The sequence below is a fragment of the Opisthorchis viverrini genome (genome assembly GCF_000715545.1).
Source record: "Opisthorchis viverrini unplaced genomic scaffold opera_v5_69, whole genome shotgun sequence".
Lineage (NCBI taxonomy): Eukaryota > Metazoa > Platyhelminthes > Trematoda > Opisthorchiida > Opisthorchiidae > Opisthorchis > Opisthorchis viverrini.
The window spans coordinates 346,023-418,111 of record NW_008751725.1 but is presented as its reverse complement, the minus strand read 5'-3'; the positions used below and the strand labels follow the sequence as shown (position 1 = coordinate 418,111).

General features: G+C 39.5%; 1 protein-coding gene across 1 annotated transcript; it reads left to right on the top strand.

Annotated features, from left to right (window-relative positions):
* Window positions 1-45,296: 45,296 nt before the first annotated feature.
* Window positions 45,297-46,469, top strand: T265_04277 (hypothetical protein; the record flags this gene model as incomplete). The annotated part of the gene is made up of 1 exon (XM_009168976.1): window positions 45,297-46,469. One exon carries the CDS (start codon window positions 45,297-45,299, stop codon window positions 46,467-46,469), a length of 1,173 nt encoding a protein of 390 aa, XP_009167240.1.
* Window positions 46,470-72,089: the final 25,620 nt, after the last annotated feature.

Below are 72,089 nucleotides of genomic sequence, written 5' to 3'. Positions count from 1 at the left end.
TGTAACGCGCAAGCATAAAGAGAAATGCTTCAATCAGAACAAAAGCCGGCTGACGTCATCATTATTTATGGCTCTAAAACATCTGTAAAATTAATATACATCTTCGAAATTCAGAATAAATCTTGCGAAGCCAACCTGATTTTTTTGAGTGGAATAATTTTTGAGTGGTTTTCCGGCTTTATGCTGCTGTCATATCTGAAAGTGCAAACAAGAATTTCATTAAAACGTGTAATGCATCAGTATAATAAAATATTTATAGTTGCTGACGATGCTCGCGGATCAATAGGGACAAACGGGATCGATTTCCTGCTCTGGAGATCGTCAGCCATCCTATCAAATGTCCGTTGGCTAACGAAACCGACATATCTAATAGGGATGATAAAATTCCTTCGGTAATTGATTGGAAAAAAGTTCCGAGCAAGCGAAAACCACAAGAGCCGGGCTAATCATTCCCGGATCTGATGTCTGAGTTTTAAATATTCGATAAATGCTTTACGGCTCACTCCCAAACGACAAGCTGTGGTGCGCTTGGATTGCCCTTGGGTAGTGTGTTCCCGCATGGCTCAGTAAGACGATTAATAGAATCAATGAGCGGTTTTTTACAGCCTTTAGTTTCTAGTTGGACGATGATGAAAGAGTCAAGCAATTTTTATGAGTAAAAACTCTAAGACAATTATTGGTAGATCTGAAGAAGGTGGTATTCTTAGACCAGTTCAGCTAGAGTGACAAACCAAACTAAGGCTTCCTTGTCACATTATCATAAGATTAGCTCAAGTTTGCTTTTAGAGAACAAACTATCCTTAGTGTAGTAAAAACCGAATTTCGGGGTACAGCACACCTACATAACTGTAGACCTAACAAAGCTACAGCGCGTACTTCCAAAAACTCTTTTTAAGGAAGCACATTTTCGCTCTCTCTCTAGTCGTAATTGTCAGTGAGAACCGCACTTGGGAGTTGAATATTTTTTAGTTATATACTTCGATTGTTGATCTCTGTTGAAAAGGCAAACTATTCGAGATACTATCGTGAGTGACCGGAAACACTTGCCCAAAACATTCTTCTGGTGTTTCATTAGTTCACCCAACTGCAGGGGTCGTCTTTGGCCGGTTTCGTCAAACGATGACGGCGTACGTTAGTGAACGACGGATATCCAAATCAAATAGTCAGATCAACAGTTACCAAACCGCCGGGGGCCTGCGCATCGCAGAAAGCTGCCAACGGTCTAAATGGAGCTGAATTTGGTACTACACGTAAGACTTTAGCCAACCTATGGAAATTTAGTCTACTAGCAACGCGCGTAGTCATATTGCAAGCCATCATCCAGCCTTTACATGACATTATCATAATTGTTACCAGCACCAGTTACCTGTTCAAAATCAAGGCGCAAATTTTTTCGTCAATTCACAAACCACGACTTTCTTAGCATAACACCATTCAACTGTCATCGGGGCACGTTGTTAAGGTGTTACATTGTTTACTCTGTCCTTGGTGACTTTTTCCGTCAAGCCTGTGGATATTGTGCCAGAATTGTATCAGAATTCCGGAGAACATGCTATCTCATGAACACTTTGCAGAGGGCCTTGTGTATTTTTTTGAATCCATTGTACAGGCTGAAAATGGAAGAGCAGTTAAAACATACCAACATTTAAGCCAAAACGGGACACAGTTGAACCAAATGCTGTTGCTGACTTCCTAATAACAAAATAAGGTGCAGTTGTCTGCAGATGGGGCTGATTCACGAAATTCTTTCAGTCAGGGGACGCTTCGAATCAGATAGATAAACATCCAGCATGTACTGAGTTGACAGACCATTTCGCAGCGCCGAAAGGGCTATGCACAAATAGTAGTTAACTAGAGGAGGGGTGAAATGTTCTGAAGCAAAACCCACCTTGCTTCGCACAGATAAATCCTAGTCCCACTGTGGCAGACAACGAGGGAAGTGAAGAATTTACTAAGCAGCCCAGGAAGATCCAAGATAGTTCTCTGTTGACAGAGTCAACAAATAGCCCACGGTGCGGCTAATTTCGTTCAAGACAGTTTTTTGGATTCGTTCTGCGGCAAAAATTGGTTTATCACTACTTTCAATATTTCAAAATCAACGCTGCTCCTCGTGGACTCTTCCGTGCAGGATACTACTAGTGGATTTAACAAGATACTAATCAAAATCTCACATGCTTTTAAAAGAAAACTCATTTACTTCCAAAATTACTCTTGGAAATTCTAAAATTGCAAAGTCATCCAATCGCAATGCTTCTCAATTCTGCGGTTAATTAATTATCACTAAAAACTATGCGAGTGAAGGCAAGGTTGCAATGTAGGAAAACAGGCTCAGATCAATTTTCCTGGATGGTTACTTGCTGTCGAAAGGTGTTGCTTCAAGTGCAACAGAATTCCATCAACCTTGCTGAGTTTTCCAAATTTTGTGTTAATTAAGAGTGTTGAAACTTTGGTATACATTTCAAGTTTAGTGTCGCAAAAAATTCTTCAACACGGCCATCCACTAGCGACGGCAGCTCTGTACTTCACTTTGTCTAGTACTCCTTATTGAGGCTCGAGCCTAGCCCTTCCGTGTTGTTTTCGGACTCACCTGTTTTTCAAATTTTAAATCTTAAATCTTAATTTCAAAGGATCTCCTCGTGCTCTGGCTTCCAAGTCGTAGAAAGATGTCTCCTTCCTCTTGAATTTCGCTTCATTTGAAAGAAGATTTCTAGAAACAAACACTCAGTTTGGCTATCTCGATGTCAAGCTGTCTACTTGAAAATCTGGCCCGCAAGGTATTAAGACGTCGACGTTATCAGAGGGATTAGGAATCAGGGGTTCCTACTATGCACAATTGGTACCTTCTAACCAGTATCTGACCCTTGATTATTTGGAGTATTTCGACCATAATCAATATTGCACGGGCGGTCAAGATCAGACGGTTGAATACTGGAATTTGCAAATATTAGGGCCAACGTTTTCTAATCCATCCATGAAACCAGCATCATTTCATCCATAGGTACAAAGCACACTGGACGCAACTTAAAAGTCCTATAGTCTTGTGGCAATAAAAGCAAATTACGATTTCTTGTCGTACAAAGGTCGCACCCACTTCCCGTACCGCTCCATGATGGCAACGTAGCCCATCTTCAAAACTCGCAGATGCACAAAATGAAATCCGCACGCAATCTACGGGGCACTCGACCATCTGTTCCTTGAGTGCACCTACTACACTTGAGACAATTTTTTTACCGTTTAAGGTTTTGTGAATAAAATTGATGACAGTTAAGCCAGATGGCCTAGGACCAGAACAACGTGCACCCAAAATCACGTGCAAACGTCGTTTTTCTCTGAGAAGGAAAAGCGGTGGACAATACTCTATTTGCATACATGTTTGTAAAACATAGTAAACTCAAATGACGACCCATACAGTTTCAGAAAGTGGGTGCACCGTCGTATGATTTCGGTAGCCTCCCAGAACAAAATATAATAATGCATCATTTTATGGAAAAGTCGCCTAGCTGGTGAACGGTCAGCTGTACGAGCATTTAGATTCGAACCCATCTAAAGACAATCCACAGAAATCGACAGAATTGTTTGGTGATAAGTAGTTATTAAATATACAATGTAGGTTTACGGTAGTGCCGTGGAGCACCTGTCCTCACATAGAATATTCTGTTGCAGATACTAAAACCTACTTGTGTTGTGAATTCCGATTTCAAGTAGAAAGTAGGGAAAAACGACAAAAAAGGCCATTATCTAACCTTTCACTTTAGTGCATTTTAAGTACCTTTTGAAACTTATATACTCACATGGCTTTGGAAAACACATCTGCCAGCTCCAACAGCATGGTTTCTGGTTCAGAAGATGAACTCCTCAGACAGAAAACCGTGATGGTGAGTTTGTCGCCAAGGGGAATATTCTTAAAGCATTTGAAAAAAAACAAATGAGGGACTGCATTCCATTCGTTTCAAATGGCAAAGCGCTTGTGATGATGTTTGTTTAGATCTCCACATTAATGACTGTTTACGATATACAGCTTTGGGGGTTGTTACGTTGCCATTTAACAAACTAATGTCACCAGTGCATGGTTAACTACATTAATACACTCTTCGCCCATAACCTATTCGGGTATCCTCATCACCGAAGTCGCAATCACACCAGCGTGACCCACTGGTGGCTCATTCATTATTAACCCTGTCAGTCTATTCTAATTTCGCCAACTGTTCAAAAAAGAAAGATACGAGTATTTGTGCAACCACCAAAATATGTGACCTTTCCACACCTGCTGCTATTAGTCCGAATGGAAACAAAATGGAAGCCATCATAAATCAGTGTCTGTTAGTATGTATAGAAGAGTAAACATAGTGACCACCAACTTAGTATATGAACGAGCCAAAGTTGCCGGAACTGATGAGTACCTTTCCTAAGTGGAGTTTCTGCTGCTACACTCAATCCGTCCGTGTCCTATTCAGGTAATTCGGAATTTTGTGCCCTCAGAGAATTTCAACTTTAATCATGATTTGACGGCGGTCTCAGATTTGTTGCGCCCACCGGTGAAGTCACGTGGTCGGTTTGCAATCTAATCAGATAAGAGCATCTCACTAAAACATATGAAATACTTTTTTATGGTCATAAATATGGTTGAAATTAGTCATAATGACGTCAAATTCACAATTCTCCCGGGTTTCACCGAGTCTCTACCTCTTTGGTAAATATTCAATTTTGGGATGTGATTTAAAGTCCACATATGAAATCCGGTATATTGGTGAGGTTTTTGCGTCATGAGAAAACAAGCATGCACATGGGACGAGCGGTCTTAGAAGTTTGGAATCAATTGTTGAAATTCCTATTACCTGCTTTAACACATGACTCAATCCTGCCCGCCAGATATGTTGAAAATTTTGAATAGTCCAATATATTTCTGCCATTTCTCTACCATTGCCATAAAAAGTTCTTTTGATCTGGAACAACCAACAATTTTTTGCCCTCGCTCTCAATGAATGATCCAAAAGACCAAAATTACTAAAAAGCCAAAAGGTATTACCTAAAGGGCGAAATAAAGCAAATTCCAACTGCCTGATGCTCTATCGCCAAATGTCAAAAATGCCGGTGGACTGCCAATGTCCGAAAAATATTTACTCATAACTCTGACTGAAGTCCGGTGCCAATGAGTTGCTAGAAACTACCGTTATGTGGCGTGATGTTACTGGATTTAGTAGGAACAGCATACATAGAAAACTCGTTGAATTACTTTTGGTATCACACGTCGATTTGGAAGACATTTGGACATTTTAAATTAGGAGTGCTACCGGTAGAATCCGGAACTCTTGAACAGAGACGTTTAGTGTTTGGTGAGAATTCAGCAGCGCCTGGACAGACTTTAAAGTTCTCCTGTTTTGAATATTGTGCTTGGTTATATTTATACCAATTTCGATACGTATGGTAGAACGACGGAAAGCGCTTCATTTGCCATCACCGTCTTATTTAGATGTAATAGTTGTGTATGTTTTGCGGATCGGTTATAACTGCTACAGTTTTGTTCACCGTTGATCTCAAGAAACATGGGCAGCTGTTGTTGATATAACTGGTGTGTGAATGCGGGAGTGAGAGGAGTTCTCGCTAAGGGGACATTGGGAAGAAGCTATGCACTGAAAACAACAACTTGGATGCGTGCGTGCTATTAGGTGTGTGAATGGAACCCATCTGTTGGTGCTCCTTACCACTGATTTGTCCCATCTCTGGTCTTCGTTCTTGTGAAAGAGCATAGGCCAGTGAGACCAAGATCGCTGGGAATTACCTTCAAATGATTGCTTAATGAATTTATAATTTCCCTTATTTTATTTTCACTCTTCTCGTGATTCCGAGGAATGTGATCACGAGGAACACGGTCGAGTGGCATATTTAGCATGTGATAATACCAATGCGACTGACGAAGTTCGGTCTGTTCTGTTATCGTGGGCGAGTTATTTCATTCAAAGAAAATTTGACGTTCTTCGCATTACTGGCTCTAGTGTTTCCGCTAGACACGGATTATGCCTCGAAGACGTCGATGGTCAAGCACTAAAATCCACTCAGTCCTCAGGGCAACGCTTTCAGCTTTCTCAACGATATAAACACATGGGTAGCAAAACATCACCATAAAATCATCCTTTAACAGATAAGATGACATTCTGCCTGCAGTGCAAGTGACACAGGTTCGAATAGCTTCTTTTTCCTTTACAGTTAAGGATAAATTTTCATCTTTGGCCATACCAATAGAACTGGTTGAACTGTACAGGCAGATATATTTGTTTAAAATCTCAGCCAGCATCTGCCAAAAAGTCGCTGTTCCCAAATCCGCTGGAGGGCGAACATGCGACTGATGCGTTCTATTCCATGAGAGAATTCCGCCTGACTTCTATGAAGCTACCTCTCAATGTATTCAATCAAATTCAGACAAATTCAGGAGATAGGACCGCCTTCAACGCAGCAGCTTCACGGGTTAATTCTCAATGTTTTTTACACCGTGTTTTCTGTACCTTTTTAAAAAGAGGAACGACTCTCTCCAACTAGGCGGGAATATTATCCTTACTCCCCATGGCACCAGGAAATTTCGTCGGGGGGGGGGAGGGGGAATCGGAGATCCTTAACCTTTGAATTGAGCGACCTGACACCCTCTCGCAATTTAGTAGATATATTTTGTACTTTGTTCTCCTGTAAAGCGAATAGGTTTTACATTGCCCGCAAAGAATGTTGTGCAGGAGATGCGGTAATTCTTCCCATGATGTATTCAGCATGTTTGTTTCGTTAGCGTTTTGAAAGTGGATAATAGGCCGTCAGTTTCATTATTCGTTTCATTAACTGTTGTTTTTCCATGTCTAGTCGACTGCATCAAACGATTTAAGGCACGGCTATTTCCACTTGCATCCCTTGAGCTTTAATTACATCAAAGCGAACGTTCATTCTAAAATTTTGTAATAACCGAAAGCAGTTGATGATCAGTCTTTGTCGTCTGTATGACCAGAATTGATTTCGAATCAACCACGCACAAGTAATTTCATGCAGTTCAGACAACCGATTTAGGCATTTGTACCACCCGCAAGGACCACGGTGACGGTATATCTTGCTTCACAATTTGACCTGATAACCCTTGAGATAAAATATCACTTTTAGTTTACGAGTCATTGCTTCAGGACCACCGAACAAACGAAGAGAAGTGTAAAAGTGCTGGTTCGTCCTTGGCATTTTGGGATGTATTACCACGCTTATGTTTTGTATGCGTGTTTAATCGAAACAGCGTACGTCAATTTTAGGGGGTATAACGTCACAGTGGGTAGTTGGCCCGACATAACAGTGTATGAAATTGGATGCAAACATCACATTCCTGATTTCGCACGCACAGCAGCTGCGCTTGAAGTCAAATCGGACTCAGCCGTATCGGACAGCTTACCGGAGGCCGCGCTTACTGTTGGCCGATTGGAAAACAAGGTTTTTATGCCGACGTTTTTGACCCATACTTTCATACAGAACACTGTCGCATATGACCGTTTAGTTTAACTCCAAGACCATCTCATATTACGATTACTCAGAGAGAGAGAGAGAAAGATCTTGCTTCCCTTGAGCTGGTCACTCTTCTTTGTATTAACTGGCACGGTTGGTCCAGGTAAAGTAGCTTAACTCGAGAGGCCTTTGTAGCACTCAACCCTGACCACCACGTAAAGGTCGGGAGACCGTTTGTCTGAAATATGTAGCACAACTTCCCAAACTCTCTGATGTGCTTCAACACACATGGTACAAACCGTTACGAATTTGATGATACCGAAGTGTCCTTGTTCTGGAGACACTACGAGTTGTCGAGTTTATTATTTTTTGAACAACTTCAAAATGTCCAAATAATTCGGTCTCAACCGAGTTGTGGTTGCCGTGGAAAAATTAAATTAAATCTGTGAATGTTGTTTGCGTTTGCTTAGAAAGCTCAACAGTGAGCAAGCCTGTGTGGGAGTTCTAAATGCAAATCATTTTTGCACAACCCCGTGCCTATCATCCTGCCTTCTGTATCTGTTCCTAGTCTTACCTGTTTTTGAGCCCCACCCGCACCCTCGGATTTCATTTCATTTTACTATTTTTTTCCTTTTTAAGCAAAAGCATGAATACCAATGCTGACGGAAGCACGAAGGTATTTTTTGAAATTTTGTTTTTGGCATTAAAGGAATGAATATTTTTGATAGTACTAGGATAGTGATGGAAACTCTTGAAAAAATCTATCAATTTTGAAACCTTTCCTTTAAATTGCATTCTTTGAGTACACGAACAGAGCACTTCTCTCGACGGAGGACTAGTTTTGATAGATAAAATGATACTCTTTATAAAGCACCAGCTAGTCAAAAAGTGATCATGAACAACGTTTGCAACGTACATCAATTTCTATTCTCATCCTTGTGTTGACGCCGATTTCTCTGGGAAAGGTTTCTATTCCGTTCGAGCATGTATGTGATTGGTAGTAAATAAAACCTTGGCTGCAAATGTTCCTCCCAATTGTGCGCACTGACTTACTTATTTCAGTAATCAGCAAAAACTGTTGCCTTATCAAACTTGTGCTAATATATACATATCTGGTTACTTGGCTTAAGAAGATTTGTGATTTGGTAATCTTTGTACTTTTGATTGAGCATGATCATTAACTATGCCATGTCTTTTGCAAACTAAACATTTGGAATCAAGACGAAACAAAAAAATTATAAAAGTATCATTCATCAATTGTCTGGTATCAGTTTATTGGCGTTTGATAGAAACATATATAAATTGAAATACACATGATTTGTTCTGCCCGTACACGTGGGAATGTTAACTGCATGCCTTCAACGTTATGTAATTTTTGCCCTAGCATATAGCTTCCACAACAAAATAGCCCAAAACAACGAAAGTAAACTTATTTGCTTGCCGCCTGAAAGAGTACGAATGCGGCACCAGAAATGTGAAATTCTCTGTGTAACCCGAGCACTAAAACACAAAAAGTTTAGGTTTACCAGTCGAATAGCTAGCATCGTGTGAAGGTCACTTCAGCGAACTTCATATGGGTGGGTACATTCACTGCTAAAGTAGCAGTCCAAACTCGATAAATACGGTGAAATATTCCATACTTTTGAATTACAATCCCAATGAAATTTCTTAATTTTACCTTACCGGAAGTAATTTTCGGGTAGTCCATTTGACGAGCGCTGTTCTGCTTGAAAGCATATTCGAACCATAGAATTTTTTACAAATTTGTCCAGGAGTGAACTCTGTTTCCGAGACTCTTTGAGCTATCTGTATTTTCCCATAACTTAATTTTTGCGATAAATGTTGCATTTTTGTGTCCATAATCTGTGGAAATCGGCAGACTATAAAGCATTTGGATGGGATCAAGTGTTTGGTACACGCATTTCAAGAGGTAACTGATATTTAATTAGAAGAAACCTGAACAATGACTGTCTAATGCAATATCAATCTTAGCGAACTAATATCATGGGAGTAAGAAACTTATACCAGCCGAATAAACTCCAAAGCGTCCTTGAACCAACAGCATCTTGAAACGGTAGGAACTGCCTATTTATTCACATAATCTGTTGTCTGTTAAAGTAAGCTGGCTTCCTCAGCTGTACCGCTCATCATCTTTATCATGAACTAGTCTGAACGAGGTTAAAATTATCATCATCTCAGTATGCCTTTCCATCATTGTTTACACTGATTCGATCCCGTCTCATGCACATCACATGGAGGACAACCTCAAAGTTTTTGAATGCACACGTTTCATGGTTTATTGATTCCGGTTTCTGATTAGTCTGCACGTGCAGTTGACAGTTGAAAGTTTCTCACAGACAACTCACTGCAAGCAAGATGGATAAACGGATAAATTAAGGGCTGAATAATATTTGATAGACGAAAGAAGATGAAGGATTTGGGAGATGGCTGAAAATTGAGCCAACACCGCTACCTCCTGGAAAACGTACTTTGTGAAACTTTGAGACTTTGAGAGACGACATTTATGACTGACGTCCATATGTGATTTCTAGGATGCTAAGCAGAAATTGAAAATGAAGGCTGTAGACTCTTTCAGTAATCGATACTATGTATATAAGTAAGTTAAATGGGATGATCAGTCATTCAATGATCGTCCTAACACTCTGAAGCTTCGCGGTGCCTAAAACACCCGCTCGCCTTTCATCTGCATCTCTAGTGAACTGGTAATTGAATGTACAGTTTCATGAAAATAAAGATGCATAACTTGACGTGCGGTGGTAAATAATCTATGCTGCAAGGCATAGCGCATTCCCTCATTAAAAAGTATTTTGCTTGTTGACAGTCAGTTAATAGATTAATTAACCTATGTTAATATAATGATTCAGCAACAAAGTATCTTTTATACATCTCAAATTTAACCACTAGTTTCCACATACACATAAAACTAACAATGTAAAGTTTATTTCGGCAGAAATATTCCTCAGACCATAAGGATGAATTCCGGCAGAAAGTGCTGAAAGGCAAAAGACATGATAAGAAAAACCCTCCTAATTGACCAGCCTAAATATGACCAGCCTAAATATGTTCGCGCGTTTGGCGCGAACATCGAGTTTTGCGCACAGATCTCCAATGATGTTATTTGTTTTGAATCAGTTTTGTTTATTTTTAAGATACTCACATACTCATCAACAAAATATTGTTTTGAGTGATCTAACTGAGATATTTGCAAAACTGTGCATGACTTTCCAGGTTGTTTTTCTGAGCTTAAAATTTCTTAATTCCTTTCATTTACTGCAGCAATCATTACAGTAAATTTGTCTAAACCAATACATTAGGCTAGATGTCGTTTTTTGTAAAGGTTGAGCTTTGTTAAGAATTTTAAGTTTATTCAGGATAGCGAATTCAATAGAATAAATGTGTTTAAAGGTTAACCAATAAAGATATTTTATCTTTCTCCCAAAACCAATCCGCGAAAGGAGTGATGGCATTTTGGAAAGCTCTGCTTATTCCTACTTATATTTCCCTTACACCTTTCCACTGTATTCCATAAATCCGCCTACTTTTCCTCCCAAAACTTTATTGTAGTAGCCTTAGAACTCCACAGAAATCTAATTACTTCTTTGCTAAGTGAGAATTTTGAAAGATGTTAGGAATAGCCACATTACAAAGTATCCGTCTTCAATAATCTGCGAAACAGAGGGCAAACTTAGGCAAAAATATACCAGCCAAAATTCTAACTGACGTGGGGAGACAGATTACTGGCGAACGTTCATTCTGCTCTATTTCGTGTTTCATTTTTAAAGTATTTAGTGAATGCTTCGTGTTATATCCCACTGGGTTTCTGATCCATTTGTAAAACGTCCGGTTGTATCACAAGTGCTAAAAAATGGAATGGATGTTCCTGGTTCTTCGAATAAATTATGTTCTTTTAAATCAAAATCACATCTGTCATTGTGCAAAAAAAGTTTTGTTAAAATGCCGTTGCTACAATGAGTGCAATAGAACCCCTCAAACCTATCAAACTTGAGTTGAGCAATCGCAGCTAGACAAAAATTTGTTTTTGAGATTCTCCTGTAGAACAGCCTAGTTTTTGTTGTTTCATCAGTTTCAATCGGTCTAACTACGTAACTTACAATTTGGAATTCAAATTTAGGGAAATATTAGCAAGGTGCCACAAAAGCCGAAAAGCAACAGTAAATTCACAGAAGCCTTATTAGGCAGAACAGGATTTATATTTTGGAGCAACAAGGAAGACTTCCAAGAGTGGTTAAGTTGATACAGTGAGATCTGTGCCATAGGTGTGACGCACTTAGGGCCAAACTCCGTTCTCCGTTTTTTCTGTGAAATACCCGTTTCAGATTTTTATAAGATTTGTGCAATTTCTCATAACATAGGACTGACGTATTTTCTCTTACTAAGCTGATGCCTTTTAAGGTGTTTATATTGCTTGTTTCTCGGCTAAACACTAGTGGCAGTTATCACAGGTGAAAAATGGGTAGTCCATTATTGAGGTGCATTTGTGCAATATTAAAGATATGAAAAACGTCATTTGACATGCCTAGTTTTAGGACAGATTCTAAAATTTGGGCAGTATCTTACAACCACAAAACAATAATCTGTTGGTGAAACCCAGTTAACCACTTGTACACCGAATAACTGAATATTCCATGCTAAAGTTTTTGAAATTTTTGTTTTTAATTCCTGGCATATTGTGATAACTTTTAACTGACTGAACACTGAACATAATTTCAGACGGTGAAGTCGTTTCGATAATATACATTTCTCGCCAGAAGTTAAAAAATTTCCATTAAATATGCATTTTATAACTTAACAAGGTCAGAAGGATGTCACCCCGTAACTCTGTGAATGGTTCACTGCTATAAAATTACCAGAATACTTCCAGTAGAATAAAACTTTGTTACTATGTACTTTAGGATAATTAACCATTTGCACTGCGTTGTGGGAAGAATTATCCACATGATATAAGAAGAATATCCCATGTGACAAGTTTACTTGTCTATGACAAGATGGACAATGTACCTGAAATACAATACCAAAGTACACTGAAAAGGTAAACCAGCCAAAACGAACGCCGGAAAATGGAGATCAACCACGCATAAGGTTAGTCAGGGTTAGTTTGAACGTAATCATTGAAATTCATTTATTACCGTCATGATCCCGAATCAAACATTGTCCACTCACCAATTTGTCGAGCATAGTGAAACACAGCAAGCCCGAATTGTTTACTCAATGTCTGGAATTTTCATTTCCAGCCCCAACGAGTACGTACGTGTTACCCGATACAGTTCGATGAATTTGTTGGCTCAGCTGAAATAAACTAATTGGATTTCCTTACCGGAAAAATGTCAATAAAACGTGCATATAATCAGCGTCTGTTTGACCAGAACATTAATTGCTAACTCTACAGATTGTGGGGACAGCTTTAAAATGGATTTATTAGATCGCCAAAGACTAAGCAAAACGCCTGAAATCTAATGATTCCACAAATGCTACAGTTCAGCGAAAGATAGTCGCACCGATTATTAGCTAGTGTTGTAACGGCGGCTAACATACACATCACCAACTACATGAGTGGAGTGGAGGAACAAGTCAGATGATGGTTGGTGACCAAAACATACAGAAACCTAAAACGTCCTCGTTTCTAAAATAAACTTTGAAACACTGAACTAGATATTTTTTCTGCAGATTAGGCATTTTCCCAATACAACTAATTCGGGTATACTTATGAAACCTAACACAATAAACCAGTAAGAAGAGTTTATGAAAACTTGAGAAACACTTAGTGGACAAACAGTCGATGAAATATAGATATCTAAGTAATCGACAGTTTTTAAAAAGGAATGCAGAAGTCACTGCTTATTATGCTCAGTGTGAGACCGCTTAGGTTACTCGGTTGTTACGAACGCTACGTGAGAGACTCCAGTCACATTTACATTTAGTTCTAAATTGATATACTGATAATTGCCTTTTTAAAATTAACCCACCACTTTCATAATTATTTTATTTTGCAAATCCATCAAATAATTTTTATACTTCTTATATATCTCGTATAAAACATCATTCCTCCGGCGAAATAGCTCAGATCCGGTTATCTCGGGCATAATTCTGACACCCACCGGAACGGAGAACATCAACCTCGTGGTCACTTTCGGTTTCTTAAGTTGTTTACGTGGTTTACTTGTTCATCACGTTCATCACCGGTGCTGGTGGGCGTTTTCTAAATCAAACCAATGATCTTTTGTGTTGCTTGATGTACATGAATGTTATCAGAATACACAACATAAAATATGAACGTGCCGTTAATGACCACCTGACAAAAAAAGGCGCCAAATAAAATTCGTTCCTTGGTCAGATAGTGTTTGTGTTTGGGGGCTTGCTTATGTCTTCTGAACTCTTGAGACGCTATCAGCTTTTTGTAATTTTAAATTGAAGAGGTTTCGTTTGCCGAGATGCTTTTCGGAAAACACACACAGAGTTTGTTACAAGCCATTGCAACAATGTTTTGAGCGCAAATGGTTGACGTCAAAGGTGACGTTATTTGGTTCAGTTTCCTTCCGGGATTCAAATATTTTTCTACAAAATCAAGTAAACGATAAATGTAAAGCATTTTGTTCAGCAACATCTAACTTTGATGGAACACCAAAACTTTCTATTTTTATGCAGTCTTTTAAATTTGTTATCTTAAAATTTAATGATCAGTCTTTTTGCAATTCTATTAAATGTCTAATTGTGTTACGTTTGGTTCCGTCATTTGATGTACTAGCTATCTAGATGGAATAAAGTACACATGAAAGAAAAACACTAGGGAAGAGACTTAACATGCACGGTAAAGTGCACTATGTTATCAATAGGTCGCAGGATAACTTCACACCACAAGTGGACGTGATAAAAATATTTATGCAGGATAAGTCGCAAACCAGTTTGGCTAGCAAAATAGATTTCATGCTATCAGGTCAAATTTGCATTTTACTCAGTTTTCAATTTTACAATTTTTGCGGGCTTATTAGACTACCTTCAATATATCAACAGAAGTAATCTGTGATATACAAGATTCGCTCCTTGCACTTATCCGACAAGCTGGTGTAACACAAATGTTTGGGTATCATGTTAATTGAAGTGCCTAATAGGTTTCAAGTTCTCACCAGTATTTAAGGCAGCCAGATAGGGGATAAGATCGCGTCACATGATTCAGATAGTTTGTCTTCACAAAAGAAGGTTGACTACCGGTGAAGACCGCTACCGAGTGCAAAATCAGGGCTGTGGCATGGACCGAATCACTTCAAAGAATTCTTCAGGATTGACCGGATGAAAGATACATCACGAATGTAAAATAAGAAAGTTTGATAAAATATTCAGTGGAAATCAACGAAATATAAATGGGAACAACGTAGTCTACTTGCACAATTTTCTGGCACCGTCTGACAGACGTCCTGCGTTAATGTCAAGACATAATGCTCAAGAGAATCTTCTAAGCTGACTGTGCAATGAGCTAACAGTAAGTTTTGACCATGTGTATTTGAGGTGTGACTTAAACACTGGGATCAGGTAGGAAACAAATTGCCGACCAGCCGTAAAATAAGTGTGTTTGGATTTAGCCTTTAAACGCAAGGTGGGATTTTTGAATCCGTCACTGATGTAAAAAGACTTTTCAACAGAACGGAGTGTATTTCACTTACCCGATTTTGCAAAAACGCACTTACAAATGGTTTTATTCGGAGGTGAGACCAGTTGACTAAACGCGCAATCATTGGGAAACCAAATTAGGCAGCCAACGCAAAAAAAAACGGATATCAGATATGAAAGTTTCAGTGTTTGAGGGTTTGAGGGGAGACAAATAATGCAAGATTTTACCGATCCGCCCGGTTTCATCCAACTTGACTGGTTTCTGAAGGCTGACACAGGCGAACCGGTGGATTAGTTTATGCCAAAACGTAACGGGTAAAATTGGTTTCGTTGTTTATCATTGGGGCACTCTTAGAAAATACCTTAGTATAAATAAAACTTTCAAAGCCTAGTAAACTTGAAACTTCACCTAAACTCCATAGCATTAAGCATACGCAGATATCTATTAGTTGTGCATTATTGTTTTGTACATCAAAGAGTTTTGACACTTTATGTTATTTCCAGAGCTCTCTGATTGGTAAAAAAGAGCAGAAAGGCAGTTTCCGCTACCAACCAAGATCATACAGTTGTCACTTTTGTTTTGACTAAAATTCTGTTACTTTAATTCATTTTACGTTCGCAAAAGCTAATCCAATATTGACCGATTAATGAAGTTCTTCGGATAAGATATATCTAACGGCTGGACTAGATCTGAGGATGGCGGGAGTCCTTGGGAAAGTCACCTTATTCGCGCAGGCTTGTTAGCAAATACCACTGAACACAGAAATTACAAGCTCGAACGTGTGCTCAGATATATTTCAAACAAAAGCGACTAGTTTGTCTATAAAATGGTGGATTTTTATTCATAAAATTTATTTTATCCTAATCGTCAATGTCATTTGAATTCGAGTAAAGGTTGTTGTTTTCAAAAAGTTCTGTGTACACTTCATCCAGTTCGTTGAAAACTTTTGTTAGCATGCACAATAAATTAACATTCAAAACCTGAAACCGTTTTGCAATTATCTCAGTTAAGTTGATATATCTACGTTTTGGTTCCTTTGAATATTTTTCGATTATGTTATTATAGCTACTTGATGCGATAAGGACTTGCAGTAATGAGAGGAGTAAAACCCTCGTGGCAACTTGGCGACTACTTAACAATCTAAGCACCCTGATTCAGAGAGCAATATGTGTTTTACGTAGCATGCTTAGGTCTATATGAATTGGGCTGTTTGATTTTAATTCCGCATGCGATCATGTAAAAAAACGCTTCCATAAAAGGCATTTCTCAGTAAAGGTATATCCCTAATGTCGGCTTGGCTCCATTAAATTAATATGAAAACTTTACCTTCTAATAGGTGGATCAGTCACAGATTGAACATTTATCACAATGAGAAGTTGTTGATGACATTTCTACCTCAATTGCAACACAAAGCCAGAATTGCTGTGGTGTAACAGCGAAAAAGCCAATTGAAACTCATGACCGGACCATTTAAGTTATACAAAAAAAATATATTTACAATAGGAATCCAGACGAACTAATTGGTAATAGGAAAAATCGTCTGTAGTGCTACCCACTTTGTGAATATACGTTTGGTTCTGTTTTTATTTTAAGGAAATTGTCTGTGACAACTAGCAAGATTCCAGCTCTTTTATCATATTTTATCCGGAAAGTCAATCAGGTATTGCAGTGTGGCATTGACATTGCATTTCCGTTGAATGCCAAACTGGTTTTTTGTCATCAATCATTCAAAGCCATTAGGTCCGTCGATTTATTGCGAATGCATCTTTTACTCACAACGCAGTTACGAATACCAAATTCTAAATTATTGGTCCTTCAAAAAGTTTCGGATAGTGTCTACCATTGGTTCTTTTTCCCCAATCTTTTATATCCAGAGGGCACTTATCTTGGATCATTATATGGACGCGCAAATATAGCTGTTTTTAAATGGTCATCTAAAAGAAGTTAAAAAGAGCAAATACAACCGTATAAAAGCTTTACAACGCATAAGCAGCTACCGGATATAGAGTATCTAGCTGCCCTATCTGGGTAACGCCAATCATTTGCTTTCGTGGATGCATTCGAAAAAGCTTTACAACGCATAAGCAGCTACCGGATATAGAGTATCTAGCTGCCCTATCTGGGTAACGCCAATCATTTGCTTTCGTGGATGCATTCGAAAAAGCGTCATAATTCCAGAACCAAATATGTATGCCGAACTACGCATATACATGAACAGCGTGGCTGGCAATAGTTGTCTTCTGAGATGGAAAGCAATAGCAATTTTCATAAAGTTTAAGAATCAAAGTCCAAAGAAATGAGGTTCACAAGAAACTTGTTGATTAGGCAAGTTCAAACAGTCTAAACTCCAATTTCTGCGCAGGTATTCAACCAAACGAGACACCAAAGACCGTCGAGCGCTGTCTTATTTACACCGCAAAGATTTGTACGCATCTGGTGAGAGTGAAGGAGACAAAAGAAGGCTAATGCGGTAACAATTGCTAAAATGGCAAGCTCCAGTACTGCGAAAAAATGACTTGTATACACAATCCAGGTTTTCTAATGACTCTTTGAGGTTAAACATCGGTGTAAGCAATTCATCTTGTAGCGTCCACATCTGGCGTGGTGCACTGAACGAATTGATTACAATCATTATGTTAAACACCCTTCTAAAGTTGGCAAATTACATGCTTGTGCAACAAAGTTGTACGCCTTAAAAATAACACTGTTGTTAAGACACAAAAAATGCAGGGGCTCAAAAGTGAGACGTGCAGTATCTTATGTTTTACTCGCTATGATAGTTGAGACACCGCAGTATATGCGGTTGAAGAAGACTAACCACAAGTTTAATAAAAAACTCTTGAACATTCCGCGGTTTTTCCTTCTTTGAAATAATCAGGTAGGCGCAGTCACCGGGTTTTTCGCATACCCAGTGAGCTTCAAGAAGGGCAAAACCTGTCGTGGGTTGTCAGACAGTTTACAGCAACCCTGTGAGTAGTTTTTTATGGGAACCTGTAAAATATCGTGAAATTGCTAAAACGTTACATGAATTTTTCATTATTTATTCGCGCCCTTCAACTTTTCAGCAAATTCAGTGTGTGAAATTCAAGCACTATTTTAAGAGATGCGGCTAAATCAGCATAATTTTAGTACGAAATTTAAAACTAAATGGAGTTAGGACTAGGACGGGACACAAAATTTTCTTGTTTTGTGATATAACTTGCACCACTGTCAGCAAAATAAACTTTTTTACTGGCACGTACCCAGTGTGAACAAGACATTCTGAGCAGAAAATATTCTAGGCGAACGCTGCGACATTAATTTTGAAGTTTTTTATTATCACATGGTGGATAACGTTTTTTTGCAATTCGAACGAAAATACCAACAGCACATATTTATATCATTTGCGTGGTCGTAAGCTAATTAGGTACGGATGACGTCAGTTTTGTTTGTTTTTCAGTGAGAAAAAAAGGCAATGGCATAGAGAAGTAATAAGCTACTGAATGATTCTCGGGACTATTATTGTCCAATCTGAAAAGTGAAGTGTTTTTGTGTGTTTCACTTTTGTTTCCAAGAAACTACGTCATATTTTGAACGAAACAATAGCTTTATGCGCATATCTGACCAAAATCAAATCGTTTTATCAATGCCAAAATGACTCTTTTGTATTCAGTACGAAAACGTTGCCATCTATTTCAATAGTATTGCCATATGTCGTTTGATATGACCGGTCTACCACGTTAAAAGAACTTTCAAAGATTTACATGTCATAACAAAATTTGTATAACCAATTTCCACATTGCACTTGTTCAATTTTCCTCCGTTTCACTTCCGTCGACTGTTTTCATTGGCCCCTAACGAACGCGGAATCACTCAGCATGCTTTTTCCTTAACGAAGCTCAATAAAAGCGCATGTCCTTGATGTACCTGCAAGTCAAACTCGAAACCACATTGCATCAATTTGCCTCCGTTTCACTTCCGTCGACTGTTTTCATTGGCCCGTAACGAACGCGGAATCACTCAGCATGCTTTTTCCTTAACGAAGCTCAATAAAAGCGCATGTCCTTGATGTACCTGCAAGTCAAACTCGAAAAAACTGTCAAACCTTAATCAACACGCAATCTGGCAGCATGCCTTTATAAGAAATGACGTTTTGCTTTCTCTGTCCAGCTGATGTATCCTTGAAGATTTCTCACTCATGCAGCGCTACGGATGCCTAGAGTTCCACCAGGAATTTTGTCTAACTAACCAGGAACATAGTGTCATTGATATAACTCAAACCGGGCCTTCATATTTTACTTGTTGCCGACGTGTTTTGTTCACAGTCGGTACATCTCACTACAGAAATGCTGTTAAATTTCATATTTGAGAACCTCCGCCGTAGTGGAAACGTTTTTCGCGTTATATGTGTTATCTTCAAGAAACATGTGCAATTTAGGTAGCAAAAAGTAGTTTGAGAACATTTAATAATGGGGATACTTTTGTACTGTGTGGACCACGAAAATCAAACACGAACTTGTGAATAATTTTGGCAAACTTTTATTAATCTTTATAACTTTACGAATCTCTGCAATATATCGTAGTGAACGAACCATGGTGGGATTTCTCAATAAAGCTGATTTCTCATTTCAAAAATGAGCACTCTCTTTACTTTTATATCAGCATTGTAAACGTTATATCCATTGATGTTTTCACTTTTTTTAAATTTCACATCTGAGAAACATCTGCACCAGTTCGTCTAACCTTGTTTTTAACCAAAACAAAATGTATTATTCCAACATATGAGTGATAAGTTTGACTGTGAAGACAAAGCACAACTTAATGGACATTCCCCAGAGACTGTGTCATCGAGAAAACGTGCTAGCACCATCTCGCGACCAGGGATATTGCACATCTTCCAATCTCAAGACACTCATCGATTCGTCCGTACCTAGACAGTGAAATTTTGGAAGCCACCTGGAAAGCTTTCGCTGAAAATTCTTGTTTGCTCTGAATTAAATAGCACTCTGTTTCAGAAATAAATTCTATAATAGAGATCTGTATGAAATAGTTACAAGCATAAATGTGTGGCAATTTATGTGATATGAAAAATGCTCCGATATAAGATATTCCACTTATGAACGTTTCCATCCGCAAAACAAGTTTATTATTTTTGTGCCATTTCCTTGCAGGAAGGAAAAGTCATATAAATATTCTGACTTTGAAGAAATTTTTTGCTAGTTTCCATTGCCTCCTCATAGATTCATCTGAATTTCCTCGGTTTTTTGTTTAATATTAGCACTTTTGCGGACATTTTACTTAGTTTTTCGTAAGTAGTAACTTGGCTTGTTCTTTAAACATTTACCCCCAAAGGTTTCCATTTGACTCCGGCGTTTATAAGTCATGCAAAGTAACTGTTCAATTTTTATGAACATTTTGGCTCATCTTCGAATTTCCTTCAAAAATTACTGGATAAATGAAAAAGAATTATCATGTATGGCGCCATCAGACCACTCTTGGTTAAGAAATCTTTTGCGACATACATTTCCCTCCTTGGTCAGATTGAGCTGAGTTTGCTAAAGATGGTCAGATTTTTGTTTCACTGATAATAAACACGCCCGACACCAATGCGTAATGAAATCAGAGCACGCGTTTATCAGCTGCACATTACGAAATTTCTTAGGACATCCATGAGCACGGATGATATCTCCTCGTATGGTGACGAAACGTTTGCAAGCCAGTTGCCAAGCTCGGCGAACAGATCAACAGCCATCTGATCGACAGCCAATAAACTCACCCGAACTACCACTATTTCACCACATTACCTACTGGGTTGTCGTTTCGATGCTGTCGGGCACACCGATTATATCGCGATTACATTGTGAACATATTCGCCCGTTCAGACGTGAAAATTCAGATGCGTCCAACGTGAGCTGGTTGAGTAGTCTAACCATCGCATATCAAATGTCCGAAGTTCAAATTCCTGCATGGCTATTGGATACGCACTGCTGATGAGCTCTCATAAGTGCGAAACTCGAGTCCAGTGCTTCCCATCGGTGTGGACTCACCAGAATAATTAAACCAAAACAGGAGGACCACCAGCGAAATAAACTCAATTGAAAACAAATTTGGTTCTGCGGAACCCAGCTGAATCCCTCGTTTATAATGTTTCCAGAAGGACCACAGCCCAAACGAGAGTGACGTGAAAATAAAAAATACATATCCCAAAAAATTCCACAACAGATATTTTATTATTCATTGAGGATTTTGCCGACATATTAATGCATTTTGGTCTAACTAATGAAGATCCGTCGCTAAGGTGATTAATGTCAAATCAAAGACTGCTGCTCAAGAACTCGACCGACTAGAGATTTGTAGGTTTTTCTCATCAAACTCCTAACGAAAAACAGAATTATACACAGTCTACTGGAATGAGAGTTCGATAATATTCTTCAGAAAAACCAGGAATATTCAACCAGTTCACCACAACTGTGAAGTGGTGAACTAGGCCAAAAACCGGTAACTCTTCTATTATCTGGGCACTGACACACTAAAAATGTTACCATTCATCAAACGTATATGCAAATGTACCTTCATTTTGTATAGACAGTCTTGTAGTGACAGCAGTCTGGTGGGCTTTCTCACTTCAAACACCAAGTCAAATAAGCAAAGCGTGCTAATGTTGACGCCTCCCATTTGTTTCCATTGTTGTTTACTAATTTCCATTTTTTCTTCTTGTTTTAGTTGTTGTTGCGTCACTCAGTTGCTCAGGATAGTAAGCACTGGCGCACCACCCTTCACATCTTTCAAAATTGCCAACCAAACCACTCCCTCATCTCTGTCCTATAGCCATGAATTTGCAAGCCCCCAAACGAATGGCCTAGATAGCTTTTCACCCCACTTTTCTAGAACTTAAATTTGCAGACGAACTAGCTAAAGTACCTTGGTGTTCAATCCCATGCAACTGCGAGATTTACTTTACCCGGAAGTTGATTGTGTCGATATTAATACTGCCATCAATTAGAACTGGCCCTTTTGCTCGACGTCGTAATCGTCAATAGATGCACACATTCTACAACTGCTGGTCACCATACGACCAGATAATGCCTATATTTGTAATGTCATTTGCCGCACTTTTATGTTATCTGCTTATGCATCAATCGAATGTAACTTCTAGTCGATAAAATACTTGCTATTAGGAGCTAAGTTCTTGTTTACCTCAGGGAGTTCAGATGCAGCTACAGCTGCTTGAGATTACAGCACGCAGTTAGGGACGCTCTTAGGCACTTTCATGCTAAAAAATAGTTTGAATGTTGAAAACGCTGTTGTGCACATTGACTTCTACTGTTGAACGAATATGGGATCAAATTGACCACGTCCATACCACCTATTGGAAAGGAACACTTGGGCTCAAATCATGATGTAGTTTCTATTCAGTTTTCCAGCAAGAACGTAACCGATGTTCCAAAGATGGAAGTGTTCGCCCTACAGATGAGTAAACGCAGCTCCTAGCCATTTAAATTTTGTGCACAACCTCAACACTCAAAGCTCACGTGAACGGATTTCGAGGCTTTCGACCAGGTGATGGAAAGTGATTACATCATAATATTACCCAAGAACTCCTTGAGCGGCGCCAATCAGCACAAAATGCTGTTTTCCATTGCACTGAAAATAGAGTATCTCTTTCAGGGATGTTGCAATGCGTCTGGTGGCACCTGTGGCCACAGCTAAATGAACAAAGGTTTTCCGCAAAGCTGTCATCCATTTAATCACATTCCGTCAGTGATGCAGTCATGAAATTCGCACCCTAAAGGTTCAGCTAACTAATGTTTGAAGTTATTAGGAGCTAAGTTCTTGTTTACCTAAAGGTTCAGCTAACTAATGTTTGAAGGAGTGATGGGCCTGCATTACACGGGCTACTTTACTTTGTAATTGGACGACCAGCAGAATAAAGATCCATATTAAATGAGATGCCCAAATCGGCCCCTTGTTTTGAAATGTTGTGTGCAATTTTGGAGAGTGAAATCCCACCACAAAGATTTTGAGTGTGTATGCTACTTTAAATTAAATTTATTGTGGCAGCTTACCTACTTCTACAGTTGTGTGAACCGCAGCGCATGAGACTGCAAAGCTCTCTCAGAGTGTGCTCACCCAACTCTTGTCTGGCGTCAGAGAGGAATTTCGTGGAGTTTAAATAGTCGTCAAAGCGTAGCAACTAAATGACTAGTCTGGATTTACTTTCCTGAAATTTAAAGCTTGCTGTCCGATTAAACAAAACGCTTCCAAAACTTTGAGCAGAGGTAATTTTATCACAACTTGCTGCAGCGTGTATGCTAATAGGATACTTATGGAACTACTTGGTACCAGGGCAAAATCACCAAACCAGAAAATAGGGCTTATAAGGATCGTACCCAAACACTGCCTACAATATGAGGCGTTTTTTGTTATTCCTGCCGCATACAACCAGGATATTGAGCCATCGTTCAGGGTCTTGGCTTGACAAGCCGCTCGAGCAAGAACAGATTCACTCCTTCGCACGTATTTATTCAACTACGTTCACCGTGTGCTGCTGGAATGGGAATAACACGCTCGGCTGCCTGATCGTATATCAGGAAGCAACACAATGATACGGCCGAAGATATGCACCGCCGACTGACTCTAATGAGTGCGAAACTCAAGGCTAATTCCTCCTTGGCGGTGACTTATTGAAGTAATTGCGCCAGAACACAAGAACTGTTTCGAATGAAATGGTACGATGTAGTGGGCTCAAAACTAACGTTACGACGCATATTGCGAATTGCTGGTTGCCAACTGGAACTCTAATTTTAAATAAAGACCATGACCATAGAAAGTCGCCGCTTGCATTCATTGGATGCATTCATTGCATGCATTGAATAGACTACTCCTAGTGCGCAGCAAAAAAGCAAGCATTTTGGAGCAACGTAAATCTTTTTTGTTCTTTCGGAATAGCCAACATTCGATTTTAATGGAGCACGCCTCTAGTTGCATAATTATTCATGGCGTAAGTAGGATGGATCTTGGGAGAGAATGGCTGGGCAGAGGTCTGCCAATGGAGCAGCAGAATGTCAGCTGAATTGAATAGAAATGAACTCTAGGGCATGCCGGAACGCTGAAAGAAGCAGTTTTTAAGCAACTTTTAAAACGGATAACAATCGTAAGACACATGGGTCAATAGAACATTGACTCTGGCTTTGCTGCCAAATATATACTCAGCCGCTGTCCAATAGTCATATGATCTACACAGAAGCCTAATCGATTCCTGATCACGTCATCTAGACACGAGAAGTTTGCAGACTAGGAAGCGACAAGTAATTGAATTAGCAGAAGAAAGCCAAATGTTTGAACCCACTTGCTTCCAAAAAGTAGCCTCCGTAAATAACAGGTCAGTCTTGTGCATTACCTTTGACTACCCACGCGGATTCAATAAAATGAATGGTTCGTCCTACTGAACAAACAGACGGCCTATTCTAGTTCAAACAAGTACATTTTTTGACAGTTTGACGAGTAAATATTCGCCATAACTGAGCTTGGAGTACAGATCACTTGAGCACCAGGTTTGTGTGAAATAAACCGCCAGGCTAATTATAAAATTGTTGTTAATTTCTTGGGTCTTTCACGCATATGCTCGGTGTTTGTAAAAATACATCGTGCCAGCTGATCTAAAAGTTAGTTTAAACATTGCAGAGGGAGAGTTGACCTCCCAAAAAGACAAGTCCTAAACCACCAGCAAAACCGGTGGTACTAAATTAGCTTTCACAAAACAAAATCGAAACATAATCCGTTTGTATTTAGTGTCTTTATCACAAAAGTCTGATGCAAAACATTCGAAACAACACCTATCTAAATTGTACAGTAAGAAGACAAATGCTTTTCGATATCGAAAATTGACGTTTGTTTCTTCCGTCATAAACTTTACATCGTGGATAGGAATAAACCGGAACCAAGTGGCAGGACCAGGCCAATCAGACCCGATTCATTATTTCAAAGCAAGTCCAGGACGTCTGTGAACGCTTTTTGTGCATAAAAGGTTGGTCGCTATTTGTTATTTAATGTGGCGTGGGAGTGAATCCATTGGGGTCAGATAGATAAAATGTGCTGAGAATGTGATTAGTGCGGCAGTTTTCTAGTCTCACACTCAGGAGGTCGGTGGATTTATTACTCGTGGGATTTAAGTAGAAAGGTGAATATTCTGTCTTGTGTTCCATTAGGCTCCCATGTGCTGCCTCAATTTGTATTTTAATCCAAATGCATTTAAATTGGTGCACATACACAGCACCATAGAAATCGTGTACGTTCGGTGCTCTACAGTCGCGATGATGACAGCAAAATGTACTGAGCGATTGGTTGGTAAATGCAGTCCAAGCGCATACGTATGAATGCGGTGAAAACATCTCGATGCTTGCAGCAGAATTACTATCCAGAATTGTCACACAAACTATAAGGTTGGCTCACTCCCACCATTTCAGTCCTATTAATTCTTATTTATAGGGTAAACTTGATGCTTTCTAGTATTTTGACTTAATAAACAAACGTATTACCCAACCGTCCCGCGGCCTTTCTGTTCCTTTATTTTATTCTAACAGGATAATCGGGGTAGGAACGACTATAAATTTAGTACACTCCGTTAAACGAATCTGCAGCGCAAAGCCACTTTGCTGCCTTTTCTGGATAGTCTTGTTCGTCGAACTATAATTGCCGGCAGCGTGTTTTTCGTTGTTTGTGAGTGATTGTTTCATACAATGTGTTTGATGCTCTCCGACCGCACGAAATGTTAATACCCAAGATGCATAGGTATTCATAATATGACTATAATATGGATAAGCGCGGGATGGCGGAGTGATGAAGGCTGGAAGCAGATAACCACTACAAATAAACTGAGAAATCTCTCCTGTTTAATGTCATTGAGGCTCTTAAACAAAACTCCTTTCATAGAAAAGCTCCGGTTGAAACGGATAACACTATGAACAACGTTGTTTTGACTAAAAGGAGTGCGTATTTTAAAAAATTGACACATTTAGTTGTAAAAAGTGCATTCCGGGTGGATAGTTACAGAAATCTGGCAGGAGTACCATGTGTGTTTTATGTTCTGAGTTTAACTTATTTGTTTGCCCGTGCCAGTTGTAGTATCTGCGGTAAATCTTGTAGAACAGGCATGTAAGCCAGGTTCGCAAATGATTTGTTTTCTTTGACCTTTGCACGTTTATATTTTTGAAAACCGTCTGCTTGTTAATTGCATTCTAAACAGATATTTGTCAATGATCGTGGCCTTCCACAAATCCCTGAAAACGGCCATCGACGACAACCGGTTAACAATGTTTCAGATACAGCGTTAACACAAAACGACAGCCTCTGGTAACAAAAGACCGAAAATGGATAGCGGTCTAGCTCACATTTTGAACGTTTTTCTGGCATGGTCGATTCACACGTACCGAGTAAATCATTTGAAATCTCAAGTGATTACAATTTTTCATTGAAACGGCCTACCATTTTTTGACCAAACCATCAAACTAAAACTTTGGTAAGATCACATGCCTAGAGGTGAAGTTGTGCAGTGTAATCTTGAATGAAGGACACTAATCTTGGCTGGTCGTTTCAGAGGGGCTCTAAAGTTAGGTGAATGGACAACCTGTAGTTCATTGTCCTCACGCTTTCACTTGACAGGAAACGGCCGCACATTTCGTTAAGTAAGCTTGCGTCTTAACTACTGAGTTTTCACGAGCTCCAGAAGGTCATAAACTACTGAATAAGTACTGGCAAGTGCGCAAGTGGAGACCCCTCACTGCATTCGTGCTCACAACCAGGGACCAATGCTATAAATACACTGCTCTTAGTTTGTTCAACCAGGTGAATTTTGTGTTGGCTCGAAAATCCGGTAACCTTAATATATGAACCAGTACTACCATGCTCTGGGGAAACGACGCGCGGAATATCAGAAAACCTTGGGAAAGATTTTCAAAATGATGTTATCAGGAAATTTATCTGATTATTACTGGTAAATGGAAAACATCGCATGTGTTTGCGACCGTGTGTTCAATGTCAGATGTACGTTCAAAATCAAGCAAAATGATAATCAGCAACGATCACTGGGTCCTTACGTTGAACCGTTTACTGGACAAAACCCAGTTATGTCAAGCAAACTGCGCTGAGCAAGATCAAATACAGGCCAAAAAGACTGAAGAATATGTTTCAGCATTTTCCTAAGTAAAATGCGGTTATCATTAGATGCTCCAAGTTAATAATCCTGAGCTGTGCCACAAAGTGGAGAGTTTCGCAAATTTTTCCAGTTGGGTGGTAGGTTACATACATATACTTACATAAAATACATAAACATATATATACATATATATGTGTATATATATCCAAATACCGTACGTCAGATAGTGATAAAACTGTCTGGTGATATGCCAAGATAACCGCTCTTGGGGTGAAAAAATACAAAATGGAGGACACAGCTTCGACATATTAATTGAGAACTTAATCGTCTAATTTAGCAATTGGTTCTTACTTCCAGTAAACAAACAATTCAGGAATTTGAAATGTTTATAGGGCAAATGCAAAGACACGGGATCGAGAACAATTACATTTGTTCTCGAACTAATAAAATTTAATTGACCTTTACGATACTAAGTGGTTGCATTTGAAATTTTTTTCGGAGAGACTGTAATTGACGAGAGCGTACGGGATTTCAGAACTGTTTGGTAAAGATACCAAAAAATTACTAACTGATAGCGGAAGACGAGATAACCCTTGGTTTGTAGCTCTTTTATGAGTTCAAGGACTGATTATGAAAGCTACGTAAAAGCCAGGTTTCATCCAGTGAAGCTGTTTGAAATATCACGTTTTGCAGGTACCCAACAGTTGTACCACAGATGGACCAATCAAACGAAGACAGCAAGCTAAGTCAGTGAGCCAAACTTTTATAGGATTATCGATGTAGAAAATGTAGAGGATTTGTTCGCAACGCAATTCCTGTTAGCATTTTAAGAAAATTCAAGTTAGAGCAGACTGCGTCATGTTGGTTTAAGTTCTTCGTTCAAGAACATCAGCATGTTGAGGAGAAGCCTAAATCGGTTTCCTAATTTTTCAAATCTATCTTGTTTCTGCAATGGGGTAATTCAACAGCATAATCTAAGTTCAGTAAACTGACAAGCGATACCAAGGTCTGGCAGGTGTGAAGAAATTTAATGTTAGCACCTAAAGTTCGGTTAGCAAACCGGGCTTGATGACTATTGATACATTTGTTGGCGTGTTCACAATCAATAATCCTTTGACTACAACTGAATAGTCCCGAAAAATAATGCAAAATGCGTTGACAGGTAAGATTAATTATAATATATTTTGCTTGATTTAGGAATGTAATTTACAGGTCCAAATAGGGTTAACTTGTTTGCGGAAATTAAGAACTCTGTGACCAACAGTTTACTGGGTAAAAGGGAAGATGATTTGGATGTGTTGCGTTTATTGGTCCATCAAACTGAGTATTTTGATTGGTCCATTAGGCCAGTCGGGTTTTTTGGAGAATATATTCAATCTATATTAGAAACCATTCAACTGACCAGCGCGCACGGACCCGATAGTAAGTTCATCCTTGCTATAATGCCAAGTGTTGTCCAAATATTTCTAGTGACATTGCAAAACATATGAATCAGCATTCACACGAAATGTTACATTTAATACCAAGAAAACCGGGTCTTATTATTGAGTTGATGTCAGAAATTATTCTTCGTGATCATCAAATTTTAGGATCACCACACTGATGCTAAAAATCCAACTAGGGGATTACGCTTTTTCCAGTATAATGATAGATGTAAATAAGTGGCCTACCGAGTGAATTACTGCGTTTCAGTGCGGGTAATTCGGACTGGATAAAACCCAGCGGAATAACTCTGCATTTCGCCGTATCGAAATTTTGTATATATACAAACATTACGACATTTTGTTGACGGTTATGGAGTACTTATTATGACAGTTCTGTTTGCTTTTTTTCATATGGTGTCTCCAGTAATTCTTACTTCTGGGAGCAGTTAAACGCTCCATTTCTGTTCGAATACATCTCTTCAGAAGACGAATATTTATTTAAACATAGAACTCACCGCTGAATAATATGACATTGTGGAAATTATGGAAACATTCCGAACTTCTCTGTCGTTTAAAAACGAACTGCAGTAGACGTAGACAAATCAAACTAGTACCCTTACTCTTTGTATGAACTTCATGCAATCATTCTATAAGTATTGAGACAAAGGTACAAACCTTGTCTCTGTTCAACAACAAAAAATCTTACTTGTGCTTGATCGAAAATGCCAAAGATCGGTTTGAAAGAAGGATCAGTAGAAGTTGAGAACAATGAACAAGTGGGGCGACTTTTTTCGCACAAAACCAGTGGCAGTTGACAATTTTACGGTTCAGACAACAGCCAAGGTTAAAGTAATAGTATAATACACCGACCCTTTTAAAAAGTTCTTGAAACCTAACGATAATTCCGCGCTGGTTTTAACATGTGACACTATTGTCAAAAGTAGTATTATAGTAAATTGGCGCTGAGAAATTTATATCTGTGTACAGATGACAACACAAACTCCATCGTGACGCCAGCCCATCCCAGCAATCCCACCCAGATTTTAGTAAAGAAATATCTTCCTAGATTGCAATTTAAGTGCTGGCTCTCAGCTTTTGGAAAACAGGCCCATCTTACCAATCCCAAAAGCAAGACAAACCGACAGTCATCTGTCTGTGAGTTCCAAGCCACCGACTTGTTTAAAAAAGGTGCTTTTACCTTTCTCATCTATTTGATACAAACAGTTTAGCTGAAAACCAACCCGTTAAACGAAAAAATCCTCGGAAAATCTATTCAAAGGGAAAGAAAAATATTTTTAAACGTTTTTTGATATTTTTCAGCATTACATCTTAACATATTTACTTAATACATATTCCTGAAGACGGGTGTCAATTTGATTACACTTCTGGAGCGAATGCTCCGAAAAATTCCAAATCTAATCTATTTCTTGGTCGTTTTAAGATGCAGTTCTTGAGTCCCTTGAAAGTCAAAACTCCAAATATGTACAACACAGACCGTTACAACTAGGGATTACTCATACCAACTTAAGGACGCACCATCACAATTTACTAAACGGCACGTTTACTTAAAATGGTTTTCAGACATAAAGCTTGCATTGAGCTTTTTCGCTTTGTATTTTAGAGCTTCAGCTGACTCTCCCTATTTTTTAGATAAAACAGTAAATTTAATGGTTGTCCCGCCGACCCAATTTGTCTACCACCCCCGCCCCTCGGTGACCATCTACCCTAAACAGTGTTTGTTGAACATTTCTGGTTTTAAAATGCCGTCTGGGAAAAAAGAAGCGGATATTTTTCTAGACCGATGTACCTCAATGCCAGTTTATGCACATTCCATTTCCTCCACTGCATTTTGTCGTTTGATTTATAGCGACTACCGCAACTGAGCTTAATCAAAAATATTTTTTGCTGACGCTAATCCTTTTAAATACGAGTACTTATGTTTTCAGCTGAAACTTTTGTTAATTGTTCCAACTAGCTGACCTGCAGGCACTTACATGCACGAAATAAATTAGCATTTCTGGATCAGTGTGCGGGGAAACTTTATTTTCATTCGGGATAGTTGAAGCGTTTGCATGTGAAAATCATGTCTTACGCTTCCAAAATCCATTAAGTAATGCGAGCGGAATGATCATGCTTGACTGCCCACCGGAAGTGTCAGATAACGATGAATTGGCCATTAAGATTTGGCATAATTTTAGCTCACGTGTATTCTTTCTTAGGATGATATTGGGCTGAAAATGGTTGCAGTTTTGAGTGTACAATTCGTTCACATCTGCTGCCAGAAAGTACATAAAAAATGTACACCAAACTAAATATAAGGTTAAGCTGAATGTCGATGTGAATTGTTGATAAAATGGGCCACAGAAGTCTACCAATGGAGCCGGAGTTCACTCAGGCTTGGGCTTCTATGGCAAGCATCCAAACTGCCTCAAATTCAGATTTTACGATTAAATTTCCTTTACGGACTAGTACATGACACAGAAAATCTCAATACAATTGGCTGTATAGTGTATGTTAGTTAACTAAAATCCAAACTTACTGTCTGTATTGTTTCCAGGCTTGGGCTTCTATGGCAAGCGTCCAAACCGCCTCAAATTCAGATTTTATGATTAAATTTCCTATACGTACTAGTACATGACAGAGAAAATCTCATGACAGTTGGCTGTATAGTGTATGTCAGTTAAATAAAATCCAAACTTACTGTCTGTATTGTTTATTTTATCTAGTTTTTTAGATGTGATGTGACTAATGACTATAGCATCCTAACCAAGTTTTCAAGCTTACATGTAGGTTACTCCCAGTGATGGCCAAAGTCACCTGTGGTGCGCTTCCATGTCTTCATCTCAACTCCTTGTTTGTTGTCTAATGAGAGACTTGAAGCATTGAAATCTCTGATCAACAGCAAATGTACACACGTTATTGCCTGATGAGTACTGCAGTCGTACACTTGTACTTGTACACTTGTACACTTGTACTTGTATTTAATCGAGATATTTATTTATTCGTAGTCTTCCCCGATAAGCAATGTTACAGTTTCATGAACATGACGTAGCGTTTTTCGATTTCTTTTACAATGTTACATTTGATATCCAGAGCATCCTCGAATCCGAGAGTTTCGCTAACTTACGCTACACTTTGGTCCGCAATATTTTTGTCTAAACACTTTTGTTCGTCTTTGGTAAACCTTCACACCAGGTAACTTTTCCACCCTGAAGGGAAAAAGGCAAATTGCGCTCTGATGTTAGCACGCTAATTTTTGGCTCTCAGGTCTTTACTCATGGTTCTCTAGTCTTTACGAAGAAGAGTCTGTCTTGCTCCCCTGTTAACTTTTACTGAAGTTTCAGGGTATTTAACACTCATCAGCGACTAATTCTTTTTTAATAACACGCGGCTTGCAAAATATGGTTCCAGGGATCTTCGCTTCAAAAATTTCCCTACGATTTGATTTCTTGTAATTTATTTTGACCTACGCCAAAATACTAATATTTGGAACGCAATAACGTCTACGTACGCAACTCACTTGTCTCATGGTGGGTCCGCCTGTATGCCTACCGTAATTGCTTTGGCATACGTACCTACATATTTTTCATAATTTTATCGTACGCTCCTGCTGATTAATATGTTTTAAAATTAGTACCAAGGACATTTTCTCCTCCGCGGGTGCATCAATAACCACTTGACTCTACAACACTTCATTGAGGGAGGGTGACACAATTCACATCCGTTTTACAACGCAAAACCAGTTGAGTGTAATGAAGTAATTCGGCTTTAGTACAGACGCGTGACTACAAACGAAGTCCAGTCATGGCTTTGCAAACTCAAATATTGGGCGTCAGTCGATACCCATTGAGTAATAGTTTTAAAGGATCAGTCACTTTCGTATGGTTGTTGCAGGTTTGCTTTTGCAAATTTGTTTCTCTTAGCCACAAGTGAGTGGATACTAATACTACATTCATAATGATAGTATGGAAACGTACCATTTTATTTTGACCTGGTTTTGTCTTATCTCTATATTGTGCCTTCTGAGACGTGAATGGGGACAATCGTTTGCAAACATGTTTTCTTTCGAAAACAGTCAATTCATTTCGGTTCATCAGTTTCAGCCAAACTAATAGTTGTTCATGGGTATTTTTCGGCTTAGTTGAATTTCTCTCCGGCAATTCCTTGGAGTAAACTGCAGCAGTTTTTTCAGCGTGATAGCTTGCACTTTTTGGCATGTGCCTGATGCTTTTATCACCAAGGGTTTTGGATGAACTATGATACCTTCCAGCGTAAATGATTCACAGGTTTACCACTGTGATTTCGGCAAACTAAAACCATCCCACTGTACATTCCACAGTGATAAATCGCGGTATCGAATGAAATCAAATTGTAAGTAATACAGTACACAAATGCCATCCCCACGGACTGTGTAGAAATTCACTAGCAGCTATTTAGAAAATCGATACTACAACTCAGATTCCTTGCATACGACAATCAGTTTACCAATTAAGTCGTCACCACACCCTTACACGACCCTCAGATTTATGTCATTCTTAAGCCTAACCACCGCATCACAGCAGAACAAAATAAAATGATTATAACAGGTCTATTTAGGGTAACATTTGAAAACTATTGATATTTCAAAAAATAGCAAGACATCGACTTTGTCAGCTTATCTCTTTTTTGTTAATATAGCCGCAAGCCATAAGAAACGCGAAGAGGGCCTCGCGACAGGTGTATAAAGGTGGTAACATTTGGTTAGCTTTCTACCTTAAAGCTGTGATTTGTGGGCCAAGGCAATCTCAAAGTGTTTACAAGTTTTCCTGATAACAAAGTCAGGAGCTAATGTTGCTCGTCAATGATCATGCTGGTTGTTTCCAATGATTTTTAGCTCTTGACCCAAGAACGGGTTAACGGCATCTTTGTATATGGTTGGTGGCGTAGATTAAATGAAAGAAAAATACACTGATCATGTGCTTGGCCGGTCTAGTTCTCTGGCAGCCATGTTTGCGCCCAAAAATCTTCCCAAATTAGTTTTGAGTCGTGCGATCAAAGCAGTCTGCTAAATGCTTGCAAACAAATGAATAAATCATCATTGTTACTCGTTCCAATGAAAAATCCGCTCAATGAGACATAGTCTATTTCAGGACAAAGCTAAAACGTGGGTCTGTAGAAACTACAATAGTCCCATTTTATCTGAACACCAAAATCTGAATTGGATCACAACATACAAAGGCTTTACATTTTATTATTCTTAGTTGACAGGACACTCGTGTTTGAATGAGCAAGTTTATTCTCGTCGAAGGAAAGCCGGGATTAGTTTGCCGGTTAACAGACAAAGAATCATTACAGATGTTTGCAGCAGGATATTCGATAAGACAATATTTGGATCAATTTTTTTCTAAGGGCTGCACAGTTGGACCAATATGCCGGCAACTACAAATGAGAGTAGAACAGGATCACTTTATGATTAAGTTGCTAATTATCCAAACTATTCCCGGCTGATTGTTTTAGCTCCCTTTCTGAGAACAAACAAGTTTGCTTCGAGTACCTGATGTAGAACCAGTAGCGTTTTTTCCAACTTGAACTATACTGAAAAGACTCGTTGCACTCAATGAATGCACCCATTCATGCAATGCACTCTTCCGGAACGCCACCACGAATAGCGCCTTTGCTCATTATGCATGCTTTCTAATGTTCAGAATGACAATTTATTTTAACCGGAAAAGTTCTCCTCCCACGTATTTCCCGAACTTAATCCATGAATTGTTTCAATTCAGTGACAGTGGATAGGTGACGGCACCGCATACACGTGAAGCAATCTTTCTAAATGTGCAGAAATATTGTACCCAAAAAAAATGAATCCCACGACCAGTAAGTACGCATGCCAAAACTTTGGTACTATTTTTCCGTTTAGTACGTCAGGAATACTGAATAATACTGCGTATAATTTTTCCTCAGCTTGAGGTCATGAGATCGTGACAGTTGAATAAGAGAACTTGATATTTTATCGCCTAATTTCACTTCACAGGACCCTAAAAAAAACCTACGAAAATAAGATTTTATGCCCATTGTGTGTAATAAAGCTACCCCTATACTGACTGTCTAACGATCTGTTCGAATTTCCAACCGTAGTTCTATTCAAATTAACGTCAAATTTAATTTGACGCAAGCTGAAACAAAGTCAACCTCTTCTTGGAAGTCATTTAAGTTAAGTAGCTCGTGCGATATGATGCTGAGCTCGCATTAAGTCGTCATATCCAATACTGTAAATGCCTGTATTTGCACAGTTTTGATCAGTATCAAATGTTTGCATCCGCTACATTGTCAAAAAATTAAGCGCCCGGGAGGCATTGATCGATCATGGTCTCTAAACTAACGGAGGGATAAAAATGCCGCCATCCGGATACTTAGCAACTTTAAAAACCAGCCATCGTTTTACAAAGGTCTGAGTTTACTTGACAGCAGCTTGTTCGTGTGCACATTGATGATTTGTTAACCATAGACGAAAGCAGCTCTTTTCTACAATACTTTTAGTGATGGAGTACATGTCTTGCAGACGGTTGCAGACAACACCAAACCAGGGAAAATCTCCAATTTCTAACTAAAAAAGTTTCGTTCAAAAATTCACTATTCCACTGAGTTCGGTAGAACATTATAAAACATGTAGACATCATTCGACTGCTAAAAGATCGGAATGAAATAATCTTGTGTATTTTTGCGAAAGCGATGTCAAATAAAAAGTACGATTGCCTACGCTTAGACCACTGTGCAGGTTTGCCACCGGAAAATTTAGTAACAAAACGCTGAATTTAGAAATCTCATTCATAGTTCAGATAAACCACTGAAAAGATATGCACCATCTGCAGCCAGGCCGACTGGATGGGTTAAAACGCATAGTGTCTACTCTCTTTTAACTCATCAGGTAGAACGTTCTGCTTGGCAGTAGTTCGTATTTCTAACACTTTAAACCATGTCAAGAGCTTTTACCAGTGCATGTCTGGCTACATTTGCAAGAACACGCAACATTGTCCTAATTTATCGCCCGGACGCCACTTGACTGGCAAACGCAGTAACTCAATACAAGTTCGTGATCGGCATTTTTCAATGAAATATGATACGCCACATGTGAAGAGGATTGGGGAGATTGGATACACAGTCACCATAGGAACACGCCCCACTTGCTCGATCAAGTGATAAGGCTCTTACTTATCTATTTAGGTAGATTATCTCCCATAAAAGTGTTTTTAAATTGGTGACTGAATCATCCACAAGATTTATTTGTATTTAGAGATACCGACTGGGTTAAACAAGTAAACATTACGTTTACACAACCGCTGTATCACAAAATGGATTCCAAAATTTGTCACAAAACAGGAACGATGAGAAAATTTACAACAAAAATTCTTCGTGTGTTCTAAACTGTTTCCAGCTTTCTTGAATATTTTAACTTAAAACGTTTGGTGGATAGACTCTATGAATTACTGTCCTCACATGTCCTCTGAAATCAGACAAATTGCTTTCAAACAAGATGATCTGCGTTAGATGCTCTAAATTTTATTCATTTGGTTTCGAAATAAAAGCCTGGTGGTTTGAGGATAAGGTACTTGACCGGATCCACAACAGTTTACACCCCTGAAATTACCCAACTCTTGGACGAACAAGGACGAAATTCGTATTTGCGTGAGTCCGTTTGGAGTCTGTTGAGCTCTCAACAAGCCATTGAGTTTAAACTGGCTTTACAACAAAAGTGTAAGCCTACAGTGCAACAAAATAAGTGTCCCAAAGATTTGTTCGCTAATAAGGAGAGATCTCGCTGATATTGTCCAAATACCTTCTTGACATTCCTTTTCAGAGTTAGAGAATAGGATGTCTGAGTCCGGATAACGTTTTGCCTCAGAATTGCCTTGTCAATCATCAGTGGTTAGAAAGCCTTACCTACACTTGTAACTGTCCAATTTTGTGACTCTCTATTTACACGGAATCAGAATAAGTAGCTTTTAAGATAATCCAAAAATTTTTACAGTGGTTAAAATGGAAGCAATTTTAGACTGATTTTGACAAAATGAATGGCTATCATAGGCTTTGACACTAGATTGCTTTCCAAGAGTGCTATATTAGGAATGCTGTAACTGGTAAGTAGCCGGTGATTTCGAAAGCTACAACACCATCATCTGAAGATCAATCAGAACAATTCCTCTAATTGCTATTTGGCAGCATGATTGCAGGTAGATCGTTTTTTATTCCCGAGTGTTCGCAACGCTATGCAACATCTCATAATTCAGCACCGACACATCGCGGTCCATCAGATTTGTCAACTCTGGGTTCGCCGTCTACTGGGACAAACAAAACAGAATATTTTTGTCATGCACTGCTCGTAAAGTTGCTGAAAACTCCTCGACAGCCCACGACCGGTTTTGCACTTCTTGGGGCTCACGAGGTAGGCGCGGTCCTCGGGTTTCCGTCAACCTTATGTCCTACTTGAAACTAAATGGCACGATGTTAGCGAATATGCACTCATTTGCAAACTAATTTGTTTTTTTCGAGAGACTCACCTGAAACCGAGCTGAACCTCTCATGAGGCGGCCTGGTGCAGCACATTCAGTTACCTGAGAACATCACAAACGAGAGATTCAGCTGAGTTCCAGGTGAGTCTCTCTCTTGCAAATGAGTGTATATTTGCTAAAAACAGAATATTGTTTTGACTACTGTATTATTCCAGGTTTTTACGTTGATGCTTGCATTCATTTGAGTATTCAGACCTTCTTGTGTCTACAGATTTACGTCACATGTATGCATTTCACTGGAAATGAAGGAAGACGTTGCGATTAAGTGACCGCTTTTACTCATTCCAGTTTCTAGCAGTTCCTTCGGCCATAATCTTCGGACACAAAATTCTGCTTTGTTTGTAATAAGCCGGTTTGAACCATGAGTTTGATCCGTTCTGAATTCATTTTGAGGCACCCCAACTTACTGATACCACATTACACCGACTGATGCACTGGGTCAGTTCAAAATCTGTTTAGCTGATAACAATTCTGACAGTTTCACAAAACCAAAAACGACAAAGAATTTCGCGCAAAGAGCTGCACTCTAGGGCAAAATGGGTTGACAATGTATCTCGATTGCTCTCCGAATTGGCCATGCTGTTGCGAACACGCGGTATGAGTGACACGTAAATGAGCAAAAGAGAATGACCTACTGCCTAAATTAGATCGTGAACAGTAGTCACATCGCAAATAATTAGTGCAAAGTGTTGAGACCTAAGAGCGCAGTTATCGCCTTAAAGCCCTAGCTTCCAAAATAACCTGAGAAAACCTGTTTGCCACACGGCATGGTTGATGTCCCAAAACGCTTCAGTTGAATTGGATGTATGAATCTAGTTCAAGCCACTGAGTGCACACCCAAAGTCCAAGTCATCAACGGACATATTTCAGCTTTTTTGTTTCTAGTTGGAACAACCGGTACTATCTACAAATTTTGTTTACCACACAATCCGTGATGAACTCTCAAAAGTAGCTCTGACGGCGTACGTTTAACATACGTTAAACATATATACAGAAAAGAAAACGGACATAGAGGAACTAGCCATGTATTATTGGCTTAGTTTCCTCTTACTTGGTAGGCTCATGTGTAGATTTAAACGAAATGAAAATTGCTATTGCGACAGCAATACTGTTTTCGCTTAACTGGCCACTGAACAATGTAAATACACTGCCTCATTTTTTTGTATCCAACAACTCGTTTTGGCATGGAGTGAGAGAGTGGGACAGAATGCGGCAAATTTCTGATTCTTGACATCCTACTCACTAGGTGTTAGGCGAGTGGTTCACTAAAACTTACAGTGTATGGGACAAAAAGAATTTCCTGAGAAACGGAAACCGTATTGGTGTCCGGCAAATCGAATCAACAAAATTAGCAAAAAGACACCACTCAAAACATGCATGCATTTTCTCTCATGTTCCCGGACGAAAACAAACACCAGATGAGTTCGTATTGAAAAATTCACGATAAGCTCACAGGAGACAGAACAGAAGTTAAGTTAGACGCAATATTATCTATTCACACAAAACTATATTTCAAACGCCGTCACAAAAAACTGAAGCATTTTGGAAAGCGATTTGAGCCTCACGGACTACAGTTTACTTTTCTCTCGATTGGTTGCCGAAAGCAAGCATCGTAGCAATTTATTAGACTACAGCTCTTATTTTATTTCTGTTCATTCGTGTAAAGTTATGACAGGAATTCCATAGACGAAGACTGTAGTCGAAAACGGCTGAACACGTGTCAATCTACAGCAGAACACAAAAAGTCGAACATGCAACAGACGCAATCAAGGCTATCGACACAAAACGCTTGCTGCGTTTTTTGTCATGATTCACTGAGCGCCACCTAATCGTCCAGGACATCCCTGCAGCGGCCACAGTAACCTTCGCTTTGTTTGCCCCTTTCCTGTAATTTCCTCTAAGTGCAATAACTTTGCACTAGCTAAAAATTACCGAATATCATAAGGGCACACAGTTAGGAACTGCTGCTATATATTGTTGCCTCCTACCCATGTGTGGCCAGTCACTAGTCCAGTCCTGGATAACTGTTTAATTGCTCCATGGTGATTTCTTCAATTTCGTTTGGTCGTGCTCATTCTGAAGGCGTTTTGGAACTTTGGTCAGCATTTTCAGTTTTTAGCCACACTAATCGGTCAGGTTTTACCGGTTCTTGGTATGATACCCTAAGATCTGTAATTGGAAGAACGAGTGATCAGAACAGTGGCTAAAAACTGCCCGTAATGATACAAAATCGACTCTAGAGCTTGAAAATTCGGTTGTCATGATATTTTGCAGGATTTAATCGGAAACGACTGGGAAAATCTCTGGAAAAAATTAACCTTTACTCGTTGACTTTGAGCAGCTGTAGTCAGTTTTCTTCCAGTAAACACCGTTTCTCAACCAGATACCGTTTCAGTAGTTTCCGGCGAAGTTTTGTTGAAATTACTTCACGGTGTACTTCGCCAAATTGTAAATGGAATGCCTAATTGTTCCCACAATTTACAGTTTATTTTGACTTGGCTAACTTATCTTGTGTCTCCTTCTACACCCCGTTTCACGTTTGGTATAGCCACGATCCCTGTATACTTATTAGATATTCACTGCTCACTCGTATGCATTACTTTATGGTGTCCGTTAGGTCCAACATGCTACTCATGTTCTCAAGTACGATATGCCCCGTACAGACCGTCTGCAGGTTATTCCATCACCTTCAGTGCTGTCTAGGTCACCAGTTGAGACTTATTTGACGATAACCAGCGCATATATATACACTGCTACTGGCCGAGTATGTGCGACCGCCTGAACCAATCAAGGCTTTCGGTAATATTATTAGTAATGGTGTCAGTTCTCTTTCTGATAGACAGTAATTTAACAAGTCTTTGTAGCTAATAAATTATGAGTCTAGATCACTAAATTACCATGGGATTTTATGCTTAGAAAGAACACAAAATTATTTCAGTTTTGTCACTTAAAACTATCGAATATGACCAAGTGTGAATTAATGAGAAAAACAAAAGTACATACTGTATCCTAACCGACTTGCAAAGACGTTAGATCCTTTCGTAAAGGCAGGACTATGAAACTGCCGGGAAACGCATGCTCAGCACCGTTTTTAAGACTTATTCATTCATTTCGGGCGAACAGCAGTTTGATGTAGTTAATTCAGATGCACATGGGATTTTAATTCTCTGACATAAAAAGCGACTAAAGTTTAGCGGAATTTCCATTACGGAAGCTAGCTTCTTTGCTGCCCGACCAAATCGTGGAAAGTGTTTAGATCTTTTTTGATGCATTTCCAAATTTTGATTTTTAAACAGTTATATTTCGATTGTTCCGAAAGGCCCTGCAAAGGCTTCGATTATTATTTCTGGCAATTGAGGACCCGGATTCAGAGTCACTAAATGAGCTTCAGTGGGTATTTTATTAATAAGAAAAATGGTTTAAGAAAGATACAAATGTTAGACTTAGCCTTTCTATGTTGACCGCCAAAACAATAGAATTGTTTGACTAAAATATCATACCCTTTGTTACGCTCGGACGAGTTTTGTCACGGAATATTACCATAACTCGTTCTGGTGATCGGGTACAACAGCATTTAGACAGTGTCATTATTAATTATACAAAGACAGTGTTTCATTTTTCTATCGATACCATTGAATACCTAAAGCCGGTCAGTAAGTAAGAGAGGACCGTATTCGTTGAATGAAATAACCAGTCGCTTTCTTTGGGGTATCTGCTTGTTTTCTTTATACCATGTAAATGAAATAAAGACAACTCAAAGTCAACAATTTTTCAATTTTTGTTGGTATTTCGTTAACAGATACTCCCAACGGCTTCTTCTCCAAAGAAACACACATCGCATCTTGCTTTCCCATAGCTGGAAAAATTGATGAGAAAACTTGAACGCTTTATCACCAAAAGTCATGCAAAATAGTCGATATCGGAAAAAATAGGTAACGCAGCCGAATTTCGTCACGTCGATGTGATCGCACCTTTAGATCTGGAGCAATATTTCTCCAACACTTCCAAATTAGTTTTCCGGTTGGTTTCAGTCCTTGCTTTGTATTTACGCATATTCAGTTTGGGCAAGCAAAAATTTAATGCTCATGACGCGTCAGCTTCGTTTTCTTAAAAAGTATTTCTCCTCAATAAGAACAACTTGAAACTGTAAAATAACACTTCGAGTTCACAGTTTGACCGGGTGGGCATTGTGTAAATTGATTAGAACGAAAACTTCCGGTTCTTTATTTACGCCAGCATTATAAACGTTTTGCTGAATTTTCACCCCTTTTACTTAAGGCTTAGTTTAGTTTACTTTGTCATCCGCTTTTAGCTGACTGCTCGAATGGTTGTGAATTTTCACTTTATGTCGCGAAACAAAATGGCTATCACATATCATTTGCTGCGTAGTTCATACGAAACAAATGTGTGTCAATTTCGCCAGGTTATTTTGGTACAAACGTTAGCACCTGCAATCCTATAGGTGGAATCGATCAAAGATCTTTTTCCCAAAATGCTTTGCATATTCTCAAAAGCACCAGGCTACGAGAATTTGCTAAATATCCAATAGCATGATAATCAAGATCCCTGCATACCAGAAATGATTGTGCAACGTACTGCAATTCAGTAGTCCAAGAACTTGCAGCGTTTCCCAATTAGGTCATGAAAGTCTATCCTGTTGATACTAATCACCCATTACCTAGTCGGTGCCTACTTGAAAGCGTGAAACGAATTGTGAATAACGACGATTTTGAAAATTAAGTAGAACTGTTAGTCAATTTTGAAACCAAAAATCCCGCAGTAGTGTTTTTTGACGTTGCTCTACAGCACATCATACTGTGAGTTGTTGGCAAATGAACCGAAGAAAAGAGGGTAGGTTTTTTTCAGGTAATTAAATTTTAGCCCGTTGTGGTGTGAACGCATCTCTTTAAAGTACGTTGGACTGGATTGTCCCTGTCGATACTTCCAATTGAGGATTCATCAGCACAATTCCAACCGCACCGTGGGCAGATGTTTAAGTCATTTGTCGTTGCATGACCTCAAACACATCATGACACATCAAACTTTTACCTCGAGGTTTACAACCGAATTGTTTACTATTTCCAAATAAGGATGAGACAGCTGTACAGTGCCTCTCTGCTCTTCAGCATAGATTGGCTTCACTTACAGGACGAAATCTCTACAAAAATCCAAATCTCCTCACACTACTAACAATTATCCAGATGTTTTAAAACATTATGTAAACTGCAATGAGACTGTCTATACACCAAAAAATGTAAAACGTTACGACAATTATTTTAGCAAAACAAATGCAACTGTGAACTAGCGGTTTGAAGGATGCAACTCCTGAAATCCCTCAGGATTTCCAAGATTTTTAGGAGTTACATTCTTCTTACACATTTGTTTTTTTAGAGTTATGTCCTCCCAAACAGCATTTTTTGATCCCTAGCTCCCTAAAATGTCACGAAATATATAGTTTGCTTTGCTTTGTCACATTATTTTATTTGTTTAAACGTATTTAGAACAGTGGCGTCGCGCGCTGCACTCCACGTCGTAAGCTGAGTACAAATAATCATTATAACTCTTCGGTGATTGAGCAGTTTTAGGTATCATATTTTGTAATAATTTTCAGCAGATTGTTACACATTGCTTAAGTGAAATGTACATTTATAGCGTTTTCAGGTACAAATTGATGCTCGGTTTTGGGTTTTAAGGCAATCTCTCTAAGTAGATGTAATATCAAAGGGATATTCATTATTTCTAGCTGTGTCAAATGAAACCGCTCATATGTAAGTGACCTCCGCTCAACTAACTGGGACTCGGTCGAAAGGACTTCCTCTCTACGTACAGAGTAAGCGTGCAAAGAACGGAAAGATCTACTAACTGTTAGAAATTAGACAGAAATTTCGCTGCTCAGCAGTTTTGGCAAATTTCCTGTTGCTGCAGACAAATAAGCAATTGCGTTCCAAACAAAGACAAAATGTTTGCCTGCAATGTTTGCGGTTGACTGGTTGATAAACTTCTTTTTGCACCAAAAAGCACGTGTCACTAGTAGAAGTCAGTCAGCGAAACCCCTTCAAGCCAAATTAATTTCTGATATAGGCCACAAAAATTCAAGTAACAGACTGCGCCAAACAGCCAAATCATTTACTCCTAATATTCAGTCGAATTTCATCATTTGATGTGATATAATCCTTATTTTTGAGCTACTTAGGTGGTTTCAGTGCATCTCAGGGATTTAAAGCTACAAGATATTGAAATTAGAAGTAACAAGAAGCCCGAGTTTAGCTGTAGAGAGCTCGTCTTGGAGACGTGCGTGTAATATTAGCCATGATGCCGCGTAAGCCTGTATTAGCGATATGCCGATCAGCTGGAATTGAAGGTTCCAAATTCTTTTCGATATTTTTCACAGATATCCTGCGTTGACTGAATTTTTGGCTAATAGTCTACTCCCATCGGCATCACATAGTAGCCTGTGTATTCAAACCACGCGCCCTGAAACAAGAAAGAGCATATCAGCCTTTTACATTCACTGTTCGTTCAAATCCGCGTTGATGTTTACGTCGTTGTCATATCGCTTAAGTGTTTCCATTTATTCTGCTTCACAACGTAGCTACATTCCAAACAGCGAAGGGAATAATGGGCGAGAGAACCGGGACCAAACTTCCTTATCTCTGGGGTACTCATTCGGAATGCTATTGTAGTTGATCTATGGCTGTAGCTTCAATGATTTTGTGGGAATCACGTCACATGACAAACGAGCCTGGTTAGGTGGGCCAGGATTTGGAAATGCCAGGTTGATAACCCAAGACTATTTGGTTCAAAAGATTAGACAGGTGCTTTGCTTTTCCAGATAGTAGCCAAAAGTTTAGGATGGTGCGTATATTACCGGACATTAAGGCGGGTGTTAGCACTTTGTATTATCCGAAAATGCCTACACTCTGGTATCCCAAAACACGAGCTTGATTGAAACTCTCCTGACGTTTTTAAAAAGCACCTTCATTTGACTGATTATCAAAGCTTTATGGTTGCCTTTGGAGTATCTAGTGCGCGATTCTTGGGCCGCACATTGACTAGACGGGTTTAGTCAGTCAGAGAGCATTCTCGATAGAGATTTACGTACGACATGGTTAGACACAGTCAGCGAGAGGTCAAAATTTTATTCCCCATTGCCAAACTAGGCCTTTCTCACCTGTAGTATATTTCCCTGAGATCTCGTTAGAAAAGTGCCCAGTGTTACAATAGTCATGTGATTTATGACATGGTTAGACACAGTCAGCGAGAGGTCAAAATTTTATTCCCCATTGCCAAACTAGGCCTTTCTCACCTTGTAGTATATTCCCTGAGATCTCGTTAGAAAAGTGTCCAGTGTTACAATAGTCATGTGATTTATACGAAGGTGCTCAAAATGGAAAAATACACTGACAGTTGCTTGGTAACTGTTGTTTTAACTTCAAACCTAAGATAACATTGCCCTCTCTCTGGTGTTGCAGACCATTTACATTCGTAGAAATATTGGGTTTTATATTACCTACGGAAAAATTTTGAGAAGTTTCAACCTGAAATTTGGAAAGAGAAGTTAGTCAGATAACAACTTATATACCAACTGAGCTTTTGTTTGGTTTGGTGACGGATACTAGACTCCTTAGAAAAGATCGAGAAATTATTACACTTTGAGTCGGGCATTAAAAAACAAGGTAAGGCAACCACAGTTTTAACCAATCTAAAGGACCGCCGTTTAGATTTGTTGTTTTTGTGTTGTTAAACCTTTACTTCTACACAAAAATTTCCTTTTCTTTCAGCCACTTGGTAAGATGAACCCGCTTCAGTACGTTTCAAGCTGCACTGAGAGAGGACTGTGTCACAACAAACTCACAAACGAACAGCAACACCATTTTGAAAAAGTTTCTTGTATGTCTTTCTTAAGTAAGCTATTTTCTCGAAGTAAGAAAAGTTGTGGGACTCCCAAAAGCGTGGTCGAACCTGGTGCTTTATATGGATCAAAACCCATAACTGTTGAGGAATCCTTTTTACTCCAAAACACAGGATTAAATCATGCAGTGCAAAAAAAGATCAATCCCCGGATAGATTATTCCGGTCCACATATGCAAAAACCGAAATGTTGGGGACTTTCGACTTGCAGGTTTGAGAACAAACACGCAAGGACTGGTTATGTCTTGAACCAGAGAAAAGTTAAACTAAAAAACAAGCTACGTGATGAGGATAATTTTGACTGTGAACGTCAGCTGAACAGTTGGAGAGCCACATGTCCGACTTGCCAGAAAACATTCAAACAAAGTATTCCATTACCTGAAAATGATTTCGTTTCCGTTAATCAGACGAACCCACGTTCTTTGAATCATAATTTGCAACCTCCCTCTGGTTGTAACCTAATACTCAAACACGAGCATTCCACTGCTTCTGTACACCACTCTTTGACTGACAGCGGAATTTTCGTGAGTGCCGATTCTAGTTTCACCGAACAAAGAATGAAGCACGAAACAGATTCCCCCAATTTCAGTCACATTCCACTGAGCACTGAACCGCCTCCATCACCAGCACCTCCACCGGGGCTGGTAGTCCCACACATGTATAGTACGACACGTCCTACATATCTCACTGCACCTTGGACTCCCATATTAGCGAATATCAACCAACCCTATAATGACCTTGGATCCTATGAACCTACAGTCCCACCGGCAATGTTTCCCATCTTTAATATATTTCAGTCAGTCGAGACGCCTTCATCAGTAGCATCATTATCTTCATCCAGCACGGCATCTCTAAACACCCAACCTGCAGCTGAAGACGAATCATCGCGAAGCTCATCCACCCCATACCCAAATGATACCGTTTTTTCTCAGTCAAACGTAGAAACAATAGAATCTGAAAGGAAGGTAGATAAAGTGTGTTCGACCTCACAACAACATATCAGACTACTTGAACAAAGCTTCTGTGCACAAACTGGACGAAACATTCCGACACTCACTGTGGCGAAATGCGTGCAAAACTTGCGACAAAACCTGATCATTTTGGCCGAGGCTAAGAAGGTGATCAATCGACAGATGGAATTGCTTCGGGAGTCTTACATGGAGATGACCAAAGGTCAGTTGTCCTCGAAATCACTTCACTCTATTGCTGCTTCCTCATCCATCAGTGAACCGAAATTTGGCCGTTGGTACAGTCTACAAACACTACAAGGAAGCCTACCTGGTGTTCAGCATGAAACGGAATTTGATATTCTGCAAAATTTGTTCGACCTGACTCTCACAAGTTGATTTTAGAAGTTATGTAGACTTGTTTGATAGACAAATATATGACATACGTATTTTATACCATCGGAAATATTTTCTTGATATGTGCGTGGGAGTGCGAAAGCCTAATACCGCGCACGGGATAGTCACTGAGGACATCCAATTTAGTTTTTTTTTCTAAACTGACCAATATAAAATTTTGAATTCTTACAGGCATTTACAATTCAACTGTCGTAATGATTCTGATATACTGGTTTACTTTATTATGCTCTAGAGGCCATCAAACGTATAATATCACAAATTCAACTGCAAGTGTATGGATTTTGCCCTCGGGATTTGTTCTACAAATCCCCGGGCGTCTAAGGTGGCCAGTTGCTAGTGGACTAATTGTCCAGAAAAAATGTAATTTTTTCATTAGGTCCCAAAAATGTGGAAACAGTGAGGGGAAGAGCGTTGCCGTGGCGGTAAAACGTTTATAACACCCAAATATGAGTTAGAAGTTACGGTTATTTATTGCTGGGGATAGGTTTATCTTTGATTAATTGTTAAAAAGTTTTGGAGTCTCCAAAATATCTAACCATTGCCCTTCACATCCCTCTCCGCAGATTATCCAATAACAGATTTATTTTGATGCCTTAAATATCAGTTTATAGTTTACGAAAAAATCCACAATCCCTTTCAAGTGTTAGTGAATTCGGCAAGAAATGTGTTCAAACATTTTTAGTGCCTTAGTGACGGAACTATTTGTTACGCAAACAAACTGGAGTACAACAGTGGAGATGTCATAATTACACGAAATGTCAATTAAAGGATCAATACGCAAAAAACATAGATCCAAACTTCATGACAAGCAATAAGTGTAAGCGTCCGCAACAAAAAAAGCGCACCAACAATATTTCATTAAATTTCACTTCGTACGTAGCAATCTACTTGTTTTTGCCCAGCGCACATCGGCCACTACCCTCAGCCTTACTTTGAGTTTAGTTAGAATACGAATAAATAGCCAAGAACAAGTAATATTGACTATTCCCTTTACATGAGGACCAGGTGATTTTCCGTCACGTTCCCCACTAAAGCAGATCAAAATTATCTCACCTCATTACCTATAACCTAGAACAGTCTGTCCGTGCGTTGCACATACACTTGTCATAGACCTTGATTAATTCTGCTCCGTATTATATGTTGCGTTCCACCCAGTTCTCTCATCCGCATATCTCTTGTGCATCTGTCTGTATCAACGGATAAGACCGTAATATTATGGTTGGCTTTACAACTCACGTCCAGTAGAGGAAACTGTCCGTGACAACGGTAAACATGCATTAGGTAACACGCCATAGTGAAGCAATAACATGTCTAGATTACAACACTCTGGCTCGCCTTTGAACGTGCTATCTGATTCCGAATGCGGGGACGCTCACATCCTCTATAACCAATCGGTGAACCTCGTCCTACGGTTTTTGGCACGGCATTACCGCACTAGTTTCTGACAATCCGTCGACAGTCAGTGAGAACTGATAAATTTCTATTAAACTATGCTCCTGGAACCCTTCAGGCTCCTTCGGCCGGAATTTAGTCAGATATAAACCTGTGTGACGAAGATAAGAAAACTTTCAGATGTTCCTCAAGGAAACTCTCAAAAATAACCCCCGACAATTTGAAAATAATTTGTTTACAAAGTGCTTTATATTGATGGGGATAGTGTCTTGTAACTTCGTAAAGCATGTTAAACTAGGGGAACAAAAATGTTTCTGCATCGATCATAAACCGTAAATCCTCTAACAGTAAATATCATCTACGGAAACATTCCACACAATGCTGGCTTTCTTTTTCTGAGTATATACAATGCTTCATTGAGAGGAAAGCCTTTAGGAATTTAAATTGTTGCAAAGTAATCACCTTTAGTCAGAACTCACTGAGTGCATATGAAAAACCGGTACACGCAACATTTGTGACGGCCAAATGCGATGAAGATACCACCTAATAGCAATCAGATATGTACATTTCGTTCTTGGAAAAAGATTCGGCTTCACACAGCACAATAAAAACACGCCTAGGAATGTACTCGAACAAGTGAACTGCCGCCACTGGCTAAGCTACCAACGATATTTTTCCCAGGCACGCTTAAATATCTGGCCTGCCATGTCACCAGTTGATCGACTAGTGGTTGGTATCTGTCAATGCCATGAATAAACCTCTAGTGTAATTTCTACGACGGGCCAGATGGCGGTATCATCCATGTATCTAACGGACTTTGGGCAAGTTTTATTTTAGTATACCCTTCGTCCAAACACTCATTCGTTTTGCTGCAACAATTCTAAACTAATCTAGGCTGCTGTTGCTGGACATGGGTGCACGCTTTTATAACTTCACGCTCTTCGGCTGTCTCCCGAGCCTCTCTCCATACCTGTGGAAATTCGGTGTGGCCCAACACATAGTGTTAAAGACTCTGTTGAATTTTGACCAGCCAGTCATGTCGAAACTGTGGACAACAACTGCGCCTTCTAGAGTGTCCCAAACTATCCACGGATTCGATTTTTTTTTCGGAAGTCATTTAGGCCTAAAAGTTGAGTTTGCAAACCCGTCGAATAAAATTGAACGATTATTATCCAAGTATGATATAAACCTGAAGAATCTAAAGTTGTTTATAATGCCGTTAATATCAGTCCTGTGCGTAGCCTCTCAACAAGACGATACCCCAAGACATCATGTGATACTCAGGAGAACGAGGACAGCGTTTTATTTGGCCGTCAGATCAATGTTGGCAATACAGATTGGAACAAATAAAACTACGTGGAAAAGATATGTGCTCTCTCAAAAAGTGAGAATAACGTTACCTTGACTCCAGGTGTATTTGATTTAGATGTTATGTGACTGCGCAAAGTCTTTTGCAACGTACGTGTGACCTATTTTTCGTTCAAAAATATTATATAAGCAGACTCATGTTACCTTAATCAAAATCCAGCCAGCTCTCTTATTTGAGCACGCACCTCTGACGACACCTGAATACTGCTTATATTTATCGGTGACTTGGAAAACCGTTACAAATATGTAGACTATACACTTTGGTTAGCAGACAAGAAAGTTCACTCAAATCAGTTCCTTAACAAACTCAGGCGCTGCGAAAGCTGGACATGCTTTATTGTGAACTCGGAGCAAATAGGAACACTTTTAGACACAACTCAGATTTTTCTTGAGTGAATTAGTACAACGCAGGAGAAGACATTGAGTAAACAGTATGTTATCTGTCCATTCAGTTACACCTGCGATTCTTGCTATGTCAGTTTATCGCCCTTACCCGTGAGCAGTGTCGCATTTGAATACCCCAAAGGTATATAGAATTATTCAGATGCACCAATTTTGTTCGCACAGCAAATGTCGATAACGCGGCATACAGAATTAGAGCCCACTTTGCACAGCTCAACGAGAGGGTATATTGATGATACCTGTTAAATTGGGTGTATCCTATCTAATTAGAAAAACCTGTTCTGGTGGTTAGGGTGGAACAAGTCGGCTGTCAGATGTAACACTACCTGGGACTCTACATCTAAATGCACACGTATGTGCCAAGGCACATAACCCCGAAGAACTGAAATTTTCAGTGAGTTAATAACCGCAGGACAATATGTACCGGTCACCTGACCAGCTACAGGAGGACTTTTGGACTCAAAACCTTTGCATTTATTTTTTCCCATTGCTTAATATATAGCATGCCCAATGAATCCATGGGCATTCATGACTGAACATAAATAGTTTCATGATTTTGTGAATGTTTAAGAGTCGAGTCGTGAGATTACCTTTTTTGTGGGTTTAAGTCCCAAGGGGAAAAATTAAACTATTTTTGTAGGACGCACTCTTCAGGCAAATCCCTGGGATTTCGCGCCCACAATTCTGTTTCCCCGTTAACATCATCCATGTCATCCGAGAACGATGCAAACTTATGTGGTTGCCTACCACGGTCACCAAAGTATTAGGGCCACACTACAAACACGATTTGGAATCATAATCGTTTATATCGAGATAATCGGCTGATAATCCCCTACCACGTCTGTCGAATATCTCATCATTTCAAAAGAATACATATTAGGGTTTACATAAGAAAAGTTGTTTGAATCAACTCAACCCAATCCAGCTTGCTGATCAGCACGTCGCCATAAGACCGAATAAACTCAACAAAAAACGTTACTAACAGCTAAATATGTAGATAGATGGCAAAAACAAAAGTCTTATGGTAACCCAATTTGTGAAAATCGATGTTGCATATAATATGTATCGTCACGCTTCTATGGGACATTTTTTATCTGGGCAAGCCAACTGCGTGTAAAGTCTAGGAAGGCCCTGAAGGTATTGCAACAATTGAGAGATACTCAGTCAGGTCTGAGTAGAACAGTGCTAGCAGTTTTCATTTGCATACCAATATTTAACGAAGTCTTTGTATTTTTTGTGAGTAGCAGTAGGTTTTATAAGTTTGCCGTTCCCAATTTCCTCTACAACCGTCTTCCTTTCACTACCGAAACGAGGCGGAAAGCAAGAAACGAGATCATCTCAGGACGCAATCGATCTTTCAAACCATTTGGAGCGACCGAATCGCCCATCGCTTTCAAATGTAGTCCAACAACCTTATTGCAAAGTATTGCGTACTTTTTTATCCAACAAGCAAGCAGGTGCATCTATTCCGGAAATTTTATGTTGAGTACTTGTTCAGGATTTTTCCAGCCCAAACAGTATCACACCTCCGTTGGTGGTTATGTTGGAAACCTTCTTTGAAATACATGTTCCGATTTTTTCTCAACGCAAACGGTATGGGAATATCAAGCGTATTGTCAGTTTCCTATGTAGTTGGTCACGCAGTACTACAACTTTTAATTAATGTGGCTAGTTTTGGCGTCCTGTTTAATAAAATTAATAGCTAAATATTACACGAGGCGAAGTGGAATCACCAAAACTAGATGGCGAACGAGATGTATTCCGGTTCAGATGTGAACTGACTAGAATTAATATGGTCGGCCGGAAGTCATCTGTTACTGGCTGGGTTTTTAAGTCTACGCAAAATTCTCCCGTAAACCTGCGTCATTTTTCAGCCGAGTGAGGGGATCATGCAGGCAAATTGCGGAGTGAAGTACCGACGAAATTCTTGGTAGTAATAATCTGGTTGGTATACATGGGCGTAAGTTAGAAGGACACGCCCGGCTTCAGTAGACAATGTACCAGGACAGGTGCCATTCCATCTAAACCGGGACATGTTTGGTGGGGCCGTAAACACAGCCAACGCGAGAAATGCATTACCTATAGGAAAAATTCATAGTTGCTGTAGTTAGAGGGTTGCCATTCGATGGACGGAACCGAAGACTGTCCCTAAGAAGCAAATGAAACGACTGCACTTATGTATGCGTAGAGCGAAATGTCCCAGAATGATAAACCGGAATTCTTAAGGGTAAGAAAAATATAAGCAGTTCACCAAATAAACGAAAGAACTGTAGGTGCCAGTCAAAGGTTTATCAATGACAGTACGTATCTAATGCACCCACCCACAACACACTAATGATTTCACCTCGACATATGATGAAAGGTTTGCAAACACTTTGGTCAGCTCAGCGAACAAGCTGAACTACCAATATATCCCCAAGTAAAAAGTTGAATTATTCAGCATTTCAAAAGTTCGGCGTGCGGTATTTGATATTTCCAAATGATCCAGAAAAACTAGTTGGCCAAGGCAGTATCAGAGCGATCACGTGATGTTTCGGAATATAAAAGAAGGGTCGACGTAATTTAATAGTGATCACATCAGCTCTTGTGAAAGCGTTTTGACGCATGACATTAGAGCGATTGTTCGGACCTGATAAATCACGTTGAGCAACTCGGTGGGTTTGACGCGGTGATCCATGTCAATTATAGGAGCCGCAATCGCGCTTGTCACGTGCATGGATCAACTGGATATGGTAACTGCTGACTTCCGGCAGACCATAGCTTTTAGTTTCCTATCGGTCCTGTGCATCTGATGACCCAAAATGGACAGTATTTTCAAAGTTAGGTCTAACTCCACATAACACTCCATACAAGGAATAAACTTCTTGTTTCGGTGAAGTTCACCAAAACTACCTCATTCAATGCTGTATGTATATAACTAAAGCCAATTACCATGGATACGGTACCCAATCAGGATTGAACATTCCATTCAGCCAGAACACACTGACTAATTATGTTGGCAACCCGTGGTTTCTAAGTAGGAATTCTCTGGCGTCAACTCTTTGTTAGTTTTTCAGCGTTATTGGGCGTCTATTGGTAGAATTTCCAATCCCAATCCGAAAGGTCACGAGATCGAATCTGTCTCGGGGTTCAAAACAGACATCATACCTAACAAGAAGGAACCCGTCTTAGAGTTCTTTTCTGCTTTCCGGATCAAAGTTGCTTTAACGTGTGAAGGTATCCGGAATAGGATTTTTGTTATCAGTTGAATTAATAAACTCATTAAACCTTAGATACTGGTGTAGTCAATCAGGATGTAAAACTCGATCCTGCTTCGATTTGGTCACCTATGCGATACTAGTCCATCGATCCTTCGATTTTTTTAGTGCTTGCAACCACGTAATATGTCGACGGCAAGCTCAGAAAATTTATCAAAAACTCCGTTTTATTTTCTGGTGCTGACTAGAATTTTTTGTCAAGTTCCACATCATCAGAAGTTCAGATCCTGCCCCTTGCGTGCAGATCACTTTCAATTTGTCTCCTCGGAAACTGACGGAAATATTTCTACCAATAATAGTGTGGAATCAAACAGAGAACCATCTGCATTCTACACTTTTGACAATTTAACTGCAAAAGTGTGTTTGGCAATAGTCCAAAGTTCGAAATGCGAATCAATCAGATCAGACAAAATTGAATTTTTGCCTGTCTCGCTGTAATATTAAGTGAAGTTTCTGCTCCAACGGACTAATCCTATCGTAAGCTCATACATAGATTGCTGCATAGAATTTAAACAAAACTCTTGTCACATGATTTTCAAAGTGGCTAACTTGATTCGTAGAACGAACTTTTCAGATACACAAAAATAATGGTTCAATATTTGATGTCATTCTTTCTCTTAGTTAATTTTCTTGAAGTTGGTAACTCGGCCCAATGGTATTATGATCTTAATTTGGGTGGAATCTTAGCAGTGTGAACTTCACATTTCAGGAGTTGAGTTACGAAGCTCCTTCACTCTCAGTTGGTATTAGCCAGCCCCGATAAGAACGCTGTTGCCTGCCATGTTTACATAGCCAATAGGTATGCTTGAAACCCGAAACGTTGCCAAACATTTCCGTTAGGTTCTACTTTACAGTCGATAACAGTGAACTCTCCCCTGACTACCTATTTTGCTTCAAAACTCACTTGGACGAGGATTTTCAAAGTCTGATCACTGGCCCAGCAACTGACACAGCGTGAATGTACAGTGGTGGAAATCTCCGCGTTTCGACACTTGTGATCAGTCCGGGTTGTAAAGTAAGCACAGAACTCTATCATCTGTCAGCTTAGTACCTCGTTATCCCTCAGAGGTTGACTAACAAACGCACGATAAGCTTTTGAACGAGCTCCCCAGGCCCCAGTTGTCTCTGGCGTCTAATTTTACCAAAAATAAAACCACTACATTTATGTCGCAAGCCTTCACCGTTTCACACCAGTTAGACTGTCGCATAATGTGTCACATCTTACTCAGGCAAGACTTCGGTGTGACATTTGGTGAAGCTCTCAGTCGTGTCGACCGTCCGTGCGTCTTCATGTGATTTCATGCAGCTTACCCTTTGGGACCATAGCACTAAAACGGGACTCTTGGACTTTCTGATGAGCAATCTTAAGGCTTAGGTGGAAGCATCCTTTCCACATCTGGAAGCATGGCATAAAATAAGTGTCCAAAGTGCACCCGGGTGAAAATGGTGTGAAGTCACATGCTAAGTCACTAAGAAGTGATTCAGAACGTCGTGAAATACGGTAAGGTAAGTGTTTGTTCCCGTGAACCCTGATAAGAAGAAGACAAGAATGATGGCACAGGCGCAAAACCGAAACAGCGAAAACGAGGAATCACGTTGTGCACAACAAAAACTGGAGAAAGCAATCAACGGTGAGTTTGTGAATTATGACTCTTGAACAATAACACGCTGGGTGGATATAGATCACATCATCGCACTAACACACCCGATACTACTTAGCATAAAAATAAAACTCAGAGGGCCATAAACAATATCTCGTTCTTGATCCCCGGTTAGAAGTACAAAAAATAAGGCGAAAACTTTAGAACATCATGGTATTTTCCAAGGACTGCTTCGACGGAGGTCTTGATATTATTCAAAGGAAAACCCGGACCCAACGAAAGACATTTGATTGAGATCTGACTTCAGGTTAAGATGTCCAAAAGACTGCCCGATAAGTGCGTATCTCTCAGGACATCTTAAATGGAAATACGCTCATCTTGGGATTTTTATAGGGATAATTCTAGGCTTCTATTAAGTAGTTTCCAATCTTTACCGGAAAATCTACCGAGAAACACCGAGATGATCAAACCGCAATTTCTCCCCTGGCTAACTGATGAGCGAGTTGTTCGACCCAACGATTTTCAGCTCAGTAGAGCTTATTTGAGGATGCCTACCCAACTTCGCAAGTTCTGAATGACCGATATCTTTCGACATTTTGTGTAGGGTTAAAGCTTTCTCCGTATGCTCCCATCACCTCATTCTATCAAAATTGTGTGTAACACAATCCAACTACTTCTCATTTTCCGCGAATAATAGCTTGTATGATTATATTCTTGAAGTAGACTGCTGAGTGTCAGCTTGGTTCAGCCGCGCGATGAAAACTGTGGAATACCTATTCAGGCTTCACCATAGTTTACGCTGGAAACGACTGTGTGGGGCGCACGTAGTCATGCATTCAGCGTTGTTTTCACGAAGACATCTAAAAGATATTGGGTTGCTAACACACCAGCTCATTTTTCGTCCTCAACTAGCGTGATTGAACCACTGTAAAAGTAAGCTAAATGGAGTTACTTTCTGTGAAAACAAAATTTTTGCACTTTTTGATGTTTAAAGGGTGCTCATTCGGCAACTTTCTATGAACCAAAAGCATAGGAGCCACTCCCTGCCTAAGGCGAACAAACTTTCCGATCCCTGGAATGTTTTATATTTCAACAATGTTCTTGTCAATGGCCGTAGCTAGCTGATTGCCAAATATTTACAGAACGTGCCTACCCCATGGACATTTGAAGAAACGCATAACACTTGCTATATAAACATTGGGTCTGTTGTTCAATAGCTGAGATATTATTGCAATCACACACTTGTTGTTTGTGCGATGTTGTAATTTTCATCGCTTCTTTGTCAAGAATAAAATGAAGGACGTCATGTCCAGTTAGCAGCTGATTCACTGAGTGTTGTGTTAAAAGTGAACTGTGAATTCCGCAAGTAGTTGAGTAAAAACAAGCGATGGTCGACGGTTTGTTGAATGTACATGGCCCGTTCGTCACAAACACGAAATACTTGAAAGGGTGAGGTCGCCAAATTGGTTTTGTCACACAGTAACCTGACGAGTTTAAGCAGAAAGTACGTCTGACAGATAGGTTATCCTACGGAGAGCCATGCATTTTCGAGAATATTTGCGAGGAAAATGTGGCTGTACTGTTGTGCGCTGATTGGACGAAAGGCGACTATCTCCAAGCGATAAGTTGTTTGATGTGTACATTGTCAGAAGTTGTCGGTACCACCGGCAGCTTCAATGCATATGATATTTGTTGATCAGTTGAATTCTGATAAGTTCTCCGAGAGTGACCTTTGTATTTGCGAAATTTTCGACACAACTCGCAACATGTCATCACTGCGTGGCTAGTGCCAATGCACCCAAACTGTCAAAAGTAATTTATTTAGGTCGTCGTGTAGACACCCGTGATACGCTTTCGAGTAGGAAGCCAGTGAAATGAGTGAATTGCAACATAGAGACAGAAGGTTGCGGTAGTCAAATCCGCTTAAATTTCAAAGGAACTTGATTACAGCAGTAGAAATTCAGGAACAATAAATTAATCTAGTTCTCTGAAATCTCCAATTTAATGCGTCTCCACTATGAGTGACTTGAGTTTCCTCTCTGAAGCTTCATCTTCAGAAGCTTCGGACAGCTGCTGTTCAAACAGAATGTACTTTCCTGGGCACATTTTTGGGTCTTACCTGGACATCACCAATGTAAAGAGTACTTTTGGATATATCTACTGTTTAAGGTTCAAAGTTGGCTGGTTTGCACAACTACCGATAAAACACAAACTGGGATATCATAAGGAACTTAATGGTTTGTGATCCGTGGAGTGGCTCCTTCAGACGTATATAACATGCATCGCAAGAGTGATAAATGCCGCTAGCATTAACAGTTTTTAGCTCACTTGTAATAAGCAAACCCGAAGAAATTGCAGTTTGAATGGCCATAGCACACTGGGGGTCATGCAAAACGCTTTGACAATAAACTCCACACGTTTGTTCAAGAAAAGAGTCTTACGTGTTTAGTGGGCCCCATGTTCTCCTTCACGGAGATGTTGCAAAATTCCGCCCACTCATTTACATAATGCAGTAAGTCCTCATTTTCAGAAAAGCCCGACTTGGATGACCACATGTTTCCAAATATATATTTACTGCTTATGACCAAAGAAATTTGCGTAATAAGTATCATGGAATAATTACATCTGGAGAACCATACCGATTCGCAAACTATCTTGGATTTAACCGGAAACTCAAGAATCCACAGCGGAAACCACTGTTTATGCTATTTTACAATTAAATGTGCTGAAGGAAATCCGTCCCATGTCCTAGTTTGCAGTATAATTAGGATGCCTCTGTGTACAGTTTCTTGACATGACACACCATTCTTAAGGTCACATACTCTCCTTCAACAACCCATGACTAGTTTCTTTCGTCTTTGGACTCATCAGACAAGCGGTATTGCCAATTTTACGCCAGCTTTATATTCCACTTGGACACCAAAGTGCGAGAAACTGGTGGAATATGCTCAATTGTTAAATAAGTACAAGGTTTAGATGAATCGTGGTTGGATACCTTGTTTATGATATTCCACAACCAATCATGAGACGCCAGACTTTTCAGTAACCAATTGAGTACCATGTTTCTGCGAGAAGTTGTCATAGTTTTTCAAATGGTAAATAAAAGCATAAAATCACCGTTTGCTAACTGTCTCCTGGTTGACTCAAGATGTGATAAATCTCGTCACGTTAGCCAAGGAAGTCAGAAATTTAATTTCATTCGTCTGGCTAAATTGGTAATAATAGATCGTTGCTCTCGCTTGCAATTGTCTTCAACAACACACAACATATCAACTGAGTAAATAATTTTGAGCATTTGTACGCAAGTGAAAAATCCGCTCTCTCGTGAAAACTTATCTCTGTTTGACAGTCCAACAAACCACGTTGGAGCACATGCATCCAAAACAACTAAGCACCAAAGCGATCACCTTAAACTGCGCAGATGTTTTGCATAACACTGTCTGGTATATAGGTGCCGGATAAATGAAAACAGTTTTCAGTAGGCCCAACGCCAACCTGTGGTATATTTTTTTCACTTTACGTAAGGGCCGGTCCCCCAAAAGTGAAAGGAAGAATGCCTCCACTGAGGAGTTATTTATTAGAAAACTCCAAGTGAACAGTTACAGACTATCGCACAAGGAGGCAAAACTCTTCTATGCATCTTAATTACAAAATGTGAATTCTCATCTTCTCCTTGAACGCGTCATCCTTGACTTTCCTGGATATCCACTGAGTGTTGCTCAAGCACAATAAAAAACGGCTCAACAAATTCAGTAATAGATCTCACTTTTCAAGACTCGCGAAGAGGACTTACAAGAAAAAAAATACTACTTGCATGTCTCCATCAATAATATTCACCGTTACACCAGTATTTTGTCATGCAGTAGCTTGAAACCGCTAAGCAAGATGCTCCCGACTCTGAAGAGACTAATACCACCAATTTCACTTCACATACTACACCAAAGTTATTATCATTTTTTGAGGTTGCCGAGACTCTACTCTTGTTTAGTCTACACAGCCCAAAAAAGTCAACCATAAACATTAACAGACTGTGGCACTCAAAGTCCCCAGGTTGGGTAGCGGATAAGACGCAAAGCCTTTAGCGGCCCGACGGTTCCTGTACCAGGGAAGCTTGACAACTTTGGCTGTCGTTTAAAGCAGCAGCAACAATCTTGAGTCAAACTGAGGAGTAAATACCCAACAAAATAAGTATGATTTGTCAAAAGTAATTTAGGGACATGTGGAGGGAAAGTGTTTCAACGTCACTCCTAGTGAAATGTGATGCGTCACCTCAACTTGAAAAACCTTACGTGTATGTCAAAAACACTCGGTTATATCTGAAACTAAACCCAAGAGCAAGGCGTTGAAAAGACAGATTTGGTCTTAAATACTTAGGCACCCCAACTACAAAAAGGTCATCTGGGTTATGCTTATGGGCCTCAGTTGTGAAGTACCATTTACCCGTATATATCACTTACGGTCAGCAGACAACCACGAATCATTTGTGGTGGTAAAACCAACATTTTTGCTCTGGGCCAAAAGCAGGATTGACGGTCGGTAAGGGGTAAAACAGAGATTTCAGCCAAAACAGCAAACTGATGCATGTTATTCAACACAAGTCCAAAACCACTGCTTCAGATTGAGCCAAGCAATTAGTAGGCTGCATCGCAATCTGGCTACAAAATGTTCAAGCTGCAACTGGAGAGCTCTTCTAGACATTCTGAAACTTTGGTTCATGAAGTGCCTCAAAACTAAAAATTGCTGACAGCCTAAACACCTTATCTGAAAAATCACACTTGCTTCGAATAGTATATTCCTTTAGACATCATCAGAATTCATGTTGCCCTATTAAACAGTGGGGGTAATCACAATAAATTGCAAACCTACAGTCGAAGCTTTGCCCGTTCAAGAAAGTAATCTATGCCAAAAAGCCGAGAAGCACAGTTCATCAGCTTCATGCTGATCGAATTACATCCACGTTGTTCATGATTTAGTATTGGAGATTCTCAGCATCAGCTGACCAGAAGGATAAAGCCAAATCTCCACACATCATCATCATTCAATCAGTGGCTCAGAAGAAGAGTAATTTTATGAGTGGAACTTTCATCTTAGGCTTCGTTAGACGAGGAGCCAAGCAAGTGATGTGATTAAAAGATGAGTGGTGCTGTATCGCGTCCAATTGAGAGCGGATCGCTTCGCTGTACACCCGGGTGGGGACAGACCAGTTTTAAACCGCTGGCCAGAAAATTACAAAATACTCCTACACTACGCTTAAATCTGAAATTTCTGGAGAATATGTTGTTCATTCCATAGGTTGTTTGCTTTCAATTCAAAAATCAGGGTAACATAGTATCTCATGTGTCCAAAAACTGAGTTAAAAACTTCGCGAAAATGGCTGGAATGTACGTCTGATGCTGAACGCAAAGTTAAATTCATCAGCAAGCGTTGATATCATGTGAGTAAAAGGCTTACATCACGCATATTCTAGATTACTTCAATAAAACTTTTTATTTAAACAATGACAGTATTAAATCGATAGGAATGCAGTACAGACAGTCCGTCAGTTTCAACAAATCAAGAAAACCTGTCTTTGGTGACATAATTGATTTTCCCAATTTCAGAGTTTATTTGCAATTATTTATTTGAGATGCTATCAATGTTGGCCAGCATCACTTGGGGAGAAATAATTCGATATCTTAAACATTGCCCCGAGTGAAGCATATGTGCAGCAAATCCATCAGTGGAACAGCTGAACAAAAAACTGTCAATTCTGCCGTTGCCAACCGCTTTGTTTGCAAATGAGTATTCATCACAACATGCAAACAGTTTCACATTCATTTATGACGAAGCAATAGAGGCTGAACTTACCTGATGAGTACAACCGATAGTGGGCTGTCCATTGTTTCTATCGACTTTTTCATACAAAGTTTGGAATCTTGAATGTTGCGCTCACTGGTTAGAATCTCGCTTGATGCAGCACATTCGGTTGAAGAACTCAACAACCTAATGTGTCCGTGATGTTTACATCTAACCTGTCAATCCAAAACAGCGAAAAGTGAGTTTGGAATCTTGAATGTTTGGAATCTTGAACGCCACAATCGCGAGTAAAACTAATCCCTCAAACAGATGGTTTTCAAGGTAGATCGCCCCACTACCACTAATGTAGACTTGTTCTTGAACTTCTGGTTGTTACATCACCTTAAAAGGATAGAAGAGCAAGGCAGAACAGCAACTTTTCCGGAGACTTACTAATGAAAACTAAACAAGGTACACACGCAACCACTACGTCTTACTACAATCCTTATGAACTTCCATTCCTTAGGCCCATCTGATGGTTCTTGTTTATGTTAATTTCACTGAGAAAATATAAAGATGAATAGCGTAGGCTGTAAAAAATATTTAACTCAACCCTAAAGGCAAATGGAAAAATTGGGAAGGAAACCCCAAGTAGTTAGTAAAAGGCTGCTGCAGTTGGGAAAACAGCACGACCAGGAGTTAGGACACCGTTTGTCTAGAGGTGAATCGATCTGGCCTGAAGCATGCCCATGTATCCACTGACTTATTACATATCGCGGCAGAACCCACGCATTAACTAACTACGTCATTGGCTTATATCGTGATAGGTTTCTGATCGTCAGTTCATCTAATTGCAACATATATCTATGCGATCGATCTCTCTGTACTAGTTAAAAACTACTCACGATAAGAAAGAAGTGAAAATGTTTATGACATGAAGAGCATGCGAATGCTCTTTTCCGTTATCAACAAAAGCAATTTGCACGCTCTATCTCTTTTCTCTCTCCAAACACTGGTATGCATAATCAGTCAGTGGTAGGTAATGACCTAGTAGGCACCACTCTCCGACTTAATTGTATATTTCGATAAGCAACGCAGGTGTTAATAGATGTACAATAGAAATTAGCGGAACAGATCATAAGCTCCTCGTAAACAGGGCAGATTTAACAGTTCTCTAAATTGCCGTGTTGCTGGTACGCTGAGCGAATTAGCCATCATGGCTTTGTCTTCATCGAGATGTTACTATCTTTTTTAAAACAGATAAATATCAAATAATCAGCGTTAGTGACACTACTCATTTTGTACACACGCTTTGGTACAACCGTGATTTCTGCTAGTTCTCAAACTTCACGGATCATTTTTAAAACTGAATACTGCTTTAAAATGCCTTTGAATAACCATAGACAACTAATTAGGTTTTGACCTATTCTACGAATAATAGCTTTTATCTCAGAATTGCGATTATATCCAACCAATCACTTTAATCTTCAGTCTAAAACCAACCCGTACAACTGAAGAGAAGTCCAAAAACTCCTTACCGCCAGTTATCCCATCCCACTTGAAAGCCTAGGGATGCAAATGCAAACATGTAATATCCGTTTCTTATCAAGAAATTCCATATATTAGCTCCAGTTTTCAGTTGCTACTAACAAACCTTAGCCATATGTCCTCCGGTCGATTGCTTGCCACTGATGATCACACTCTCATTGTTTTCCGATACAGACATCGTGCGCCGGAAATTTAATCAATTTTCTAGGAATTCCTGCATCTAAATTTAACCAAATTAACCGTAACAGGCTGCGACTGAGCAATGAAACAATGTTACCAGCAATAAAATTGATCTGCTGGATTCTCCTTCACAAGCTTATCCCCTGTCTGGTCAATTCTTGAGTTAGGACTGTTGCTATCTTGAAGTCTTTGATGTTTGGTTGTGCCAGTTGTCACGCGGCTCACCAATATTCCAACAAGTCGGAAAACGTCAAAAGCATAGCTAAGTCTAGAAAATGTACAGATTCTCCGACTATTTTCGATGGGATGCATGGATGCCATTGGCTTACAAAGCAGATCAAATAATTGTTCACGCCTGTTGAAGGGTCCTACCACTGTCACAAGGGTTAATTGTATTGAAAAGGGGAATGAAACCGTACCCACGCCCACTGAACATGAACTTTTGGCTTTCCTACTGTAAAAGACTGAAATCTACAAATACCAATTATTTTCACTGTACACGTTTCGCCAGTTCAAACCAGACTACTTTCCAGTTATTGGTACTCACCTTTTCTAAAATAGTCATTGTCAACCGCAACAAACAACTGTGAAAATTTAGCTGGAAACGTGTAGCTTTTCCTCTACTCCGCAAATGTGTAAAATGGAGTGAAATAACTGTAGCGTATCACATCTTGTCAAAAAATATATCAAGAACTGTCCTACTTGAGTTCCGGTTCACGAAACCGTAAAAAGCAGATTCTGCCCAACGTGAAATCTGTTAACTTGTAGCAGTGTTCTCAGCGATCTTATTCTTTCTACCGAGTATTGTACATTTAGGTTTATTGCCGCTGTTGAACGGATATTATATATCCTTCTGATACAGCCAACAACCGGGCAAGTTAATGCAGTAGATGTGACGCTCAGCTTGCCTTCTCCAGAATAAAAAATTTTACAATAAGATTATTCCGTTGTTTGGTTTTTCTCTCATTTAAGATTACCTCCTATAAGTATCCGAAGTATGTCAAACCAGCTTGTCAAGATGCTCTTTCGCGAATAAAACAGCAGTAGTCACAATGTCTGTCTAGAAAATAGACCAAAATTAGGAGCTCTAGTGTAAAAACGTATACAAAACGAGGCGTTCTTATTGTTCTTCCTTTCTACTATAAGAGATTATCTGATTTGACTACTTAAAGCCCCGAATTAAGTAGACATTGTGTACATTTCTATATTTAATTCACATGCAATTACATCAAAGGGCCAATTATTACTACGGCAGGTTAGGACGATTTTTATGTATAATTCAGTGAAGCCCTTTGGCAAAATCTTTGCTACACAAGAGAAGTCTGTAGTTATGTACTGCCGCTGCATTCAAGGACTCATTTGGCTACTTATTCACGACGCTGTTCAGAAATACGCATCTGACTCTTATCCAGATGGCCTCCAAAAGCACGTGCGCAGATACTCATTTTTCCCTGGACAAATTATTTAATTTAAATTCTACTTTTATTTAATTTATGGTCAACTTGGTGGATTAAAGGCTATATTTAAATTGAAGAAGTTATTTTAGCGTCCTGAGACTCTTTGAAACTAAGCAGAAAAATCAGCCACCAAAGGTAAAGCAAAAATGTGGGTATTTCGCCAGATTTAGCCGAAAAAGCGCATTTTCATACCCGTAAACATTGATTCTTGTTATTCTCCAGAGGAGAGCATGAGCAATGAAACTTCGTACCATCAAAAGAACTAATACTGTGAATGCAAGAGATGAACCAAGTGACTTTCTGCTTGTTATATGTCGGGTAAAAAACAGCGTGCGTACATTCGACTCCAAAAGCAAATTTGGCAGTCTCCACCAAACCGTTTTTAGTTTATTTAGAGAAACGGTCTTGATAAAAATGTAAAGATATTTTTATTTCACGTGAGAATTTTTGAAGGGTGTGCAACCATTTGGGTTTTCTCTCAGTGGTTGAATAACCTGTGTCACGTCAGCTCGAACAAGAGTAAAACATAGACGTCATGATGTCTAAAGCAGGAANAGCAGGAATGTGATTTCAGTTGGGGGAATCTATCTATTTTATCTCGTGGTTGGGGTGTCGCGCACGTCAGTAAAACACCAGACTAAAAATAATGGCGAAACACAATATGCTTTCATCTTTCTTTTAGGCGGCAAAATTTATATATTTTTCCATGCCTGTCCATCCAGAACAGGAAGTCCAACGCTAAATATCCGTTGGAAATTACTTTAGGCCAATTTTACCTATGCGAATGTCAAGAAGGGTTCGATCAAACGCAGTTTGATGAAATATTTAGAAACGCCTCAAGCATTGCATCATAAATATTCTTATTTTGACTCTGAGTTCTCTGCCTCACCAAATCACCCCTCATCCTTCAACCACCCAGCGCTTTAGTGCATCACTGTACGAGTTAAAATTATAACCAAAATGGAATGATTTTTTTTCAACATTTTGAGAAAACCCTGATCTTCAATGTTGATATTCTTGCTTTGTTGGGGTAACCACACAGCTTTTAAGCGTCTGCAGACGCTGATACTTCCGGTTTGATGAACGATAAAGGGTTCAACGAATGAAAGGGATCAGACAGTTACAAGGGTCAATCTTTTTACCCAATACTTGGGGAAAATGTGTTGCTTCAACTATTCTCATTTAGGGGGTTTGGAAGAGTTTGCTTATCAGCGATATTCAGTGGTTCCAGTCATGCATACTCTTTACGCTACGCTTGTCACACGACACCTGTCTTTCTCCTTTGGCGCGAGGTCCACATCGCACCACTGAATTAGAAATTCAGAACAAAAAACGAGTGCTTCAATGGAAAAAATATGAAAATGCGAGGGAATCATCAAACTTCACTTCAATTCCTTGAGTTTTCCTAAAATTCGCTAGATCAGAAAAACACGGATTCCTTAGCAAATATTTTACTCTTCTTTGCTCAATTTAAAGTCTACGCTAACACAATATGACGTAAGAGTAAATAAGTGTTGTCCTTTTAACACAACAATGGCATTAGTTTTAACTCACGACTTCCCGAGTTCAGTATTTTTTGTAATTTGAATCGAAAAACATACCGTAAAAAATCGCTCTATTACAATCAGGAATAAACTTATACATTTCCATTTATATGCAGTCGTCCAAACTTATTAGGTCTTTTTCAAACTAAAGACAGAAAGGTTGAGGGAGTTTTTACGCTGCTATTTATAGGACCTAGTCCCACAATTTTATCCAGTTAATTTTGCCCTCTTAAAGATGTGCAAGTAGGCAGTCAGTATGAACATATACACAAATTACCACTTTTTGTGCCTACATTTTACCATAATTTATGTGAACATGACTGTTTGCTTGAGTAGTAACAGTAGCTCCAAAAATACAATTCCACAAGGTCAGTGTAAAATTTATCTGAGAAGTCTTGCCTCCAGAAACCTGTCAATACGCTACAAAAGGGTGAGGCTTCTGCGATCGAAGGTTGAGTGACGTTATATTACGTCTAAGTGGCCGCACCGTTTCAAACCACTTGCCTAGAATTCACTAAGATGAAACTCCGTTGAGTTTTCTATAGAGGTGAATGTCGGTAGCTCAGGTGGCGTAGATGGTCGTTGGCTTGTTCACTGAGCTGGTCAATTTGGTTGCAAACGTTCCATCACCAGTCGAGGTGACATCATCAGTGCGTAGTTGTGCGTAGCGGTGCGTTAGTGGTTGTGCAAAACCAACGACTCCGTTGAGTGTTATGTGTGCACTTCTGGTGATCTCCAAACTGCTGCATGAAACATCTAGGCTTTTCTATACGGACTGATTACATTTGATGGGGAAATATCGAGTGAAATGAGTAAAGCCTTTTTGTTTTGGGATTTATAAAATCAGCGTATGTATAACTTTGTGAAACGAAACACTGGACCAGATTTGTAATTGACGCCTTCCCAATTAGAGCGAGCAAAGCTAAGCACCCTATCGCTTGCTCTCGTGGCAAATAGGGAGAGTACCTAAGGCTCTGGGTGCAGCACGCTGAATATCCACGTAACTTTCTTCAACCTTTAGGTGATATATTCTACCTGCCTTTCAAGTGATCAGGCCTTAAGAACGCTTCTTACCTTGGGTTGACTCTCCTCCGGTATTGAATTTCTTTAAGGTGTGTGACTATGGGATATCTTGGAGGTAGAACGCTGATTTAGTGTATAACAATCAGACAAATAACTAGGTCTCTAAAATAAACTACGATGTTGGAAAATTCTCTTACTGTAGGGGTACCGATTTTCATTCATGGTTTCTTTATTTTAAGGTATTCTAAATTTGCTCATAACATTGAGGATTTATAAAAAGTCATGTGGATATCTTTGCCTTTTGTCTTCTATGCTTATCCTATCAGCTCTGCTAATATCTTTGCTGGTTGATTTGTTTTCATTTAACACAATAGAGATTCTGGTACTTGGGGCCTCACGATCAAATATCTTTTAGTCGACTAAAGCTGAAGATTATTCTTCTATGACTCTATAAATAACGTGCCTTAAGTTTTTATTGGTTTTACTGTGAAATTCTGCAGAATTTAATTGTTTTGCTACAAATACTGATTTGTGCCTCGGAATGCAAAAACTCAGTAGTGAGAGGAAAGAATATAAACAGTCGGTGGTATGCAGGGCCGTCATTTACTTTGAACAGACATTAAGAATGTTGCAGCATACAGGAGGTCAAAGAACTAATTTTGAGGTACCCATCCTGACAACTTTATTTGGAAATCCTAGCTGATTCATTCCAAGTGGACCAAGGTTATTACATTGGGGCTTAAAGTAGTTGTATGCAGTGCCGTCTCTCACATCAACGCAAGACGAGACTGGCCAAACATCCATGCTGTTCAGAAAAGTTGAGCATTTAGCGACGAACCGTGGCTAGTGTTTTGATGGCCAATTATACGCAACAAGCGCTGAAGTCCGTTGAACTGATTGCAAGAGGACACAGAGGAAGTGTGGATTTTTAAAGCGTGTCCAGAAATCCTAGGTAACCACAGTCTTCTAGTTCTTCTGGCTGCCTCCATTGAAAATCCTGGATGCGATCCACACAAAAAGAAACGGGTAATTTTAATCAGCTGAAAAAAGTTAGGTTTCTTTTAAATTCGTCAGTTGGATGACTTATTCATCCAAACTAGAAGACAAAAAACTCTGGCTGATGTTCGGCGATGAGTGACCTCCTGGTTGGGCGAAGTCTCGGTAAATTGCCTTAAAACTCGATCAAGCTGACGATTTACATAATTCGTCTGACGGAGCAATAGTGTCAAAAATGAGACAAGCATTAAACAAGCCAAATGGTCACGTGATCGCCTTGAATAAAAAAATATATTATCCAAGACATAACAAGTTGCATGAAATCGGATGAAGGCTCCCGGTCGCCCAAAGTTGGATTTGTGCTTTCTCGACTTTTTAGTTTATTCTGTTAACTGTATTCCCATTAATCTTAATTCCTATTTAACAGAGGGTCGGCTACATTTGCAGATGAACATTATTTATCAAATTAGGTTGACGTTAAAAAGATGCTCGACTGAGTCCAACTGCTTCACTTGTGCATAGACTCCTGATCTTTATCTGTTTTTCCATTGACTACATAGGCGCAACAGTTTCTGAATCCATTGAAAGCATGGTCTAGAAAATCATACTGTCTGACATCCCCAACACCGTGACAAGCAACTTCAAGCACCATTACCATCCTGTTACAACATCATTTATATGGCGGTTAAAACCTCGTGTGCAGCCAGCTACTAGTTTTAGTATCTAGCCGAAATTCTGTCAAGTCACTCAATGGTGTGTTGAGCAGCCAAGCCAAAACAAACACCAATGGGGGGTGCAGTGATATTCAAATCGCCCGATTTCATGTCAATGCGATGCAGTCTACCTGCGCGGCCATTGTAGCCAAGCCAAAACAAACACCAGTGGGGGGTGCAGCGTTATTCAAATCGCCCAATTTCATGTCAATGTGATGCAGTCTACCTGCGCGGCCATTACATGGCAGTTGAGGTAGATAGTCTGTCAGTCATTCCCTAACTACATTTTGGGGATCTTTGAGAAGGCACTGTGTAGTTATCAGTTGATCTCATGACAATAAATAAACTTTTGAAGTTAGTGTTAGGTATCGGCGCTAAGAGATGTTTTCAAAATTTGAACGGTTCACAGCGATATCTCCCTGGGGATTGTGGATCTACCTTGTAAACCTTTCCACTAGCTTAACAACTGGTAAAAACCTATTAAACCTTGCCTCTATTTAAGTCAAGCGGCAAAGACTTATGTCGAAAAGATTTTAAAATAAGCTAAAATTTGTCGCGTTTTGTGCATCCAGACTAACGTTGCCAACATATATTTTTCGATTATGAAATAAAGCCATTAAGAATACAAAAGAGTAGCCAAGAGATCCAAGTAGTTCATCCCATTTTGGGTAGAAACATTTTTCACAAAGTTGCTGTCTGGTAGTAGCACCCTTTTCAATTTGTCTAGGATGCTACAGTTCACCTAAGCTTCTATGGAACTAATGAGTAACGCAGTAATAAAGCAAGATCCTATGAGTTACAGTGAGTCACCCATTAAAAGTACTGGCCTTAGCGTAATTGAACTTCCCTTAAAATGAGAAAAAGAATAGAAAAATTTTGTTCAACCTACAGAATTCAAACGGAATGCGCGTGCTGGGACTAGTTGTGATTTATAGATCCGTGTGAAAAAAATAAAGATACCCTTGATGACAGTTGAACTAAATCTTGGGTCGATGTGTCAAAATTCAACACCCTAGCACAACTTTCCAAGCAATAAACTCTCCACGAAAACAACGTTCAGTGCGCTGGGTTCATTGGCATGGCCTATTTGATATTCGGTTCGCAGGATAGTTCATACGCTGGTGTTTAGGCACATCATGCTGCGCAGATGCGCCTCTGCTGAAAACAGGGTTACCGAATATATGGACACCCATCTGTAACGCACGGAATAAATTAGTTCACTCGACTATCAAATCAACACCTGCAGACAAGTAAAGTTTTGTTAACCAAGTGTAGAAGACCTCGGAGACCGTTCATACAATTCGCCTTGTCTAAATATAGACAGCCCAAGTTGCAAGGTCATTCCTACTCCCTTCATCCTTTTCCGAGTTACGAGTTGATTGTTCCACAAACTTCTTTTTCTTGATAAATGTGTTCTTAGTACCTGACTGGGAAGCAGCATGGAACGAATTCAACCAAACTTTTGGTTTCGGGTTTCTAAAATAAATCTTCACTTTTGGGTTAACGAATAAGCTGTTTGTAAACCACATAACGAGCAATCAACCATTTCCTACCAGTGGAAAACACACCGGCTTTCTTCCACCAACTTGACAAGAAACCGAATGTCAGCCATTCAGTCGGCATACCAATATTATGTCGTAAAATTCGGAAAGACAAACGTGAATTGCACGTCTGAGAATTGGCGTAACCAGCGCCAGAAACGTTAGGCATGACCGTCTAAATTAGAATGAAACAAGTTTCATGAAGCATCTAGGGACTGATGAGTGTATTTCATTACCTAGATCAGATATTTGTTCAGGGACAACACGGCTGGAGCAATTGAGGCCAGCCAAAATTCACTGTCAGAGTGCAGTGTAAGTGAGCCGCTCCAACATAAGGGATTGGCGTGAAGAATGCCTAATTTTATTTACGGTAGGATAGAGAAGGCTGGTTGCAAGTGGAAGAATGAATCACGCGAAAACTCATCTGATACTTGAGGGTAAATCTTCACCAAGTTGCCACGAGGCAGAGTTATTGCTCACGAAAGATTGATCAAAATTATTCTTACCTGTGAAAAATTCTTTCCCAAGTGAACCCGGTCTTATAACCTAAAAAGAAAGCATTTTCAATGATGGAGTTCTTATCAGTACGTTTCACGTAATTCGCAAGCCGAGATGGTGAGACTGTGCGTGATAATCAAATAATTTATACAAGCTGTACTGATTGCTTTGAATGTTTGATTTACTGCTTTTTGTCGGCTGTTTGGTCCTGATCGATTCCTTGATGCACACAGTCTGACTGCGTGAATACAGCTCAGTATCATCACTACAATCCTCATTAGCAACCCTGCCACCAGCCTCAACGACATCCGCGTTGATACCACCACCAGAGGAAAACGTTGGTGAAATAATGAAATGAGCCTAAAAGTGCGGTTGTTCACTAGGTGTACTGATGACCGCCTTTTCAAAGAATATGTGATCACTTGTGCAGTTCGCTTCGTTGTGACAGATCGGATAATCTGTATCCAGTGTGATGTTTTGTTTCAAAGCTCGTTGCCCAGCAAAACCCCTCAACACTTTGTAATTACAGTTCTACTATATCAATCGGTCAGTTACATTTCCTAAGTCCAGTCACAGAGCACATGTGTCCAGACGTGTGAGTGACTTACAATCTTGCATGAACTGAACTTTCGTAGAAGGCTCTTCTTTGTTAAGCATATTTTCAACATGAAATTCAGCATAAAGCAGTTGGAAAGTTACACTGTGGTGTTCAGCGTGTAACCATTATATTTTCAACTGTAAAGACATTTAATTAACACCATTCACGGTGGATAAAAGCCAGTGAATCAATCAAACCATTCTGTTAAGAATGGGATGGGCAGAAATATTGAAAATGAAAGTTGCCAAGACATATACAATCGTTCACATTCACATCACTCTCGTTTGAACAGTCGTCCTCCTGTCCTCCGGAGTGCAAACCCCGGTTATGGTCATGAGATGTGCACTGCTGATGAGCTCTAGTAAGAGCGAAACTCGAGTCCAGTGCTTCCCTAATTTGGTGTGGATTCTTCAGAATAATTGCACCTAGACAGGAGGACGACTGTTCAAACGAGAGCGATACGAATGTGAACAATAAACATCCGGAAAACCGCACAATATACATACATAATCCATGGTGCATTTATCAAGTCTCATCAAAAACCAAAATTTTGCCTTAAGAGTTTGCCAGCGTTGGTTTTGTAGTCTAGATTTAATGGAGTAGTCCCGTTGCAAATTCTGTTGTCATTCATCTAGATGAAACATGTACTTGTTGTACTTAAAGACCCGTTTTTATAGGCAAAGAACCCGCTGTTTTATCAACCAGCACCGCTTATCATCGACTGAGGTTCGTAATAAACGGAGCAACCAATACAGCCAGTTGCGTGAATGAAGACTTTGTTAAAGCACGGCTAATTCATGAAATTCTACAGCACGTCAATGATATATACAAAAGCTGACGTTTGTCCCAAATTTTCCGACCGTCTTACAATGCTGGCTTGCATTTGGAGCTTCCGTCTCGGTCGGTTCATACCAGAAATTAGCTCTTGGTCTGATAGATGTAGTAGGCCTCAGAATTATCCTCTGTCATCAGCAAATGATCTGCAGAATGCTCGTAACGTAAAATGCACATCCTGTGTGTGAATTTTACCCATGTGATCTTACGAATATTTTTCATCATTGCGCCATTGCCCCTTATTACGATCATCGTTTCAGATTCATGTAGAAATATCACATTCATCTGTTCTGTGAGTGAGAGGACTGCTGAGGGTTTTGACTCTTCGTAATGGACTTTATAAGACTACGTTTCGTTGGTAAGCATTTTTCAGAATGAAAATGTTTGTATCGATTGCAAAATAGGATGACAGTAAAGCTTTAATTGGTATTTTGTGCGCCTAATAGACCACAAATAAAGTTTTACTCACTTCGAATTTTCTTAGGCTTGAATCCGGCCTGTGAATACCTTCTAAATCAGATAGCTCAGATAAGTTTATGTTGCCCTTCAGGAAATTCGAAACTCTTGTAAAGTTTCGGCAGATGCCTCTCTGGTAAAAAGTGATGTGCATTGCTATTATAAAGGAGGCTACAGGCAATCGCTACCCGGACGTAGGAGGAAGCCTAGGTAATTCTTAGAAGTTTCAGGCTAGGGTATTATTTATTTATAAAAGAAATCCTGTGTTTTTAGTCTTTCGATTAAATCTTACACCTCTTCTTCTGACTCTGATAAAGTGACTTCCCGTTTTTCATTCGACACCTGCATGAAAGGACATGCTTTTATTCCGTATTGTCTTCTTGTCATGACTCAACTTTTTACCTACGTCTGATTTGGGG